The following is a 67,991-nucleotide window of genomic DNA, read 5'->3' as shown; positions in this document are numbered from 1 at the left end:
GTTGTGGCTGTTTAGCTTTTCTGTTAGTCTGTTTCTATACAAGTTTTGTGTCCCTTCGTCTTCTAATAGACGGAGAGCTAGAGCCGAAAAATAATCGTCATAAATAATATGGAGTGTTTCCTGTGAAATGTGTCCATTGTATATTGACAATTATGACCCCTTTCAGGCTGACACCTCAGTGGATACAGGAAGTAGCAATAAGGGATGAAAGGGGAAAGTTAGTGCAGTCATTAAAGGTTTTCACCTCTTATTTTGTTAAACCTCCATCGATTTGTATGAAAATTGGTGACTAGTTAGAGCATACCTCAAGAAACAAAACTGATTTGGTGCCACTTGCACTTTTACCCTGGTGGTGAATACCACCCCTTCCCGCGGGTGAAAACTATTTTATTAAAAATTACCGCACAAATCGATAGAGGGACAAATTCTAAGAAAAATTTGTTATATCATGTTATTAAAATAAATCAATACTTTTTGAGTTACTAAAGATCAAAGATTTGTCTATTTATTGTTGTTTATTTGGGTTTATATGACTGCGGACACTAAATCCATACGCCAATTTTTCTATTTTTTATTTTATTAGTCATTTTTTCGTATCTTATCCTAAAACTAATACTAATATTAATCTCTAATAAACAATTCTACTAATAAATAATTATTTTTGTATTTTTTTTAATAATTTTTTATATTATATTTTTTTTTATTTATTTTTTTCTAAATGATGTTCTCAGAGTTCCACAGTAAAAATTGCAACATTCTTCTTTTCTTCTTTAGCCCTCTACTTCATTCGAAAGCTTTTTACTATGGACTGTCCAAGTTCATCATTCATTTTTTTTTATATATTTTTTTTATTATATATTTTTTTTTATTATTTTTTTTATATTTTTTTATATATTTTTTGTATTTATTTTTCTTTTTTTTATTTTTTTTTCTTTTATTTTTATTTTTTTTTTCTTTTTTTATTTATATTTTTTTTCTTTTCTTTTTTCTTTTAATATATAACAATTTACAAGAAATACTTAAACTATATTTTACAATTACAAGTTAAGATCAAAGATTTGTCTATTTAAGAGCATATGCGTGAAGTTACGGATGATAAAAAGAACATGTTAATTAATTGTATGTTAGTAAAATATTATTTTTATATTATTTCGATAGTTAATTGAATTTTTTTTTTCATTATAAATTTAATATGTCCAGAAAGTGGGGGTGTCCAATAATGGGTACATTTGACATATTCGAATACACTTTTGCTAAATTTATAATATCGAAATAATATAAATATAATATTTTAGTAACATACAATTAATTAATATGTTCTTTTTATCATCCGTAACTTCAAACAGACAAATTTTTGATCTTTAATAACTCAAAATAAAAAGTATTGATTTATTTTAATAACATGATATAACAAATTTCACTTATAATTTGTCCCTCTATCGATTTGTGGGGTTATTTTTAATAAAATCGTTTTCACCCCCGAGAAGGGGTGGTATCCACCACCAGGGTAAAAGTGCAAGTTGGCACCAAATCATTTTTATTTCCTGAGGTATGTTCTAACTAGTTACTAATTTTCATGCAAATCGATGGAGGTTTAACAAAATAGGAGGTGAAATCCTTTAAAGACTACACTAACTTTCCCCTTTCATCCCTTATTGCTACTTCCTGTATCCACTGAGGTGTCTGAAAGGGGTCATAATTGTCAATATACAATGGACACATTTCACAGGAAAAACTCCATATTACTTATGACGATGATTTTTCGGCTCTAGCTCTTAGACTTTAAGCTTTCTATGTTTAACTTTTCTTCGACTTTTGTATTTCGCTTGCGTTGTGTGTTGATTTCTATATTTATTTTCCCTAGTACCAGGTCATGGTCGGATCCTACATTGGCGGACGATAGAGTGCGCACATTTATTAAATATCCCTGGGGTGTATTTGTCTGTTTGTTATAATGTAGTCAATCTTAAGCCGGCTTTCCATTTGTGCAACTGCGCATGCAACTACGCATCTGCCTTGCATACCTTATGCGCTTGCACAGATGCATGCTACCTGCTTGCAACTTGCGTGTTGCGTGTACCGAATTTCCATTTATGCGTCTAACTTTTAAGTGTACCTAGATATGGCGAGTGACGAACAAGCTGTTACAATTGCAGCGGCAGTACTAATTATTGTTAATAATGATAATAATCAGCGAAAAAAATGAAAGAAGCATTCATACTGGATAAACCCGTTTCTCCAAAGAAGGAAAGAAACTTTGAGTATCATGGATGAAGTAAGGCTGGCGCAAAGTTCTCTTTTTAAAAATTTCACTCGGATGTCACCTACTGATTTTGAATTACTTTTGACGCTGGTTGGCCCAATAATATGTAAAAGAAACACCTATTTTCGTGAAGCAAATTCCAGAGGCGACAAGGCTCGCAATATTTTTGAGGTATGCAGCGAGTGGAGATAGCTTCGCGAGTTTAATGTACACTTTTAAAGTTTCAACCCCAAGTATCTCTCGCATAATAAAAGATGTAGCTCTAGCTGTTGTGAAAGTTCTACAGGAATATGTACAGGTAAGGCAATTATGTAATTGTAATTATTGTAAAATATTTTTTTTCATATGTAATTTCCATTCTTAAAACATAAAACTACATTAAGCTTGCTATTCTGCTTAAAAGTTCAAAAAATCTTTTATATGACAACTTGCCGCACTAGCATCCACGAGGATTTTGCCCATCGAGGGAGCTATTTTCGAATTGTTCAGTACGCGGTGAGAAAACAGAACTAATGGTAGAGCTGCTGCTTGGTCCAGGAGTTACCACTGCAGGTAAAAGTGTTTGATACCGCTTGGCAGTGTCAGTAACGTGTACAACTTCTGTGGGGACATCATAACCACTCGTATGGGTAGGCATATATAAATTGGAATTGATACTAGGATAAGCCTTGGCTGTAAGAACCTGATTAGAAGAAATGTGAATAGATGGTTGTTCCTGAAGTTCTTCTATTTCTACTTTAAATAAAAGAGAGTTTATTCGCATTTGTGCAATTGCCTGTGTGCGAGGGTTTTTAAAGTTCCGGATTCTAGTTTCAACGTATGCGGCAAAAGAGGAAATTTGGTCTTTCTTTTGTATATTTTGGGTAACGTTTCTTAATAATGCGACAGCTTCCTCTGCAGGTTTATTCTGTGCGTCTTCGAATGGTTTGGTACTTTTGAGTCTTTTAGACGGACCTTGTTTACGAATAATATCATTATTTTCAGCTTTACGGATTACTGGTGTTCCTGGAGGCGAATCAAAGATCAGTCCTGATTAAAAATCACTTTCGCGATGACTATCTCTGTCCTGTTGACTCTGTAAATAGAATAATTTATTTTAGGAGATTTACGTTTTGCTAAAGTTAAACTTTTCTTATTGTATCAAATATTCAAGTGATCTTTTAATGGCACTTTTTATTTCAGCTTCCTACCTCAGAAGAAAAATGGTTGGAAATTGCTCAACAGTTTCAAGAAAGGTGGCATTTCTCACATTGTCTGGGTACCCTTGACGGGAAACACGTTGTTCAAATTCACAAATTCTGGAAGTTCTTATTACAACTACAAAGGAACATTTAGTATAGTTCTCTTTGCACTTGTTGATGCTAATTATTGTTTTCGATACGTAAATGTGGGACGACCAGGACGAATGTCTGATAGAGGGGTTTTTCTTGATAGCTCTTTGTATACAGCAATAAGAGATGGTGTACTCAATTTACCAGAGCAAAAAAATTTACCAGGAACTGATATTCTTCTACCATACGTCTTTGTCGCAGACGATGCGTTTCCATTAACAAAACATATTCAAAAACCTTATGCAACTGATTTGCTGAAAGGATCCCCTAAAAGAGTGTTTAATTATCGATTATCACGAGCTCGGCGCATAGTAGAAAATGCTTTTGGATCACTCAGATCAGTTTTTAGAATTTTTCGAACACCGATTGAACTGAAGACGGATACCATTGAAGAAGTGGTGCTTGCATGTGTTTGCATCCACAATTTTTTGCGACAAAGTCGTCAATCACGTCACCTTTATTGCCCTCCATGTACTCTCGACTCTGACGTAGATGGAAATTTGGTACACGGAAAATGGAGAAAAGACATTGCAGGCGACACTGAAATTACAAACCTTGCAAAGACGGGAGGAAATGCCACAAGAGAAGCAAAGGAAATAAGAGACGGTTTTATGAAATACTTTATGTCTCATGAAGGTTCTGTACCTTGGCAAGACGTATATTTGTAATAAACTATTTTCCTTGTATAATTTGCACTAAATATTACCTAAACTATTAAATACGATTCCATAACATTTACTGTTTTTTTATAAAGCATCTATACAGATTTCTTAACAGAGATTTTTATCAATAATTCATATTAAAAAACTTTCATTAAAAGGTTTGTTTGCTTAAATAATACAATGAAATGCTCTACTACAAACTTACCTCATCCTCCTCACAGTGTTCTTTTTCTGATGATGTCTCTCGTTGAGTCGTAAACGTTACTTTGCCGGACCGATTCTCCTCGCCATCCAAAATAAATAGTAAATATTTATAAAGAAACCAGTTCGGCTCTGGTAGTGCATCATCTTTTCCATCTCCACTTCGTTTTCTTTTGTATTCAGCGTGAAGCCGATGAAAGTATGACCGGAAGCTTTTTATTTTGTTATTCACTGCTTTTCTAGTTCCTAATTTATATTTATCAACCAAATATTGTTGAGCGTCACCCCTTTTAATTCTGTCTTTATAATCTTTGTCAGATGCTTTTCAAAGACATGTAAATTGGCGGTAGTCTTCGACAAACTCAATGCATTTTTCGTTTGACCACTCCATTGCTGTACATGTGCTTCAAACCGCGATTAAAAACTAACTAAGAGGCAGATAGATGCATATGTCTCCCGCTATCAGATCGGAAGACACGCGCACAATTGCAACCACCTCGTACGCACTGATTTTCTGCATGCCTCTCTTCTTGCGTCTTCATGCCTCTATTGTGCACGCTGCCTCGCAGTTGCACAAATGGAAAGCCCGCTATAGAGTTACGTCCTCTTGTATTTGACCAGGTGATCTTATGCTGTATTGGATGGTCAAAGTATGTGTTGTTAATGCGGAGGTTATTCAATAAACAAAGTTCTAGGAGTCTTTCTCCGTTGTTGTTGAGCGTTTCTTCGTTAAATCTTTATGTAACTCCAGCCACAGGTATGTTGCCGACTCTGGCGTTTAAGTCGCCGAGAATTATTGTTTTACTACCGGCTATTGTGGTGTCCAGTAGATCTTGGAGCTGTTCATAAAAAGCATCTTTTTCTTCCTTGTTTTTGTTGTTATCTGGGGCATATACAGGGATAATATTAAGTGTCGTCTGGTGAAGTTTAAGGCAAACCAGCATCATGTGTTCGTTGATGTATCTTATTTCTTGAATGCTGCTGCTATATTTATTGTGTATTAAGAGGCCTACTCCTGCCTGTGCTCGTTTGTTTTTATCTACTCCGCTGTACAGGAATATAAATTTGTTCTTATTGACATTTCCTTTCCCTTTCTTTTTTGTTTCATTCAGGGCACAAATATCAATGTTATGGAGCTCCAATTCCTGCACGACTTTCTGTTTCCTTTTGTTCCACGATGCGCGATGCGATGTTGCAAGTGCCAATTCGTAGTTTATTTAGTCTCTTTGTCCTTTTCTTTGCGTGGGTCGTCATCTGTGTATCCGTCAAATTCCGAGGCTTCTGTTCGGTTCTATGAGCGTTGATTGTTTTTACAGTAAGTAGACCGCTAACCTTGCTCACCAACCCCCTTTTTGGAGGACCATTCCTTCCTCGTCGGCCCTGACCTTGCCTTCCATTGCTAATATCAATAATACCATATTCCCTACCATAACTAATATCAATAATAAATATACAGGGTGTCCCGAAAAGAATGGTCATAAATTATACCACACATTCTGGGGTCAAAAATAGTTCGGTTGAACCTAACTTACCTTAGTACAAATGTGCTCATAAAAAAAGTTACAGCTCTTTGAAATTACAAAACGAAAATCGATTTTTTTCAATATATCGAAAACTCTCAGAGATTTTTTATTGAAAACGGACATGTATCATTCTTATGGCAGGACCACCTTAAAACAAAATTATAGTGAAATTTCTCCACCCCATAAAAAAATTATGGGGATTTTGTTCCCTTAAACCCACCCAAACTTTTGTGTACGTTCCAATTAATTAATTATTGTGGTACCATTAGTTGAATACAACGTTTTTAAAACTTTTTTGCCTCTTAGTATTTTTTCGATAAGCCAGTTTTTATCGAGATGCGGCTTCTTTTTTACTATATTTACATAAAAAATTTATGGGGGTTTTGTTCCTTTAAACCCCCCAAATGTTTGTGTACGTTCCAATTAAACTATTATTGTGGTACCATTAGTTACACACAGTGTTTTTAAAACTTTTTTGCCTCTTAGTCTTTTTTTGATAAGTCAACTTTTATCGAGATGTGGCTTCTTTTTCAAAATATACCAAAAAATTTAAGTTATAAATAAATTTTCAGATTATTAACAGGTGTCTATAATCATACTTAACCATATACAAATATGTGGTGGATTCGACAAATATTCAAAATATCTCGATAAACACTGGCTTATCAAAAAAGTACTAAGAGGCAAAAAAGTTTTAAAAATATTGTGTTTAACTAATGGTGCCACAATAATAATTTAATTGGAACGTACATAAAAGTTTGGGGAGTTTAAGGGAACAAAACCCCCATAAAATTTTTATGGGGTGCACAAATTTCACTATAATTTTTTTTAAGATGTTGCTGCGTTAAAAATTTTTCATGTCCATTATCAATAAAAAACCTCTAGGAGTTTTCGATATATGAAAAAAAATCGATTTTCATTTTGTAAATTCAAAGGGCTGTAACTCTTTTTGTGTGCACTATTGTATATATACCTCGTCCAATTTACTTACCGTTGCACGTCATCCGCGCCATAGCCTGTGACACGATACCAACACTAAATATCTAGGCGGTAGGTGTGTTCCACTTTAGAATCATTTTGATTCTAAAAAAGAACACACCCACCGCCTAAATATTTCGTGTTGGTATCGTGTCACAGGCTATGGCGCGGATGACGTGCAACGGTAAGTAAATTGGACGAGGTATAGGTAAGTGAGGTTCAATCAACCTATTTTTGACCCCAGAATCTGTGGTATAATTTATGACCAATCTTTTCGGGACACCCTGTATATAAATGTTAGTAAAGCACAAACAATGATTTTTTCATTTTTATTTTATAAAATAACATTAGTTCCATTAATTAATTTTTGTAGAGTAGGTAATGTTTAATGAACAGTCGGAGTTGCTATGGTCATGCTAGAACAAAAAAAAATTATATCTGAATATGTACTGTAATTTAATTTATAATCATATAATGTAAGATGTTAATCATTTTGTCCACTCTTCAGATATTTCTTTAACGTTTGATGGGTTTCTGAAACATTTGATGTAAGTTCCTAAAATGCGAAATAAGGACGTCCGATGTGGACGTCGAAACGTTAATAAAATAATAAATAATAAATACGTTCGAAATAATAAATAATAATACTCTCTGCTACTCGTCATCGTGCAGTAGAGGGGAAGCTTGGGAAGAAAGAAGAAATCTTGGCTGAGGAATATCAAAGATTGAACTAACTTCAATGTTGTACAGATATTTCACGTTGCAAAATAGAGGGAAGCGTTTCAAGAAGTGATCGCCAATCTTCGTAAAAGACTTCACAATAAAAGAAAAAAAATATACACTAAACCGCAGCTACAAGGAATAACTTACATTTTTACATGGTAAGAAAGCTTTACTTCTTGGTTCTCGTTATTATTGTCGACATTGTGATTGACTCTTTGTGGATATACACTCTGGGCCAAAATTAACCGGCCACCTTAAAAATGGGTAATTTTTGATGTCTTATATCTCCTAAACCTGTTGTCCGATTTAAGTGATTTTTTTAATATGTTATAGCCTTAGGCCTTGACCATATCGTTATAATAATATTGTTGGTAAACAGGTAAAGTTTCATTGTATACCGGGTTTACGAACCAAACTGTGTTTTTTTCTTAAAGTTTGCATCACCCTGTGCAACATTCTAGCATTTGTAGAATACTGAACTTAAAACCAAACTATAGCATCATGCTTTCTCAACATTTTGTTGTTTGATTGATTCGCTTGTATTGTACAATAAAAAAGTTAGGTGCCTTAACAACTAGACATGTTTTTTATCAATAGGGTGTTTTTAAAAAATTTTGGCAAACTTTAAGGGGTAATTCTGCATGAAAAAATTATTACAGTTTGCTTTATAAACGGTATTTCCGCAAATACTTCGTTTTCCGAGATAGGGGATGTTGAAATTTTTCTGACAAACTGACGATTTATTCATTGCTTTAAAACTGGTTGAGATATGCAAATACAATTTGGTGGGTTTTATGACGTAATCATTGCATATTTTTTAGATACAATTAAGAATTTAATATTCACCATTGGCGCGCATACGGGTAATATGAGCCATACGGGTAATCATATTACTCGTATGCGCGCTAATGGTGAATATTAAATGCTTAATTGTATGCCAAAAAATGTGCAATAACTACGTTTTAAAACCCACCAAATTTCATGCGAATCTCTTAAACGGTTTTAAAGTAACAAATAAATCGTCAGTTTGTCAGAAAAATTTCAACACCCCCTATCTCGGAAACGAAGCATTAGCGGACATAAGTTTCTAAAGCAAACTGTCATTATTTTTTCATGCAAAATTATCCCTTAAAGTTTGCCAAAATTTTTTAGTAACACTTGTATTGATAAAAAACATGTGTAGTTGTTAAAGCACCTAACTTTTTTACTATCCAACACAAGCGAACCGGTCTAACAACAAAATGTTGAGAAAGCATGAGGCTATAGTTAGGTTTTAATTTCAGTATTCTACAGTTGCCAGAATATTCCACAAGGTGATGAACACTTTAAGAAAAAAACACAGTTTGATTCGTACACCCGGTATACAATGAAAATTTACCTGTTTAGCAACAATTTTATTATATCGTATTGTCAAGGAATAAGGCTATAATATATAAAAAAAAAATCACCTCAATCGGACAACAGGTTTAGGAGATATAAGACATCAAAGAGTACCCATTTTTAAGGTGGCCGGATAATGTTGGCCCAGAGTGTATAAATCGCTCAACCTCTTTTAAAGCACACTTCTAAGCTAAGACTTTCTCTAGAGTCTAGCTGTTTAAATTCTTGCATTTTTAAGTGTCGCATTCCAGTTTTCTTTTTGTGTATGAGTTACTATTATTTTAATATACAGAGTGGGCCAAATAAAAGGAGCCACCCCGATATTTGGCAGTATTTATTAGATTTTAAGAAAATAAAAAAACAGGTCAATTTTTGATCTACGGGGGACACATTTTTACGATACAAACATCTGTCATTTGTCAACTCCCTCCCTTCTACTTCCCCCACCCCTTATTTTTAAATAGGGAATAGGGGTCGTGTGCTAGCTCATTTGAAAGGTTATTCAATTCTCTATTCAGTAATATCAACATCGACTTAAAAATGTATACAGGGTGTCCAAGAAAAATTATTTTTAATTAAATTAATTGACACAAAAAGAAGAATGTATGTAATTTATTTTACTCAGAACACATTCTACTGCTGACAGAAAACAGAAAAAAATGTTTTTTGATAAATAGACACTGCTTTTTGCTTAATTTTAATGTTCAAGCTTCCACCCATCTGCCTCTTGGTAGGTTGAATATTGAATTTAAGCAACAAACAGTGTTTATTTATTAAATAAACATTTTTTTCTGTTTTTTATCAGCAGTCGAATGCATTCTAAGTTAAATAAATTACATACATTCTTCTTTTTGTGTCAAATAATTTAATTTAAAATAATTTTTATTGGACACCCTGTATAAATTTATATGTCAATGTTGATATTACTGAAATAACCTTTCAAATGAGCCAGCACACGACCCCTATTCCCTATTTAAAAATAAGGGGTGGGGTTAGTGAAAGGGAGGGAGTTGACAAATGACAGATGTTTGTACCGTAAAAATGTGTCCCCCTTAGATCAAAAATTGACCTGTTTTTTTATTTTCTTAAAATCTAATAAATACTGCCAAATATCGGGGTGGCTCCTTTTATTTGGCCCACTCTGTATATAATTTACTACACATCTAGAAATTTTTATAAGTACAAAAAGAACTAGTAATATTAAATTACTTAGAAATTTTTATATAATCAACTAAACTACAAAATTAAACTACAAATGAACAAAATAGGAATAATATCGTAAATTACCTACCTTTCCTTACCTAAGATTGCTATCCTGAGCTTCGATTTGTTTTTGTAGTTTATCATGTAAAATTTGCAACAATTTCTGATCTCTTTTAGTCCAAATAATTTCGCATATAAAATAGTTAGCAACCCAGCATGACGAATCGTACCATTTTAATTGTTTATTTTCCAAACGCACTACTATACATTGTTCTTCTTTGACAATATTATTTGGCTCACCTTCGTGCCAGTTAAAATATTTAAGTGACTTGCCACTTGCCAGAGAAATCCAAATTTTGTTATCCGGTATTCTTGTGAAAGAAGTATAAAAGAACTCATTTTGGGGACCTAAAATTTAAAAAAGTGCTGCAAGTTTTGATATTTTTTAATAATACATTTTTTTTATTTATCCACAAGGAAGAATTTCCTGTAGTTGGCTGTATACCATTAATTATAAGTAAAAATGAAAAATTTTTCTTGGTAAAAGATATATTTATTTAAAAAGCCCATAAAAGGGCCACAAAACAAATATTAAAACAAAACGTTTTCGCTCTATAAAAAGAGCATCATCAGTGTTACAAGATCATGCTAAGCCACCCAAAAATACTAAGGTTAAAACCTTTTAAAACTCAAGTATTCATTTATGGAAGACATTTAGTCTATTTTTAAAAGGTTTTAACCTTAGTATTTTTGGGTGGGTTAGCATGTTCTTGTAACACTGATGATGCTATTTTTACAGAGCGAAAACGTTTTGTTTTAATATTTTTGGCCCTTTTATGGGATTTTTAAATAAATATACCTTTTACCAAGAAAAATTTTTCAATAAATTTACTTGTTTTTTATTTAATCTCATGCTATAATTTCTAATTCTCTCTTCCATTACCCCTTCAGTTGTAGCTGGTGTTTTATACATCTTAGGTTTTATACAGCTTGTACAACTCTGGAGATCATGGAGTCCACCTTCTCGTTCCTTTCAATCAATTTTCCAGAAAAATTATCATTTAAATGCTCATCACTAAAAAATTGTGATGTACTGGAACGCCGTCTGTAAAATGCCGTACCGAACAAGCATGACAAGCTTTTATTAAAAAATTTAAACCGCTACTTGGTAACCGCAATCTTTCCTTCAATCTACATTACAGAATGGTTAAGTGCTATATTGTCCGGTTTACTGTAAAGAGGCCGAAATCATTAGACCGAAAGCAGTAGACCGAACTCATTAGACCGAAAAGCACTTTACCGAAACCTCACTAGACCGAACAGTAGGAGACCGAAAAGCAGGAGACCGAAAAGCATTAGGTACATAATATAGGCTACTCAAACAGGATTGTAATCTGAACAAGGGTAACATCAACCTCCCTTAACCCTTTATCCAGGCTTAGGACTGGCAGCACAAAGTACTGGCGAGTTTAAAGGTTATTGTTTTGCTTTGTTTTTTGTTTTTATTTGTTTTTGGTTTATTTTTTATTTACTGTGTACAATACTAAAAACTAAATACTAAAAATTAAAGTTATGTGCAATCCCCCTTAAGTAATTAAGTATTCTTTCTCACAGGACAGGTTAGTGGAAAGTGGAGTGCCGCAGGGTTCTGTCCTTGGACCTCTGCTTTTTACGGTTTATACCAGCGATGTTCCTTCCTATGTTTCAAGTAAAATATCGTTATATGCTGATGACACAAAAATATATGCCAATCCTATCACAAACCAGTTAGCCCTCCAAAGAGACTTGGACTCTATTTTTACTTGGTGTTCCCAGTGGTTACTACCCTTAAACACGGAAAAATGTGTAGTGCTTAGAATTGGTAAAAACAATCCACTTGTGCCGTACTTCGTTAACGGACAACCATTAGATTCAGTGTTCTCGTATAACGACCTCGGTGTTATCGTAAACAGCAGCCTAACGTGGTCCGACCATATTCAGTCTATTTGTAAACGTGCGAACTCCAGAATATATCTTATTCGGAGGTGTTTTTCGAGAGCTTCAATGCAGTCATTCTGTAAACTTTACACTATTTACATAAGACCGATTCTTGAATATGCTGGCCCAACGTGGTATCCTGATTTGGTTCGAGACAAAATTTTGTTGGAAAACGTCCAAAGAAAAGCCACTCGAATTCCATTGGGACTGAGAAGATCTTCCTATGAAGAAAGGCTCAGTATGGCCCACCTAACTTCTTTTGGACTTCGCCGACAACGTGGCGACTTAATAACCACATTTAAAATATTAAAATTTAATTTCGGAAATCTCGACGAAATTTTTACAATCAATCAAGATGAACGCCTTAGAGGTCACCAATTTAAACTGAAAAAAGAGAACTTTTGTACGAGACCAAGACAGAATTTTTTAACAAATAGAGTTTTCGATATTTGGAATAACCTGGATGATAACATTGTCTCAGCCCCCTCTACCAACACATTTAAAAACAGACTTGACAGTTTTTTATTATAGTTGAAATATTTTTTTATGTAAACCCAAATTGTATCTTTTTTTTTGTTGTTGTTGTTTTTTTTTTATATTGTATTTACTAGTAGGTTATTTATGTAATTTCTTTGTTTTTGGGCATAATAGGGACTTGTCTCCTTGTTTATGTATAATAATAATAATAATAATGTTACAATGAACATCAAAGTTATCAACGAGGCGTTTTAATTGTCAGCAGAGTCTCTGTATTTCTTCTGTAAATCGGCATATCAGAGTATATAGAGTAACAATTTACACAGTTTATACGGGTGTCCCAAAAGTAATGGAACGGTCCAATATTTCGCGAACTAAACATCGGATCGAAAAACTGAAAAATACATTTTCAATCATTTTCAAAAATCTATCCAATGAGACTAAACACCAACCCCCACTACACCCCTTGGAGGTGGGGTGGGGGGTAACTTTAAAATCTCAAATGGAAACCCCCAGTTATTCTTACAGATTTTAATTTGTTACATAAAAGTAAGCAACTTTTATTCAAGACATTTTTTCGAAATGTGGATAGATGGCGCTATAATTGGGAAAAACGATTTATCCTGATACCATAGGTAAATTATAGAAACGGTCTAATATCTCACGAAATACACTTCCAAATGAGAAACTAAAAAACAGATTTTTAATCTTTTTCGAAAACTTATCGAATAACACCAAACATGACCCTCCAACCCACCCTCTGAATGTGGGGTGGGGGTAACTTTAAAATCTTAAATAGCAACCCCACTTTTTATTACAGATTCGGATCCGTCATGAAAAATTAAGTAACATTTATTCAAAACATTTTTTAGAATTGTTAAAATAGATGGCGCCTTAATTTGAAAAATTCGATTTATTAGCGCCATCTATCAGAAATTTTAAAAAATGTTTCGAATAAATCTTGCTTAATTTTTTATGACGAATCTGAATCTGCAATAAAAATTGGGGGTTGCTATTTAAGATTTTAAAGTTACCCCCACCCCACATCCCACATCCAGGGGGTGGGTTAGAGGGTCATGTTTGGTATTATTCGATAGGTTTTCAAAAAAGATTAAAAATCTGTTTTTTGGTTTCTCATTTGGAAGTGTATTTCGTGAGATATTAGACCGTTTCTATAATTTACCTATGGTATCAGGATAAATCGTTTTTCCCAATTATAGCGCCATCTATCCACAGTTCGAAAAAACATCTTGAATAAAAGTTACCTACTTTTACGTAACAAATCCAAATTTGTAAGAAAAACTAGGGGTTTCCATTTAAGATTTTAAAGTTACCCCCCACCCCACCTCCAGGGGGTGTAGTGCGGATTGTTCTTTGGTGTCATTGGATAGATTTTTGAAAATGATTGAAAACGTATTTTTCAGTTTTTCGATCCGATGTTTATTTCGCGAAATATTCGACCGTTCCAGAACTTTTGGGACACTCTATATATAAAATAATACAAAAAAAATACAATAAACAAAAAGACAGAAATACAACGTCTGAGCATAATTTACTACATTTTTTTTATTTTTGTACCATTTCGGTCTAATGCTGTTCGGTATAGTGAGGTTTCGGTAAAGTGTTTTTTGGTCTAATGAGTTCGGTCTACTGCTTTCGGTCTAATTGTCGTGTACCATATTATGGTCCATATTGTTATACAGCGTGGAGACAAGGACGTTGAAAATATCTTCCATTAATAAGTAGGAGGTCTACGAAATGTGGACCTTGCGAAGAATGTTCCGCATACTATGGACAGATAGGGTGAGAAACGAGGAAGTCTTAAGAAAAGCAAATACTTAGAGAGAATTGTTCAACTTGATCAAGGCACGAAAAATTGGATACCTGGGTCATATCCTGAGAGGGGAAGGAAAACTACGCAATCCCTCAACTAATCATCCAAGGAAAGATTTAGGGCAGCAGAGGAGTAGGTCGCAAACAAATGTCGTGGCTGCGAAATATAAAGAACTGGACAAGCATAAATAACACTGTCGGACTTTTGCATGCCGCAAAAGACAGACGTCTGATTCAAAATATTTATTTATAAATACATGTACACAATGTTAGGTTTCAATTAGTTTCCACATATGTATACAGGGTGATGCAATTAAAGGTCCTATTAGAAATATCTCGAGAACTAAAGGCAGCAGAATCATGCAAATTTGAATTAAGGGGTTTTGAAGAGTCATCTGTTTCATGCAAATATTTTCATGTATTTGCTACTTCCGGTTATACCGGAAGTTGCTTATAACTTCGTTTTTTAAATAGGACACCCTGTATATTTTTACATTTTTGGATTCTCTTCGATGTCTTCTTTCTTGAAATATGAGGTTTTGTAATGTTATACAGGGTATTTTAAAAGATAACTACGTTTTTTTATTAATTTCGTAGCAAAATTCACACCCTGTAAAATTGTAGTAGTTGGACATCAAAAACTCTACTTACGTTCAAATGATTTTTAATATAGTCTACTATTGTTAAGAATCATTAGTATAGCTAAATTTTTAATTTTAGTATATAGGGTTGGTCGAAACTCGGAATGAGTATTTTATGAGTTTTCTTAAATGGAACACCCTGTATTTTAGTATTGTAATGAAATGGTATTTTATGGTACTTCTTTATTTCTTAAGCATTCCCTATACCTAACTGCTTTAATTTGAGCTTAATTGTTAATCGCACCAACAATCTTAACTACGTAGGTATTTTGATTGCTACACCATTCTTGGTAATTTTAAGGATCAGTCTGGATTAATATATATTTATTTCTGAAAAAATATTTGTGATGAATATTTTCACGGCCAACCTAATAAAATTTTACGTATTTTTTGTTGCAATTAATGTTTAGTTTGAATCACCAATAACTCACAAATTAAAGCAGTTAGGTATAGGGAATGCTTATAGAATAAAAAAGTACCATGAAATGTCATTTCATTGCAATACTAAAATACAAGGTGTTCCATTTAAGAAAACTCAGAAAATATTCATTCCGAGTTTCGACCATCCCTCTATACTAAAATTTCAAAATTAGCTATACTAATGATTCTTAACAATAATAGACTATATTATTAAAAATCACTTGAATGTAAGCAGAGTTTTTAATGTCAAACTATTACAATTCTACAGGGTGTGAATGTTGCTACCAAAATATTAAAAAAAAAACGTAAATATCTCTTAAAATAACTTATACAGTGCTAGTCAAAAGTCTGTACTCCCCCTCGTATCTTTTAAACGGTTATATGCATAATAGTGAAATTTGGAGGAAGGAAATAAACGGACATAAGCTTCTTATCTAATCATGACAGGTGACGTAATAGTAACAGATGACGTTACAGAGCCACTGTGACCAATAATTTTAAATGGGACCTTATGGCAAGTGATACCTCGTATGAAAGGTATTCAAAATACCTATTCAGTCATACTAATTTTTTGAGTTTTAGTTTATTTTTATTTTGGCGAATAAATTAAATAAATATAATATTGTACACACACCGGCAAAATTAGCCGAACACCATAAAAATGGGACATGTTTGATGTCTCGAATTTCCTAAACCACTGGTCCGATTTGAGTGATTCTTTTAGTATGTTATAGCCCTATTATTTAAGAATATCGTTGTAATAACATTGTTGCTAGACAGGTAAATATAATTATATACCGGGTGTACCAATCATACTGTGTTTTTTTCTTAAAGTTTGGAACACCCTGTGGAATATTCTAGCATATATAAAATATTAAAATTAATACTCGATTGTAGACTTAGGCTTTCTTAACATTTTACTTTTTGATTCATTTACTTATGTGAGATAATGAAAAAGTTATGTGCGTTAACAACTATCCATGTTTTGCATCAATAAATCCTCATAGTAGGGGAGGAAAGTATACTTTTGCAGTTAGTCGAACGTTATGGGGACCTATTGGATTGTGAAGAGTATGTGCTAAAATCAGAAAAAGATTAAGTTAAGTTTTTCATAAAGTGGGGGACTTTTCCTTTTTTAATTTAATTTTCCACTTGAAACAATCATTTTTCTTTGATTATAGTGCTATCTATCCATAATTCTAAAAAATGTGTCGAATAAAAGTTGCTTAATTTTACCTAAAGAATCCAAATCGGCAATAAAAATTGGGGGCTCGTATTTAAGATTTTAAAATAAATCCCCCACCCCACTTCCGTGGGGGCTCGTGACACCCCACGGAGAGGGGTGGGGGGTTAATTAAAAATTTTAAATACGAACCCTGCGATATTTCGCGGAATGAACATCAGATCGTAAAACTGCAAAATACACCTATTCAATATTTTTCAAAAATCTACCGAATGGCACCAAATACGACCCCCACAGAGGTGGGGGGTTGCTTTAAAATTTTAAATAGGAGCCCCCAATTTTTATTGCAGATTTGGATCCTTGACGTAAAAATAAGCAATTTTTGTTCGCAACATTTTTTCCAATTATGGATAGGTGGCGCTATAATCGGAAAAAACGATTGGTGGAAATGGACAATTAAATTAAAAAATGGAGAGTCCCGCACTTTATGGAAAATATAACTTTTTTTGGTTTTAACACCCACTCTTCACAATCCAATAGGTCCCCATAACGCTCGAGTAACTGTAAATTTAGCAAACTTTCCTCCCCTACTATGAGGATTTATTGATAAAAAACATGGCTAGTTGTTAAAGCACATAACTTTTTAATTTTCCAACATAAGCAAATGAATCAAAAAAGAAAATGTTAAGAAAGGCTAAGTCTACAATCGGGATTTAATTTTAATATTTTATATATGCTAATATAGTCCACAGGGTGTTCCGAACTTTAAGAAAAAAACACAGTATGATTTTAACACCCGGTATAAAATGACATGTAACTGTCTAGCAACAATATTATTACACCGGTATTCTTAACTAATAAGGCTATAACATACTAAAAGAATCACTCAAATCGGCCAACAGCTTTAGGAATTTCGGGACATCAAACATGTCCCATTTTTATGGTATTCGGCTAATTTTGCCGGTGTGTGTAGTTTCGCATTTAATAAATAAAAATTCAAATGTCCGCCTATGGTTTTTTTGTCAAAAATGTTGACGTTTTTCAATTCTCTAGTAGTTTTTACGTCAACCTCAACCTTTTTGACAAGTAATCATTTGAGGAATTTTGAATTTTTATTAATTAAATGCGAAACTACAATTTTATATTTATTTCATTTATTCATCAAAATTAGCTTTAACTCAAACAAAATTAGTATTACTGAATAGGTATTTTCAATACCTTTCAAACGAGGTATCACTTGTCATACGATCCCATTTAAAATTATCTGTCACAGTGGCGCTGTAAAGTCATCTGTCATAATTACGTCACCTGTCATGACTAGTTAAGAAGCTTACGTCTGTTTATTTTTTTGCTCCAAACTTCACTATTATAGGTATAACCGTTCAAAAGATACGAGGGGGGGTACGGACTTTTGACTAGCACTGTAAAATATTACAAAATCTCATATTTTAAGAAAGAGGATATTGAGAAGAATCCAAAAATGTAAAAATATACAGGGTGTCCTATTTAAAAAAATGAAGTTATAAGCAACTTCCGGTATAACCGGAAGTTGCAAAGAGATGAAAATATTTTCATTTAATAGATCATCCTTCAAAACCCCTTAATTCCAATTTTTATGATTCTGTTACCTTTAGTTCTCGAGAGGCCAGTTATCTGCCTCACCCTATATATATTATAAATCTATCAGTAGAATTAAAAAAAATTAACAAAATTTGCTGTTGTTGTTCGTAAAAGTTATTGATCGATCGCTCAAATTACATAGATATTAAAACTAAGACAAGCACAAGTAACAGTACTTAGGCTGATATTGGCACTTAACCCATATGAGTCTCTATACCCCAACTGATTGTTAGGCTTAGAGTGCAATATCGGCCGCCGTAAAGCAGTCAATATTAAAAAATAATTTACATAGTACAAACAATTAATTTAAAAATTATCAAATATTACGTAAGTTAGGTGAATCGCAATTGTTCCACCCGATGCAGTCAATGATAGCCGTGTTAGGAACTCCAATAATTAATTTATACAATTTTATAGATCTATAAGTGTAATGAAAAATTAAGTAAAAGATGTGCCTCTTGTATGTATGATTGTGATCGACAAAGTAAGTCGATGTAAGTAAGCATTGAAAAAGTAATGGAAATAAAATACCTAGGGAGTACAATGTCCAGGTAAGAGGTCAAGTAAAAAGAGAAAATATATTGACAGGATGCCTTAATATTGTTCGTCCGCTATAAGTTTTCCCATGCGTCACGATTCATTTTCAAACAAATTAAGTCAAAACATAAAGTGAAACTAACGTCAATGTGTATATACATTTTGTATACTGTATACTACACTGGGGTGCAAAATTAACCGGACATTATAAAACTTGGTCATTTTTGATGTCTCGAATTTCCTAAACCTGCTGTCAGATTTAAGTGATTTTTTAATATGTTATAGCCTTATTCTTTAGCAATATCGCTGTAATAATATTGTTGCTAAACAGGTAAATTTTCATTGTATACCGGGTGTACCAATGAAACTCTCTTTTTTTTCTCAAACTTCGCATCACCCTGTGGAATATTCTAGCATTTCTAAAATACTCAAATTAAAACCCAACTATAGCCTCATGTTTTCTCAACATTCTGTTTTTTGCTTCATTCTCTTATGTTGGACCATAAAAAAGTTAGGTACTTTAACAATTAGCCAAGTTTTTCATCAATACAGGGTCTTTTTAAATAAGTATGACAAACTTTAAGGGGCAATTTTACATGAAAAAATAATGACAGTTTGCTTTATAAACCTATGTCCGCAAATGCTTCGTTTCTGAGATAGAGGGTGTTGAAGTTTTTCTTACAAACTTAAGATTTATTTATTACTTTAAAAATGGTTGAGATATACAAATAAAATTTGGTGGATTTTAAGACGTAGTTATTGTACATTTTTTTACATACAAGTAAGACTTTAATATACACCATTGGCAGGATACGGGTAATATGAGCCGTCATATTACCCAATGGCGCGCCAATGGTGAATATTAAATTCTTAATCGTATGTCAAAAAATGTGCAATAACTACTTCTTAACACCCACCAAATTTCATTTGCATATCTCAACCGGTTCTAAAGCAATAAATAAATCGCCAGTTTGTAAGAAAAATTCAAAACCCCCTATCTCGAAAACGAAGCATTTGCGGACACACCGTTTATAAAGCAAACTGTCATTAATTTTTCATGCAGAATTACCACTTAGAGTTTGCCATACTTTTTTAAAAACACCCTGTATTGATGAAAAACATGGCTGGTTGTTAAAGTACCTAACTTTTTTATGGTCTAACGTAAGCGAATGAATCAAAAAACAAAATGTTGAGAAAACATGAGGCTATAGTTGGATTTTAATTTCAGTATTTTAAGGGCCGGTTGTTCGAACGCTAATCAAAAATTATCATTATCAAATATTTAATTACTGTCACGAAACTGTCAATGTCAACTTTGTTTGGGTTGCTGAAAACGTAATTGATTACAATTATGAGATTTATTAATCAATTATGTTAATAATTGTTATGTTAAGTTATTAACTAGTCTCATAATTGTAATCAATTATGTTTTCAGCAACCCAAACAAAGTTGACATTGACAGTTGGTGATAGTAATTAAATATTTGATAATGATCATTGCTGATTAGTGTTCGAACAACCGGCCCTAAATGTATTAGAATATTCCACAGGGTGATGCGAACTTTGAGAAAAAAACACAGTTTGATTGGTACACCCGGTATACAATGAAAATTTAACTGTTTAGAAACAATACTATTACAGCGACATTGTTAAACGATGAGGATATAACATATTAAAAAAATCACTTAAATCGGACAACTGGTTTAGGAAATTCGAGTCATCAAAAAAGACCCATTTTTAAGGTGTCCGGTTAATTTTGCACCCCAGTGTATATACTACACACATCGGCGTACGTTTCACTTTATGTTTTGACTTAATTTGTTTGAAAATGAATCGTGGCGCACGGGAAAAGTTATAGCGGACGAACTTAAAACAATATATTATTGCGTAAATGACACATTAACTACTGTGAGACTAAATAATCTATAATAGGGCTTTTCATTCACAGTCATTTGTTTCGAGCTTCTGTCATGTGTCACATAATATTAATATATCTACGTCATACGTTATTGGTATATGCCAATGATACAAAACAAAGACGTATGACGTAGATATATTAATATTATGTGACACATGACAGAAGCTCGAAACAAATGACAATCGATGAAAAGCCCTATAGCAGTGTAACACCAATAATCACATACGCATCAGTAACAAGATCCGACACAGCCAAAACACAGAGAGTGTCGGAAACAGCAGGTGTGAGTATACTCAGAAGAATTACGGAAAACAGACTGAGAGACCGAATAGTGTTCAAATAAAAAGAATATAACAATCATATTAATACAATGGCGGACGTAATAGTCGTTAAAATAACAAGAGACAAATCACTAAGAGGTAAAAAAAGTATCGGCCAACCTCGGTACCCAAGTAGCACAATAAAAACATTTTAATTTTATTTAAGGTTTATAAAGGTTTTATTGTGGTAAATAAGAAGATAATGGTTTTAAAGTTACCTTGTAGATATTCTGCCAGAACTTTAAAACTGTTAAGCATTTGTCACTAGTTTTAAAGTATCTAATAAGAGTATCAAATAAGGCTAATTAATCTTAATAAATAATTTGTCTTATTGTAGTTTGAAAATGGTTTATTCTCAGTTCACTTTAAAACTAATCAGTTTTATAAAGAACTTCCGGACTGTTTGGTTTTAGTAGATTCTTGTTTGTTACCTTTTAGTTTTAAAGCAGTTTTAAAGATTCTCCTAATACGACTAATAAAACCTATTATTAAAACTACTTGATCTCAAGACTATTATGTCAGTAAAACATATGCCTTAAAACTATTTTTTTAGTGGTCTTTAAAGTTGCTTTCTTAAAAGCAATTAGTAGGCTATATTAAAACCAAACGATCTTAACTGAATTTATTTGGCTATCGTATAGACTAAACTATGCTTCTTATTAGAAACAGTAAAACTAAACCCATCCCCTCTTCTTTCATGTCTAAAATGGTCGGCCATTTGTTTTTTAGCGAAACAGTGGTGTAGTGTGTTGTAAAAAGTGGAATTACAGTTAGTATGGAAGAAATATGTCGCAAGTACTTAAAATATAAACGAACTGGTCATTTTAAATAAACAATACAACACACACAGTACTACGACGTCTCGATTTTAGGTTAGATTCACATTAAAACCGAGTGGCATTATTGATATTAGCATTAAAACTAAACGGTTTTAATTCCAAGGCAACCTTGCTTTTATATAGGATATATGCTCTTGGCAAGGTATAAAATAAAACCATTTGATCTTAACAATTCTCTGTCGATAGACCAAACAGTTTTATTTGGATTTCGGCCATATTGCTTTCTGGAGATGCTGAAAGCCATGATAGATTACAATAGAAGGCTTACATAAAGATTATAAATAAGCGACTTAAAGACGTAAATTCGATTTATTTTAACATTTTTAAACATTAAAATTGTAGATAAAATTAATTTTATTTCAAACTAATATTTTTCGGATTTAAATTTTTTAATTATTTTTATTCTTTAATCGCCAAAAGTCAGAAATTTTAGGGCGCGTGAGTTATTTAGTTTTTTGTTAACATTATCAATAAAGTTGGGCCCGCAAGTGTTTTTCTACCTTGACAGTCCGAAATAACCAAGTACTTTTTATTATTTTATGATTACAAATGCGTATTTACCTATCATAACACATGTAAAAATTTGTTGGCCTATATGGAGTATATGGGTTTAAAGAATCATTTAATATGGTAAATGGTGTTTAAAAGTCTCCATTTAAGAAACCTTTTTAAGTTTGCTATAAAATTGTCTGCACTTAAAGTGTCTTTTAACATGGTTTTAAAAGCACCTTCACAGCAGCTTTAAAACCAGTTGCTTTAAGCCAAGCCGCACACCAAAGAAACATGAAACGAAAAACATGAAACATGAAACGAAAAACATGTTTCATGAAAAGAAAACACTGCTAAACAAATCTCAAAGTCCGCCTATCAATGAAACGAGTGTGATTCATGCTCATGACACATTTTTATTTTCGGAGAGTCTCATAAATAACCGGACGTATATTTGTTTAGCAGTGGTTTATTTCCATGAAACGTAATTTACGTTTCATGTTTCTTTGATGTGCGGCCTGCCTAAGAAAACAAAGTTTTAAGAACGCTTTTATTTTTGGTTTTATTGACCTCTTTCAGAGTGGACCCTTTTATGCTGAAATCGGTTTTATTGCAACCTTAAGGTTTACTTAAAAACCAAATGGTTTTAATTTTAGTTTTATTCTACAGTTTTAAAGCATCTTTAAAAAACTTAATAAACCCGTTCGGTGCAACTTGGGAAGAGATGATGTGCCAATCTTCTATGAGGGCAACAACCCGCCAATTAACAAACAAAAATTTCATATCTAAAGGAAGAGAAAGACGGCATTAATTACTCAATACAATATAATGAAAAATAAACTTTGTGTTTTTCTATATGGACCATGGGAGTTTGTGTAAACTCAAGTAGACAATGCATGACCTTCTTTAAATATTTGTAGAACGAACGACTGTACCTGCTCCTTTACAAAATATATTATTACCAACAACTGTTCTAACTACTACAATGTACACACAGACACATTTAAGACAAGTACTGGACTTGGCACAGCTGTCGCTACTTCATACTAGGGATTACAGTCTGTAAGCAGTACTTTAACTGGCGAGTTATATGCCTTCTACCAAACTCTTACTTATATGAACTCCAGTAATATATCTAAGGTTCTTATAATTACCGATTCCAACACATTCAATTGCTCACCTAATAAAAAAGAACTAACTACCATACAATAATGTGTTCTTTCACATATTAGCCTTCAACGAAATGAAGCAGGGGATTGCATAGCCTAACAAGCAAGAACCAGTGAAACTGCGAGTTAAGAGATAAATGTATCAACATAAATTATTTTGCATTTTTGAATTTATCAAATTTTCAACAGTATGCCAATGGCCATTAGTTGTCGAGGCATTAGCTAAATAAAAAAAATTTCAACAGAGTTCATTAAATCATTGTTACTCGATTTAAATACGGTCATATAACAGGGCCGTAACTACGATGTTAGGGGCCCCTGGGCAAATGTGACCGGGGGCCCCTACCGGGAGGTGTAGGGAGTTTACCCCCAGCGCAAGGGGGGATCCGGAAAAATGTTTGATATTTGAAACCCCTTGAAAGCGCATTTTCCCTCCTATGTGAACACCACACTCTCTTCGTTCTTTTTTTTTTCACCATGTCCTGCAATAACTATAAAATTAGCAGGTCTAATGATTACAGCTTCATCTGTATCTGACATTGCGGACGGATTATCAACGAATGCGTTCGTTCGCTACAATGTAAATGGTCTTACTTTGTACCAAACGAATAACCAAGCGAACACCTACGAATTCGTTTCTTCGTTCGTGTTCACTTTGATTTAAAGGCACTTTAAGGTGCCTTAAGCTAATGCAGTGTGAGCCAAGCACACTCAGTGAAGCTGGTCAGTGTACTGGTGGGATTGATCCAAATGTGCTCATTTTACCTTATGTATTCCTTTCTTTTCCATATGTGGTTCCTTTCACGTACCAAGATGTGGTCTGGGGTAAATTGATTAAGACAAAGTAGCTGGGACCTGGGTCCCTATTCCGGTTGCATTTTAGTTTTTATTTCGCCAAAATAACTAATTTCCTCATTCACAATTTACATGTTTACGAAAGGTCTCGGGGGCCCCAGGTTAGCCCGGGTCCCCCTCTTCCAATGGCATTTCAGGTTTTATTACGCCGAAATAACTAATTTTTTAAATAATAATTTAAATTTGTATGTTAAGGTCTCGGGGGCCCCAGCTTAGCTCAGGCCTCAGGGGCCCTGTTCTGTTCCAATTGCATTTTAGTCTAAAAGACTAATTTCTCCAGTGAAAAATTAAAACTATGTTGCGGTCTTTTTAAAATTGTGTCATTTTAAAATATTTCGTTGGGATCGGCTTTTAAAATATATATTTTTATTTTCCTCGTTAAAATCTATACACGGGGCCCCCCTTGGTCGGGGCCCCGGGGCACTGCCCCGGTGGCTCCAATGGTAGTTACGGCCCTGTCATATAATTAGTCACAATAACCCTCTTTATGTGATAAACCAAGCCCAAACTTTGCACATAAATATATAAAAAATTTAAAAACATGTAAGATTTTGTTATATAAGCATTAATCCAAATAGCACCAAAAACAAATAATTGAAAACTTTTAAACTCATCTCAAAACAACTACATTTTGACACTTAATCCGCTATTGTATAACGCAGTCAAAATTTTCGCTCGGTGTTAGGCTTGTCAGTGCTCAGTGTATAGTATTCAAGATATCAGTTAGGAAGATGGACCAAACAAGAGAAATCTTGTGGATGGAGAATATTGTAAAAGAGAATACATATTTGAAGAAGATTTGATAAAATTCCTTAAAGACTAAAAAAATTTATTATTTATAAGTATTTTCTCATGTGTATATGTCTATATGTCGCTAATAACTTCAGATGTTGGTGCGACTTTATCTGTAAAATATGTTTGTAAAGTAAAAGTATTAAAAACTGATTATATAAATAATCTTATATTTTGTAGTAACCCTAAAAATAATACTATTAACTGAATAAAATGAACATTATCTGAAAAAATATAAACAGAAATACCTGCTTCAAGTAGCTTTTGTTCCAAAAAGTTATTCTCTTCCTGTGATTCTATGTTCACTAAATTCATGTCGTGGTATCTGCAGAACTGTTCTACATGAATTATGTTACCCTGAATTAAGAGATACTTTAAGTCATACCAAGAAAATTTTATTAAAAATTTGGGCATTACGGCATATTTAAACCTAGTACTCAAAAAGTCGATCAATTATAAAAAATAACCTCTGAATTGACATACATATAAATGAACCACTAATAATAAATCCAGTCCACTATTTCTGGGCCAAACTAATAGGCACTCCAGGGAAAAAATTTGAATCAAATGAGATCATTCGTGTAAAAGGTTGGTCGAATTTTAAAAGAGTTTTATAAAAATGTAACAAATTAATATTTTAATAGCTACTACGTTATAAGTGTCTAGTGAGCACCCCTTTTCTTCCAGATCTCCTTCCAACTTCCTCTCCTACTCTTACCGCTAGACCAGCTAAGAGAATAGATAAGAACAAGAACGTAAATTCAGTAAGACGGACTATTTATCAGCAGTCTTCATGGCTGAAGCTTATAGCGGGTTGAACTAACCATTTGCCGGCAACTATCAGATACTGAGACCACCAGCAGAGTCCGGAAACGAAACCGTTCAGTGAGTTCAGCTCACACTGTTATAAAGTTTTTGAACCTGACGATTAAAATATTTAACTAGACTTTCCGTCCTTTTGTCATGTACGATTCACCTTCAGGGTGGACTGAGACAATTCTAGTAAGCTGAATTAATAGTTATAGAATAGAACAGAAATATGCTTTATTGTCATGAAAAATTGTACAATTTTATTGAAAAAGCTTACAAAAAGTCAAGAAAACAAAACAATAACAATTCAATTTACTAAAATTACATGAATCGTCAATACAATTGAAAAAATAATAATAATAATGAAGTTAAACAGAAAGAATCAATTGCAAAATTTAAAAATTTAAATAAATTGCAAGTCGCATAGTCTACGTAGTAATTAATAAGTTTAAAAGTTAAGCTGCTGCATATGGCACCTATATATAGATAAAATAATAATAAAAATACTACTTGTGCAAAGGGTACTGTAATTTCTTAGTTATTGATTAAGAAAGTTTTCTATTGAATAATGTATGGTCTTTCAGATAGGTAGGCTTTTGTCAGTTTACTGAATTTGGGGAAAGATGCTGCAGATTTAAGTTGTAGAGGGAGATGATTGTAAAGTTTTTTTGCGGAATATAATATAGATCTCTTTACTAACTCAGAGGACGGGGTCGGTAAATAAACGTCAAAGGTAGAATTTCTCGTGAAGTAGTTAAGATGGTTGGTGGAAAGACATGTAAACAGTTTCTAAAATACACAAAGATGGAAGGGTTAAAATTCCGTGATTTTTGAAGTAGCTTCTGCAATGTGTTGTTCTTCTCAAGCCAAACAGATATCTTATTGCTTTTTTTGTAATTTGAAAATAACATCGAATTGGGCAGCTGTACCAGAACCCCAAAAAGGAAGACCCTAACGAAGATGTGACTCCAATAAAGAAAAATATATTATTTTGGAAGATGTTAAATTAAGTTCAAGATAGTTTCTTCTTCAAATCGATTTGGAGGAACCATTTAGAGTTGCTGTCTAAAATATTACCAAGAAATTTTACAGAATCAACGGCAGTGATCTGGCTGTTATTAAGAGGTAAGGGTTGAAGAGCTCCTCTATAAGATAATGCTACTGTTTTATCTACGTTAAACGAGAGTAAATTAGAGTCAGACCAGGTTTTATTGTAAGTAGATCAGAAGTTATAGTAGCATGAAGAGTTGCAATATTTGAGTTACTCCAAGTGATACTGGTATCATCAGCAAAAAGAAAGATTTTTCCATCGAATTTTAAACTAGTGATGTCATTAATATCATTGTCCGTGTCTATAATCAATGTTAATATAGATAAGGAAAAGTAAAGGACCCAATACTGAACGTTGAGGTACCCCACATACAACGTTTTTGAGACTTGAGTCTGTATCATTTGCTCTAACCAGTTATTTCCTATCATCCAAGTAAGATTGGAACCAATTTAAAGAAATACCTCGAATTCCGTAGAAATTTAGTTTTTTTATCACAATGTGTTGTGATTTACACAATCAAAAGCTTTGGCGTAGTCACAAAAAATGGTGGCAGTGTGAAAATTATTGTTCAGTACTTGATAAACCTCATGTAGTACAGAAAACATGGCATCAGTGGTGCATTTATTATTTAAAAAGCCGAACTGATTTTGTGATAAAATGTTTTCAACGAGAAAGGACCTAAGTCGGGCTTTTATGAGTCTCTCAATAATTTTGGAGAGTACCGGTAGTAGTGCTATACTGCCGTGCTAGGCCCAAAGGCGGTAACTAACATTTGATAAAATGGTGGCAAAATCGATTTCAAAATTGAATGCTAAAGTTTTTAATGCATGCATATATGCCCCAGTTTATTAAGGGAACCATTAATTATATTTTAAACCAAAGTTTTATATAAAAAGAGGTAGATACCGCTAAAACGTTTTATCAAAACTTACTATAAAACTAAGCCTATTAGCGGTATGTGGTTTACAGTTGTGATTGATATGAAATAAAAAGCTTTTCTGTGTATTACAGTTTATTAAATTGAAATAACTAAAGAACTATTAAATGTTATTATTTTGTTGAGCCACAATATGACAACAACAAATTGACAATACATATTTAGTTGTCGTTACATCTGTTTTCTTTCAAGAGTCAATAAATACATAATATGTTATAATATATAATATATTATATTGGTTCATTAACATTAATGTTCTATTTGTGATTCAATATAGACAATTTTATAGACAACCGAACAACATACCTTGTGTCCGGTACATACACAACACCTATTTAGTATTACAATGGTATTACCTCATAATTAACATTTTTTTATAAAATCTTTTATAGTGCGTCTAATAATTTGGGCAGAAGTGTACTTATAGTAGGAAAAAACAGAATCCGTTCAGATTGTTATAGATGTTTAAACACCTGCTGATGTTAAGCGTTTTAAAGAATTCTTCAAAACTGTGAAAGTGATTATAAACCATACTTTTGACTTTCTCAGCTATTTTTATTTTGTTTCTTAGCGACAAAGGTTTGCTATTTTACGACAGGTTGTTATAGAGCTTTTATGATCGCCGAGACCTACCCTAATATTATTATGCATTGTTATATTATTGGGTATTTCACAATATTATATTCGGGTAAATACCATTACTTACAGTAATTAGGGCAAATTTTAACATTTTATTAGTGTATTGTACAAACTAGTTATATGTTTTGATTAAAATATGATGACATTGTCTTTTAGACCGAAAAATACCTAATTATGGGATATATAAGATTTTTAAAATATACAAACAAATTTTTGGATCATTATCCAGGTACCTGACGCATTCTTAGAAAATTTATAAGGGAATAAAACCAGCATTTTTGTATAAAACTTAGGTAAAGGATTCTCAAAAGATTAAGTAAAGATATCCCAAATCTACAATCCCGTATCTATAATAGGGGAGTGCAATTAGAACGAAAAGAAACAATGTTTCGGAAAAAATCAAACAAGGTTATATTTTTCTAAAACTTTTTTTGTTAGTTTATAAATATGTTAAAGTAAAAAGTTCTACTCACAAACTTCGCCGCTAATTGTTTATTAATTGTTTAAAGAATAACAATTGTTTTGTATAAATAATGTTAAGAATATGGGTGAATTCAACATTTTATTTTGATAAAAAATGTTTTTATTTTAGTTTTGATTATGCTGAACCTGAATCTGACATTACAATTTGCAAATTCAAAATGGCGGATTCAAAATGGTGAATTTTTTCCTAAAAATCCTTAAAAAGCAGTTGTAAAATCCGAATTTTTTTATAAAACGTGTTTGTTTACATATATGTGGATATTTTTGAGAGGTTGCTGAACCTGAATAAAATTTTGATAATTTAAATTATAAAATGGCAGATCCAAAATGGCGGATAACTTAAAAAATAGTTATAAATTCATAATTTCTTTACAAAATGTATTTATTTCTACATAATATATTTATTTTTGAGAGCTTTGATAAACCTAACTTAAATGTTAACATTATAAACTATAAAATGGCGGATCTAAAATACGGATTTTCTAAAAAGAACATAAAAAAGAACATTTTTCTAAAACATTTATTGTCTTTATTTTTAACAGGTTGTTGAACCTTAATTAAAGATTAAAAATTTAAATTTCAAAATGGCGGATATTTAAATGAAAAACAAGTAGAATCCAATCAAACAAATATGGAATTTCATTCTTAAAAAAAGATGAACAAATAATTTTCACCATAATATTAAAAATTAAAATGTATTAGAAAGAAAGAACAAATTATTCAAAATCTATCTCTTCAATATTCAAAAAATTGTTGCAATGGGATCATAAATAAAAAAGTTATTCTTAGTAAAAAGCTCTGCATATTCTAAGACTTTAAATGCAATCATAAAATATCAATGTTTATCAATTTTGTACAAGATATGTTAATAAATAAAAATTTCAGTTAGGAGTAAAATACCTATATTTTTAATAATACTGAAAATTGTTATTATGGAAAGTTGTTCAGAATTAAAAACGATGTGTCAATATGCAATTACACTCTTCTAATCGAAATATTGTGAACTATAAAGGTACATATTTATTGAGCGAAATATAATTTTTTGACATAAATACCTCGTATAATATTGATAAAATGTAATATTTTATATTTGCATATTAAGTGTTAGACCATGCACAGCTATTTATGATGAATAACTTTCTTCATAAAATTAATAATAAATCAGTTATCATAAATAATAAGTGAAAATTTAATGATGTTGGGTATAATTAATTTGAAACAATATTTAAAAAGAAACAAATTTTCGATTAGAAGGATATAATTACATATTGGAACATAGTTTTTAATTCCAAACAACTTTTCTTTATAAAAATTTACGATATTGTGAAATATAAAGGTACTTTACTCTTGAGTGAAATTCATATTTTTTTACATACCTCGTATAAAATTAACAAAATTTGATATTTGATGGTTGCATCCTATGTTATATACGATGCAGAGTATTTTATAAAGAATAACTTTTTTTCGTTAAACTGATATTAAAAAAGTTATCAATAGGTTCCAAGTTACGCAGACATACTGTATAAGAGCTAAAAAAAATTTTTTTTGTTAAACATTTATTATTGTTGAAGCTTATTATTAAATATATATTAGGTAAGTTTTACAGAAAAAAGTTGTGATCACTCTGTATATACATTTTTTCAGCAGGTAATTTTCGGTTTTTGTATTACATTTTTGTTATCTTTCTTAGTTTTCTCAAACAGAAATTGTTTATTTCATTTTTTAACTAAAATTATTCTGTGTTTTTTAAAGATTACATCCTAAGCTTTAAAAAAATATCAAAAAAATTGTATTAGATGTTTCAAACTTGAGTAATACCGTCTTAAAGTGGTGGAAATTCTGTAAAACTACGAAGTTTTCAAAAATTACATTATTTGAGACGGCGTATTATTTGAATTAAATTTTTGAGATTTTTTTTTAATGAAAAATCGTTTAGTAAGATAATTGAGAGGTAAGTTGTGCAACTTTGAGAGTTCTATAAGTAAAATTGTATTAGTTACACATTTTTAAATCATTTTTAAACACAATTCATGTAAGGCTCATTTTCCGCCCACACCGTACTTATGTATATTTTATTTCTTTTTATTACAACCATAAGATAGCTTATTTCATCTTCTTTCATGTCCAATTTGTAAAATTTCTTTTGATCCATTAGTTAAAGAATTACATTAAAAAAACTCAACCGTGCACTTCTTCCAACGCTAGTTTACATTGCGCATGTTTGTGAGAAGGGTGACTTTAGCGTTATAAATAAAAAATTACAGAAGCTAGAGATTTAATTTTAGAAAAATCTTTATATAAGGTTTTTTTTGAAAAGTTTTCTAAATTTTTCAATGGTTGAGTCAGTTTTTTTCTAAAAATTATATTTTCGGAGTTATTTAAAAAAACATCTTACTTCGCTGTTCATTTGTTTAATAAAAAATGAAGCACCCACTTCTCGAGTAGAACTTTTTGATATGTTGTTTATTAAACATTTCTTAATGAAATTACAAAAAGTTTTATCTTGTTTGATTTTTTCCGAAGTGAAAATCTAAATGCACTCCCCTATAATAGCATTGCATAACTGGACTACTAGACATTGTCTAGTTAAACAATGATAATAGCTTGTATTTAAACAAAAAAAAAATGCAATCAGTGGGACTGCTAACCCCATGTACGACCAACAAAGGGTTTAAACATACAGAAAACTTTAAGTATAAAACAAACCTTGCGCCTGTACAGGCTGAACATAATTTTTTTCCACCTCTTGTAATTGCTTTACAATAAATTTTTCTCTTTCTACAATATTGTCTTCAGTGGTTTCACCTCGAGTTTCACAACTCTTACTCGACTTTACTTGATTTTCTAAAAAAACAAAATATTTTAAGTCTCTTTTTCTAAAAATGTTTGTGGACAGCGTGTGGATATATTATTAAGTTTTTAAAACCTAATTAAAAAAAGACATATTTTTTAAATATGAAAATATCTTACCGCCTAATTCAAGATATGAATTATCCACTTGGCGCAGATTCATATTGTTTAGGACAACATAATTGGTTAATTCTTGAAATACTATAAACAAAAATGAAAATACATTTCAATAGATATAATAATCTCGAAAAGTTCTTACCATCCTCGCTAATTATTTCTTTTACTAACACAACTCTTTTAACTAACACAATAATTTAACCTTGTAAAGTTAGGTCGAATTTACTTTGTAATACTAAGGTGATTTGGCGGTTTCTAAATGTAGGCGTAGCATTCTTGAAAGTAGATTAGCAGTAAGTGCCATATGCTAAGGTATATGGACGGCAACTGTAGCAGATACCGTCAAAACGCCATAGTATTTAACATTTACCGCCAAATGGCTTAGTATTTTAACTGAAAAGTGTAGATACCGCTAAAAAAATTGCAATTTTATTTAAAATATAATGCTTCTACAACTCCAAAGACTTTATAAATATATACTAAGTACCCTATTCTACCTAAAAATACAAAAATCTCATTTTCGATAACCAATCAGTTCCCGCCTTTGGGCTTAGCACGGCAGTATAGGTCTATAATAATTGCAGGCATTAGATATTTCACCACCCTTATGAAGAGGAATAATGATGGCTGTCTTTAGCCACTCTAGAAATTTACCTTTCTCAAAAGAATCAAATTAGTGAGATGAGGACTTCCAACACATTTTCTGGAGATTAGAAAAAATGTTTATCGATAGACCATCAGTACTACAGGAAGATTTACTTTTGATATTATTGATCATTTGGATCAGTTCAGATTTATCGACTGGTTTTATAAAGAATGAATTCGAGACCTTTCTTGAATTAGGGAGATAGGAAATGGGATCTTGTTGTGGCAAAATAGTTGATGTAATATTTTTACTCACATTAACAAAATATTCATTTAGATTTTCAGGGCCTGGAAGGAAAAAATGTTTGAGCAGTGTTGGTTTTATGTCGAAAATCGTTTATTATGGAAAAAAATTCTTTTGAAACACTTTTAGAGCTTCCCAGACGGTTTTGGTAGTAGACTTTTTAAACTGATTTTATAAGTTTAAGATAGGTTGCCCTGTACTTGGTGATATATTCAGTGATAGAGACGTTGGTAGTAAATTTCTTGATGTAGAGTAGAGAAGTCATATCCTTGGAAGATATTCGGATACCTTTAGTAGTCCAGGATTTGAGATGTTTTGGCTTAATTGTAATTAAAGGAAATGCTTTATTGAATATACAGACAAGCTTATCTAAAAAATCACTGAAATTATTATCCACGTCCATAGCAGGAAAGAGCAGAGCAGAGCTTAAGCATAAATTTTGGAAATTACGAAAGTTCCGGGTGGAAAAAATCCTGCGTAAACGTCGGGTTTTCGAGGAGGGTTTGCTGAAGATATTAAACTTTGTATAAACTGCTGTATAATCAGATAGTCCAGCATTAATAATTATCGAGTGGACATTAAGGAGTGAGAAATCTGAGACAGTATAATCAATTATTATAGATGAAGTTTTTGTAATCCTTGTAGGATAATCAACGTGCATTGTTAGACCATACGATTCAAATATGTTGACCAAGGATATTTGTGTAGCACAAGCAGCAGCATAATCAATGTTGAAGTCCCAGCATAAAATTTTTCTACTTTTATGGGGCAGGTCATCTAACAAATTTAGCAGGATCTGAAAAAATTGTTCCACGGAAGAGTCAGGTGATCTATAAATGCAAATAATATAAAGATTAAGATTCTTATTGTAAACTAAGGAAAACTCAAACAAGGTTTCACTTAACATAAAGTCATATTTTCTTACCAAAGAAAAATCATTACTTGTAGAAAGAATTAGGGTGCCCCCATGAGCTGAGTTTGGTCGATCATACCTAGCGATTGTGGTGTATTTTTCTACAAAAAAAGGCACGTTGACTTCAAGCATGTGCTCTGTAACCGCAACTACCGGGAGAAATCCTAATTCCTCTAGGAACAAACAAAATTTATCAGTTTTGTATCTTATAGAACAAAAATAATAATCCTTATAATATCCGTCCACCTGACCAACCTAGTATATCCCGATTATTTGTATACAGTGTGGCTCATTAAGAATGTCCAATCTCTAAGTTTTAGATCCCAGACATCAAAATAATTAGATTTAACTAAAATCACTTAAATGAAAAATGTCGCTCCTTACAGGGTGTTTTATTTAAAAACTAGCTGACCAGGCGAACTTCGCACCTCCTTAGAAATAAATAATATGTCAAAGTTCAATAAATATAAATTAACAGAACAACAACAAAAATACTTCAAAAAATATTATATATATAGACCGGTCACTCTAGTAGAGTATAGGTCGCTCCGGTACATGAGCTCTTTTAATTCATTTTCTGCGGTGGATTGGTCCGCATAAGTCCTCTTCATTATCCTTTATAGATTTTCGTGTTTTTTTACTTTCTCTGTGATCTGTTTCCATTCTTTCGTATTCTGTATTTTTTCTCTCAAGACTGTAATTTTCATATTGGATATATCGTCTCGCAGTTGATCTTCCCATCTTATTTTCGGTCTTCCTCTAGGTCTGTTTATTACTGGCGTCCAATTTGTTATCTGCCTAATTAGTTCATCCGCTCCTCTTCTTTGGATGTGGCCAAACCATTTTAGACTTTGTGCTTTAATGAATCTCACTACATCTTCTCCTTCCATTAGATTTATTATTTCGTGATTCATCAGAATTCGTATTTCTCCTTGATCTGTTTTGATTGGACCATGTATTCTCCTCATAATTTTTCTTTCTATTATTCTCAGTTTTTCTTCATCTTTTTTTGTAAGGCCAAAAAAAAATATTATGTATTATAAAAGAATCAATTTAATTATTTCTGATAAGCAATATTTTTTGCGGTGCGTAAATATAAAATGATAGCGGATTTCCAACACGCGAATAATTTTCCAACACGCGGGATACAAACACCCTCTCCTATACTTTGTTAAGGAACATTGCGCTTATGGAGATGTGTTGCCAAACCTCTCGGGCACTGGTGGCTAAATACTCGACTGCCGATATACGATTCATTCTAATCAGTACGGCGTGGCATCGGCGCGCTTCTATCGTCCATAAGAAATATATTGGCCTATCTAAGCAACGTTCCGTTCTTAATGTTAATCGCTGTATAGACATTGTTTCTTGATGATATATTTAACAGAATATAAATAATTTTCTTAGTTATTGATAAAATAGGGAATAAATAATTATGGCCCATCAAATTAGTAATAAGTTTATTTGATTATTTTTTAATAATTTTAATTTTCAATCATTTAATAAGATTTTTCATCACGTGTTTAATTCTGCCCAATCTTATACTGGGAATGATCTACTTATACATTATTATACTGAGAATAATTTTTAAGTATTTTGTTTCTGTTTAGTTACAACGACCTTTATACAGGGTGTCCAGAAACTCTACCGACAAACGGAGACAGAATATTCCTCAGATAATTTTAAGACAATTTAACCCAATTCACCTAGTCCGAAAATGCTTCTTAAGGGAGCTAGAGCTCTTTAAAGATGGCGTCATGAAATTAGTTTTTCTTAAATACCTCCAGAACGCTTCTATTTAGAAAAACGAAAATTGGTATACGTATTTACTTTTCAGAAATGGATCGATTCCATACATTGCAAATTTCTAGTACCGGTCATAGGCGTCCGTTTTGGGTAGAGCAACGGGTATTTTATCGCATAACTTTTTTGTTCTTAACTGTAATGCATTTTTGACACCGGATTATTAAATTGTGAGGTATTTTAGTACTAAAAGGTACTCTTACTTTAGGTCGGTAGGACACACCGTTTTCTAGAAAAATCGATTTGAAAGTTTTTCGTTTTTGGAATTTGAAAAAAAATTGAAAGAGCTTTTCAATAAAAAACGAAGTATTTTACCAACATAAAGTGAGAGTAACTTTTAGTACTCGAATACCTCATAATTTAATAATCTAGTGTCAAAAATGCTCAAAAATTCAAGACAAAAAGTTATGCTATAAAATAATTGTTGACCTACCCAAAACGGACGCCTATGACCAGTACTAGAAATTCGCAATTAATGAAATCGATTAATCTCTGGAATATAAATAAATGTACCAGTTTTCGTCTTTCCAAACAGTTTTTTTTGTGAATTTTTTTTTAATTCAGAAAGCGAAAAATTTTCAAATCGATTTTTCTAGAAAACTGTGTGTCCTACAGATTTAAAATAAGAGTACCTTTTAGTACTAGAATACTTCAGAATTTAATAATCCAGTGTCAGAAATGCATAAAAGTTAAAGATAAAAAAGTTATGCGATAAAATAACCGTTGCCCTACCCAAAACGGACGCCTATGACCGGTACTAGAAATTTGCAATGTATGGAATCGATTCATCTCTGAAAAGTAAATATGTGTACCAATTTTTGTTTTTCTAAATAGAAGCGTTCTGGAGGTATTTAAGAAAAACTAATTTCATGACGCCATCTTCAAAGAGCTCTAGCTCCCTTAGGAAGCATTTTCGGACTAAGTGAATTGGGTTAAATTATCTTAAAATTATCTGAAGAATCTCCTGTCTTCGTTTGTCGGTAGAGTTTCTGGACACCCTGTAGTTTTGACAACTGACACATGTAAGAAAATTAACCAAAATAAACTTTTAGTTCTGCATATAATGTCAAATTGTCACGAGGGTAATAAAAATCGGCAATTTTAAGCGGTCGAGTGTATTTCGGTAAGATTATATCATAAATAAAACTGACGTTTTAAATCATTTTAACTAATACTTTATTGACAACTTCGTCTGAATATTTGATAAACCAGTTCATGCTGTTCGCTTTGACAAGTTGTAAAACATTAAGAGGATCGGTAAGTATTTTCGGCTGCAATGCTATTCAAATAGGGATTCATTTTTTTCGAATCCTGAGAAAACTAATAAGTATTTTTGAAAAATTTGAAGGCAGAATGAAAGATTACGTTATTAGCGAGGGCCGAAAGTCCCTTAGAACTTCTATAATGTTTATTTTAATAAGTTACAGGGGTGAAAAACTAAGAGAAAATTTAGTGTGATTTTTAATTTCAAATATCTCATTCAAAATAAACTTTTTATTTATTCTATGGGACTTTCGGCCCTCGGTAATAATTTAGTCTTTCATTCTGAATTTACATTTTTCAAAAATATTTATTGGTTTTTTCAGGATTCGAAAAAAATGAACACAATGCCGTGGTAATATTTTCCAAATCTATCTTTGTCTTACAACGCACTCAGCCGAATATAATATTGTCAGCATATATTGTCAGTCAGACACTGACAATCAGTGACAATTTTAAATATTTGACATTGCATCGGGAATATTTTGAGTTATTGATTAAATATTATTGATATATTATTGATTTAAGACGTGAACTTAATAAAAAGTTATTTATTGTGTATTATTTGTGGAAGAGCCAAGCAGAGAATACATCAGGATAATATATTCTGTGATCCAAGTATTTTGTTGTTAAAGATGTTCAAAGTTGTAAGCGTTCCATAACAATATATGTATTATTAAAAAATCACTTTAACACTTTTCCTCTTTTCTCGATTGAGTATTAGTTTTTGTTGTACAAATAAATTATTACAATCACTGAATACATAGTTAGTGAAAAAATTATCACATTTATTAACTGAATTAATAATTTACAATTATAAAAATAACAGTTATCCAAGAACATTCAAAACCCATCTCTTTAAATTAATGATGACATTTTCAAGTAGAATGACATTCTAGTAATGTTTACATATCCATACCAGTGTGAATTTTACTACACGTAATTTGCCGTGTAAAGACAGAAAAAGTAGGGATACACGTAAAATATTTGCGAATTATGTGCCCATAGCCTTAACCCGGCACCTGCCACGTGGCTTTGCAAGGCGCAAACTACCACGTGGGATGCTCACAGCACCCCTTAAAAATTTTCTGTGATCTACTTGTTTAAAAAACAAAATAATTTGTTGAGTAACACAAGAATATAAAAAAAACATGTTTTATTAACTTATTAGCCACTAATATGTTATAAAAGTTAAAAAATAAAATGAAAAAGGTGTTATAGGCAAATTAGCAAGTACCAAGCCATAATAAATGAAGTCAAGTAAAATATCTAAAAAAATTAAGATTTAGTGAGTAAAGAGTCTATATTAATAATTTAAATCAGTTATTGCAATAAAAAAATGTAAATTTGACCTGTTTATCAAAAATACAAAAAAAAATTAAAACTTAAAGTACCAGATGATGACACCCCAATTCGACTTTAGAGCTACAAGTTCAGAATGACACTAAATAACCACTTCAAACACTAACACATCTATGCTATATAATATTATAGAAAGCTACTATGACGCACAGCTTGGTTACCAAACTTGAAATACCAAATATTTGATAAAAATGGGTTATGGGGTGCTGGTAGCACCCCACGTGGCAGGTGCCGGTTTAATTGTGATTAATGTCACTGAATGTTTATTTACAAAGACTTGTATTTTGTATGTATGTAAGTACCTATTAAAAAATAATCTGTCGAATACCACACGATAGTAAGAATAAGTAATAATATAATGCTCGGGGGGTTTTCGGAGGTGGGTTCTGATGGCGTATTCGCGTTCAGCAACCCCAAAAACCTTCAAAGTCATAGTATCTGTTTTTATTAATTTAGTGACGAAAACCCTCGAAAATCCAGAGGATGCGTGTCTTAGTAGTGACCCTGGGTACCAGGTGCTTCGGGATGTCGGTTTTGTTGATGTAGTCGTATTCAGAGATCCAGTGTCAGCGTCAATTCAGTGAAAATAACGTGCATATCAGTCACCTTGGGCACTAGGTGCCCCGATTGTCGGTTCTGATGTCATATTCGTGTTCAGCACCCCTAAAAAATCTCCGAGTAATCTGATTGTATCAATTTAGCCCTCGAAAATCCAGAGGATGACGTATCTCAGAAGTAACCCGGGGCAAAAGGTACATCGGGTTCGTCGGTTCTGATTGCTTATTCGTGTTCAGTGACCCCAACAACCCCCCGAATATCAAAATCTGGCCCTTATTATACTGATTATGCATTTAAATGGACACTAAATATAAAGAAAGAACGTTATAACCACATAACCAGAATGGGGGAGATACTGTGACGTTCCGCCCCTTATAGAATCGATTATTGATGGGAAGATATTATTAATTATCGAAAATATTATTTGATTATTCTCAGAATTATTTTCTTTCAATGTTTATTAAAATACAACTAAAACCCATCACAGAATTTTAAAATGCTTGCTGACGTCACATTTAAACGTGGCAACATTGGTTTCCCCACTTTGACAGCTAGGGATTTTGAGAATTGCCACGAGGTTCTTGGGCCGTTGAACTGAACACGCCATTGTGCTTTGAGGAGTGAGTCTACGTAGATGCGGGGTTATTGAACTAAGATTTACCTATAATTCTAAGTTCCAAAGTTATTAAATAGTTATATTGTAGTCATCCAGGATCAGTGAACAGTGAATTTGAAGAATTGTACCGCATAATGGAGTTCCACCCCGGTAAATAAAAAAACAATTATTACTTTTATTCAGCCATGTTGAATGTCCTTGACTAATTTGCTAATTAAATTTTATGTAGGCTATTTTCATGGTTCGATCAAACTCATCTTGAGAAAATGATGTATTCTTTGTGGATTTTGCTTTTACTTGGAAAATAGAGCTCATTTAAATTAATTTTTTTATACTCCTTTCAAGTTCAGATCTCCTATCTTTTGAAAGATGATTAAATAAGTATCCATTGCATAGTCATACTATTTCAGCCTAATATAATATGTCTGTATACCTGTATATTAATGAAATATTATTTCACAGTAATTATATCTTGTATTCAAATCGAAAATTACATGTGTTATTTGACCAAGGTCATCCGATAACAACTTGATAAAGAGTCGAACTGTCTAGTCATTCAAGTTTTTGGACTTAATGACCTATTTCTTCTTATTCCCATAGGAATAAAAACACCTCCTCGTATTTCTTGCTTCTTTTTTTTGACATTGGTAGATTGGTAGTAACACCATACTGTGTTTTTTAGCATCTACTATGAAATCTTAAAAAACAAAAACCACCTAACACCACCAGGGACAGACCACTCCTCGAGCAACAATCACTGGACAACCAGCCTGGATCATTTCCAGTTGTTCTTCCTTTAAGTACCTCCAGCTGTTCCCACCAGCCTTCCTGTACCTCCAGCAGGACCGCTGCAAGCGAAAGTTAGCACCACTGGGTGCTCATTACATCAGCCAGACGATTGTGTAAAAGGGGTTTGTTTGGGGACATTTGGTGCGTTTTTAGTAAAGACAGACTGTTTTTTGTGATATTCAGGACATATTTTTTTTATAGTTTAATTGCACACAAATTTTTCCTGCTTCATATTTTTATAGTATTTTTTTTTAACATAATATTTAATTGATAGCGTTCCCCATACTGCATAATCCCTAAGGTAAAGATCTCTGAGCTCAGATATTTTCCCCTGCAAAAGTTGTTGGTACTCTTATTTTGATTATTTTTATGCTGGTTTTCCTTTCTATATAACAATTTAACATTATTTTAGTCTACTTTAAAGTAAATTCTTCAAGTTAACTTCAACTATTAGTAAAAATTTCAATCATTCACATTATTTAACTTTAAATTAAATTCATATAAACTTCTGGGCTCTATTCCCTCAGAATAGAGTTTGGTTTCACTTGTTGTGTCATTATTATAATCTACGAGTTAGAAAAAGGATCTGTTGTATCCAACCGTAGGATTATTTAGTAGATAAAGGCTTGTGCCTGTCCAACTCACATTGAGTTGTTTATATATTATTTATAATATCAGGTAGTATTTATAGTAGTGTATATTTTCCCCTACAAAAATTGTTGGTACTTTTAGTTTGATTATATTTATGCTGGTTTCTATTTCTATATAACTATTTAAACTTATTTCATTATTTTAGTCTACTTTAAATTAAATTCTTCAAATTAACTTCAAATATTATTCAAAATTTCAATTATTAACTTTATTTAACTTTAACTTATTAAATTCATATACACTTCTGGGCTCTATTCCCTCAGAATAGAGTTTGGTTTCACTTGTTGAGTCATTATTGTAAACTACGAGTTATAAAAAGGATCTGTTATATCCAACCGTAGATTTATTTATTAGGTAAAGGCTTGTGCCTTTCTAACTCACCTTGAGTTACTTATATATTATTTATCGTATCAGGTAATATTTAATTAAGGTGTACGTATTATAAACGTACAATTATTATTTGGTGAAGGTTCTACTAACCTAGGTGTAAGTTGTACTTTCTGTATTAGAGGTACCCTTATTCAGATTTTCTAACCTTATTAAGATTATTCTTAGATCACATTTGTGTGATAATTTTGTAATTGACTTTCACTAGTATCATTTTTTTTGTCATGTTAGAGTCACAGACTAGTTACTTGTCTTAACTCGGAGATTGTGAACATCTAGTAGTTAAATTTAATAAAAATATATTTATTGTGCATATTTTTTTTTCTCATATTACTCCTTTATATTTGTAGATTTAATATACTTTATTTACAAATTTAATATACTCTATAGCAGCGTAGAATACCTGGAAGAGGGTTAACCCAGTTATCCTTCTTCTGGCGCCCAAAAATTTATTCTATTTTCATTATATTATTATATTTACCCTATCTACTTTGTGAACATTGTCTTAATATCTTCTTTTCTAGCCATCATTGTCATTTCCTTTAATTTATTGTCCAGCCAGAAATAGCCGTGCAAATTGGCCGAATCCTTCCTTGAGTGTCAAGTGGCCATTCTCTAGCATATTGAGCTAGCTATTCAAGTTACATCTATCTATTCATAATTTTCATCTTCAGTCCTATATCAATTCTATACTCTTCGTCTTAGCATCTTTTCATACAAGTACTACTGCAAAGTAGTATTTGAGACTTCAGCTTCTTCAACGAAGAAGCCACATTGTTGTTCCTTTGGCTCCATTAAGTAGATCTCCTTTTTCCTACTTCTGTTGGAGTTTACCACTCTCTTTTCATTCACTCCAACAGAAAAACATTTCTTCTTTCTGTTACAATACGTGTGGTCAAAATAGCAAGAGGTAAATCACCAATCGGTAGAAGAAGTATTGGCCGACCGCACAAAAAATGGAGTGACAACCTTTCATAGAGATATCAATCCGCCAAAGAACAAGCAGAATTGTTTATAAAGAGAAAGAAGAAGAAGAATATTTTATCTAACTATACATAAATATGATTCTGGTGGTAGTTTAAACAACTGCCTATTTGGAGATTAGTAAATAAACATATTAAACTTACTTTAAAAACATTACCAATGTAATAACTTTTGTTTCCTCGATGATATAAATTTAATGATGGTATTGTATTTCTTAATCCAAATAATTCTGAAACAAAAGTTAGATTATCATGTATGGTAATCAAATAAAACTAAGAACATAAAATATAAACGTTTTTCAGAATCTATGGAAATTAATAAACTGAAAAATACAGATATAATTCTGAATGACCAACTCGAGACAAACAGCTCCCCACTCCTCAACCTCTTCAGTTGAAGACTTAAAAAGGCAAACACATTGTAAACTATATCATTTGAGAAAGGCACTCTGCCGAAACCGCTGTAGTCACTTAGTTATAATAAATTCTGTGGAAGTATAGAAAACAAACGTTTTCAGTGTTTTATTATTAGATAAAATGAACTTCCATCAAGTAACGGTCGAATCCGTCAAATATAAACGTACTTATACGGTACTGTTAGAATACGAAAACTATAAAAAAAAGAGATTACTAAGTGAAGAGATTACTAAGTAAATACATTACTTAAACATTTAACACATTTTAGTTAAGAGCTAATAATGTGGTTTCGGAAAACTTCAAACTGAAATTTGGAGTTCGGCAGGGATGCATAATATCCCCCATTCTATTCAATATATAGTGAAGACATAATGCGTCAAGTTTGTGAGTAATGACAAGGTGGGGTAACTACAGGAGGAAGATAAATCAAAAACCTACGTTATGCTGATGATACGGTTATACTGGCGTCTTCACCAGAAGGACTCGAATAAATTATAAATAGGCTGGGTACTGTGAGTACGGAATATGGATTGAAAATAAATATACAGAAAACCAAAGTAATGATCATCGACAGAATCAGAAACAACAAAACGGAGATAAGAAACGTGGCAGGTTACGAAGTGGTCCGATTATTTAGGCTCCGTCATCACTAACAGTGAAGAATGCGAAGACGAGATCCGTCAACGCATCACAATGGCCAGTTCGGCAACAGTCAAACTCACAAAAATATGGAAAAATAATAACATTACAAAAAAACACAAAATTACGACTTGTTCTAGCCATTTCCTATCGCCACATACGCTTTAGAAACATGTACCATTAAAATAGCCGATTCAAAGAGTATCATGGCATTTGAAATGTGGGTGTATCGTAGAATGTGGCGCATACCATGGACCGCACATCGGACAAATAATTCAATACTAAAAGAACTAAACGTAAAAACTAGATTTACCACAACTATCAATAAAAAAATTTCTGAGATATTTTGGTGATATAACAAGAAAAAGAGAAGGAGTGGAAGGAATGGTATTTAAATTAACAAAGGGAAGCCCATTGTTGACAATAATGATCATGCAATTAATGTTCCTGGTTACTATTCTCGTTACCACGAAGCGTCTTTACGTTGTTGGGACAGAGATTTTAGATACCTATATCAATGCCATTCATTTCTAAACAACATTCATCCATATCCTTACACCTCAGATAAAAGTTTAAAGAAAACATACTATAATAAAATAATTGAATTTGCAGAATTTGTAACGATAATATGTTAAGAACTTAATAAATTTTTGAAGAATATTATAAATTGTGTGACGAATCAAAATTTACAGAAAACAGAATGTTTAGCAGGCACGATTTTCATTATTGGAGCGAAGTAAATCAGCATTTAACAAAAGTACGTGGTTTTCAAAAGCGATGGGATTTGAATGCCTTTTGTGCGTTCAGAGACAATCAGGCTTTAGCTCTCCACTTTTATGATGGTAACTTAAACGGTTAGAATTTTTTTAATAACTTCCAGTATATTTACAATCTGTCACATATCATATAATGTGATACTTTAAGTTCCGGGCCAATATCTGCTATTTGCCTCATGTGCCACTTGCCAAATTGCTGAAATGTAAACACTGTAGCCGTTAGGCATGGCGGTTGTTGACAAAACACCGGTTTTCGGTTATACCGGTTTTTTTTACATACGGTTAAACCTGGCGGTTATAACCGGTCAAAAAAACCGGTTATTCCAAAAACCGGTGTTCTGTTTATGGAATACCGGATCCGGTCATAGCCAATACCCAATTGGTTACATTTACATCGCGCTTTAGTTTACTACACTTCATTCGAATCCATACTATTATAGAAATCAGTTATCAGTGTTGTGAAATTGGTTTCAGTCAGCTTAAAATTTTTCATTGAGACGCGGTGGCGAAAAATTTTCCCATTTTTTCTCTGAATTTAGTATTTTTTCCGCTTATCCGGTTTTTCACCGGTTATTATTTTATAAAGAAAAAACCGGTTATAACCGGGATAAAAAAACAACCGGAAAAACTGATTATTGCAGAGGGAAAAAACCGGTTTTAGGTTAAAACCGGTAGGTTTTTAGGTAGGCTAGTAGCCGTGTCGGTGGCATCTGATTGATAACAGAATGAACACGGGAGCCGTGTCGGCGGACTTGAAACTGTTAAAGGACAATAGTAGTACAGTCAGTGAGGGTATTTGACTCCGAATTCCATTCTACTGCATCAATTTACTTGATATTTTCACAGTAAGTAGGTAATAGCTCAAGCAACAAAGTTTTCTCTATATCTTATGCCGCTTTTATTTTGGGGGTGGTTCCCACCCCTTCTCGGGGGTGAAAAATTGTTTGGTCAAAATAACTACGGAAGTGGCTAGAGAACTTCATTCTAAGCAAAAACTGTTCTATATTTTTTTTTGAGAACTCAATTCTTTTTGAATTATTCGTGGTTGAAAATTTGCCATTTTCATTGAAAAATGTCACCTTTTCGGACGGTTTTTTGCGAATACCTTAAAAATTATGCATCTAACGAAAAAAATTATATAAAACATTTTTGTAGCTTATTAAAATCAAAGAGATTAATTTCTTCATACATCCACTAGTTAGGCCGATGCCACATTATGCGTTTTGACCGCATGCGTTTCCGCCGCATCCGGTGAAAACGCATAGTGTGACAGATCGGTCCGGTTGCGTTGGAAACGGATGCGTTTTGAGTCATCGGTACGCGCTTACAAACTGCACCAGACTAAACGCATAGTGTGACAGGTCGGTCCGGTTGCGTTGGAAACGGATGCGTTTTCACAGCATCCGGTTAAAACGCATAATGTGGCATCGGCCTTATAATACAAAAAGAGATAAGGCAGGCGAAAAGAAATATTTTTTGGTGCATGCTCAAATCGGTATATTCAACTTAAAATAACAGAAAAATGGTCGATTTTATGGGTATAATTCTACTGATACCCTTTGTAGTGCTTGAAAAAACCTTTAAAACCAGCACTGTTAAATGTGGAACGCATTCAATCTAAGCGAGATATGGTGCAAAAAAATTTATGACTAATGTATTTTAAGGAAAAATGAGAAGTGTATGTAACCCCTCATCCACCAGAATTTCAATTCATCGTTTTTCTCCTATAATACCTTTTATTATATAGTATTATTTCTATGTTCAAATAGTTGGACGGGTTTAAAATGAATGGTTTTTTAAAAATATAAGATCAAATTATAGAGCGCATTTTGAAATTTTCTTAAAAATCTTCCTTTCTCTCCATGTAACACGAAAAACAGATACAGTACAAAAATGGAGGGTTTTTGAAGATAACAATTTTGTTTTTTCTTTCATTACTCTATCTCTTTATCATCTTCGAGTTACAATACATACAATACAAATATACAATATTTTGTATATAGAACTAACTTCCTTATTGATCATAGTAATGATCAGATAGCAATAATCATAAGATTTCTGTTGGAGTTTTATTAAATAAAAAAAAAATCTTCGAGTTACATGAAGAAAAAGGAAGATTTTTAAGCAAATTTAAAAATGCGCTCTATAATTTGATCTTATTTTTCCAAAAACCTGCGTCCAACTTTTTGAGCATAGAAATAACACTACAATAAAAGCTATTGTAGCAGTAAAATAATGAATTTCAATCTGATAGATGAAATATTAAATAATAGACTTCGCATTTTATCTTAAAATAAATAAGTTTTAAATTTTTTGCACCGTACCTCGCTCAGTTTGAATGTCATCGACATTTAACAGTGCTTATTTTCAAGTCTTTTCAACCACTTCAAAAGATATTGGTAGCATTATACCCTTAAAATCGACCATTTCTCTGTTATTTTAAGTTGAACACAACAATTTAAACATGCACCAAAAAAAATCTCTTTTCACCTACCATATCTCTTTTTGTATTTTATTCTAAAAGATTTATGAAGAAACGAATCTCTTTGATTTTTTATAAGCTACAAAAGTGTTGGCAAATGACAATGAGCGAGAAAAAAAATCTGGTAGTAGTAGAAATGGACTATCTAAGAAGAGCGTGTCGGATATCTAGACTTGATCGCGTCCCAAATGAAGAAATAGGAAGAAGTACAGGAAGGATCTACAATGCCGTAGATACAATAGAATCCAAACAGCTTTTATGGTACGGGCATGTAATGCGAATGAATGTTGAACGACGGCCAAAACAGGCCTTAAACTATGTTTCATGGAATATACGTACGAGGAGAAGACCAGCACTGAAATGGAGAGAGGAATAATGAGAGATAGAGCCATAAATGAGGAAGAATGGACAGACCGAAAAATGTGGAGATCAAAATGCGGGATGCGTCAGGGGCTGTAGGAACCCTGTAGAAATATATAATTTAACAAACTTTCCTTATGAAAGCCATTCGCATTCTATGCATATGCACTAATTTTACACTATCTTATGTTCTAATTATTGGATTTAAGTTTAATAAACGCCATTTAGTGTTTACGGCGGGTCACAAATGAGGAGGTCCTTAGAAGAATGGGGAAGCACCGAGAGGAACTAACCACCATCAAATCTCGAAAGTTGGAATACTTTGGACATATCATGCGAAATAAATCCAGATGTGCCCTCCTACAAGCCATACTGCAAGGAAAAATACTTGGAAAGCGAGGTCCAGGAAGAAGAAGAACATCCTGGTTAAAAAACCTCAGAACCTGCTTCAACACAACATCTGTGCAGCTTTTACGCGTTGCTGCAGATAAAGTGAAGATTTCCATGATGATCGCCAGCATTCGTCACGGATAGGCACATCAAGAAGAACAATAAACGCCATTTCCTTTGTTTTTTATTAAGAAACAAATTTTATTTAAAAATTTTTTTATCTCTCTTAGTTTATGAGCCAGAGTCTTATAAACAATACAGTGGAACCAGTCGGCCCCCGATAACCCGGAATTCCGGCTAACCCGGACCGATTTTCATCAGACAAACATTTCAACAATAAAAATGTATGAATTATGTTAAAACATTTTATCTGTAGCCTCTTCTGGAATGTCTTAAAAATATCGAGTTTCATTAATAAACCTTCGCTTCGACCATAATATAATATTTGAGAGATAATGGGTATTTGTGTAATTTGAACTATACGATAGTAAAAATGACTCATGGCACACGGCGGCGGCGGCAGAGCGATGTTAATTATCTGGGGCTATCGCAAACAACAGGCACCTGTTACTCCTTTATTTATTTCCAACTGTCTTTTAAAAAATTATTTTTTAAACAATGGTCTTTTAAACAATGAAAGAGCCACTGTTCTTAAAGAACATAACATTGTTCCGATGGCAGACGAAATTGACACAACCCGACACAACCGAAACTGAGGTTTTTTTACCTAGAAATGAACAATACTCTATACTGTCTATACTATACTCTATACAACTATAATAGGTAAGTTAGATGTGTACTGTGCATATATATTTCATGATATTTTAATTATAACGGACTTTATCTATAAATATACCGTATTTTATTAATTTTTACCATGCTCTCCGGCTAACCCGGATTTTCGATAACCTGGATTGGCCGCGGTACCGATTAATCTGAGTTATCGAGGTTCCACTGTAATTTATAAACAACTAAATTGTTTACAACAATTTTTTGAGCACTCGGATCGAAATCCTACCTCGAAATTCATAATCAGCAGCCAAAAATCCATAAGAAGTCGTTGAGTTCGCCCATCAGAATTAAAAAGACCACGGTTACCTAGTTGGCGCCTATATGATAATGATAATAAATATGTGGTACAAGAGTATCAATATGGTATAACTAGACCCAAACCTAGACATCCAAAGTGAAAGCTATCCTCCAACACCAAATTGTTCTATATGGTCCACATAATGTTCAGAAAAAAGTCACACCACTTGGGGGGGGGGGGGACTCAGTAAATTCGTAGTTTTTTACGTTTTTCGTCAATATTTCTAAAACTATGCGGTTTAGCATGACCAACCTTCTATAAAAAAAATGTTCTACATTAAATTTGAAATAAAAATATGCACAAACCTTCTAAAGTGAACGGTTCCAAAGTTACGGAGGTAGTATAGTATAATTGGTTCAAAGAAAGGCCTAACCCAAACATCCAAAGTAAAAGATTTCCTCCAACACCAAGACATGGTCCACATATTGTTCAGTAAAAAGATACACCATTTTGAGCGTCCGGTTTGGGATGGAGATGGGGGAGAAGTTGGTAAATTAGTAGTTTTTTTGCGTTTTTCGTCAATATTTCTAAAACTATGCTTTTAGACCAGGGCGCATCTGTAAAAATATTAGTACATTTGGACGTTGAGAGGTGACTCAAATTTTTTTGCAAAAATTGCTTGAAAATAACTCAAATAATAATATTTGAGTTGTCCCCCTCTCAAAAAGGTCCGGAACATTGCTTAAATAATCAAAATGTCAAAAAATTAAGGAAAAATTCGATTTTTTTCTTCGTTTTTTGATTATAACTTTATAAGTATTTATTTCTGAGAGAAGTTGTACTGACATAAAAGTTGCGTAATTAAATTTCCAACGATATAGAATTGGTTAAAAATTTAAAAAATAGTCACCCTTGTTGCAAAATAGCAATAATTGCGAAAAAACGATACAAAAACAAGTATTGGCATTTTACGTTTTTTAACCATTTATGCTACATTTAGGACCTTCATATTCACGCAGAAAAACTTTATGACACAGTAAAACAATACTGTAAATTTCATTAAGATCGGTTCAATAGATTTTGCAAAATAAATTTTGAAATCCAGCTTTCGCAAAAAAATTTCATTTTTTCAAAATGTTACAGGACTGAAAATAAAGCAGATATCAAGTTGATTTTTTTTGCTTATATAAGTGTACTGTTCCTTTCATTTGCAATTTGCAAAACTAAAATCGATTAACTACGACGGCGTCAGGAATTTTTTTAAATTAACATTAATTATTGGTGCTACGCGCAGGACAGCGGATAGTTTGCTCTGATTGGGCATTCCAATGACCTTTGATAATGATTGATACATTTTAATTTTTATTACATTTCGATATAAATAAATAAATTTGTTTATTTCAAAATAAAAACACATACTCAATCCTTTGAAATAACACTTTTTTGGCAAAAACTTTCTTTGATCATATATTTTAACTTAGAAAATAAAAGTTAATTATTTTTAAACATATTCAATTGTTTAAACAATATATCACAAACAATAATGAAATTAGTTTGATTTTTGTGGAATTAAAATATTAAAATACAACAAAATATAGAGTAAGAAAATAATATATTAGATAAAGATTGGAAGACATTTTGGTGGAAATCAACTTGTGTGAATCGAACACCGCTGTCCTGCGCGTAGCACCAAAAATTAATGTTTATTTAAAAAATTTTCTGATGCCGTGGTAATTAATCGATTTTAATTTTGCAAATTGCAAATGAAAGGTACTGTACACTTCTATAAGCAAAAAAATTCAATGCTTTATTTTCAGTCCTGCAACATTTTAAAAAAATGAATTTTTTTTGCGAAAGCTGGATTGCAAAATTTATTTTGCAAATTCTATTAAACCGATCTTAATGAAATTTACAGTGTAGTTTTACTATATCATAAAGTTTTTCTGGGTAATATATGAGGGTCCTAAGTGTAGCATAAATGGTTGAAAAACGTAATATGCGAATACTTTTTTTTGTATGGTTTTTTCACAATTATTGCTATTTTGCAACATGGGTGACTATTTTTTAAATTTTTAGCCAATTCTATATTGTAGGAAATTTAATTACACAACTTTTATGTTAGTACAACTTTTCTCAGAAATGAATAGTTTTAAAGTTATAATTAAAAAACCAATAAAAAAATCGAATTTTTCCTTCATATCTTGACATTTTGATTATTTAAACAATGTTCCGGACCATTTTGAGTGGGAGGACAACTCAAATATTATTATTTCAGTTATTTTCAAGCAATTTTGGCAAAAAAATTTGAGTCACCTCTTAAAGTACATCTCAAAACAGATGCGCCCTGGACTATTTAGCGTAAACAATGTTCTATATCTATACAAAAGTGTCCTACATAGAATTTAAAACAAAAAAGGTTTTATGCATAATTGTTATAAAATCAACGGTTCCAGAGTTACAGAGGGTAAAATTGGAGGTTTTCGATACTTTTTATATTTCTTGGGCAATTTAAAAAATATTATTTACTGATGAAAGAAATTTTCTTTAACAGGATTGTGTTTTGTAAATAAAATTTACTATTTCAGCGGCCGATGGTATGTTAGTGATAAGCTCTTGAAGAAACGTCAACCTCACCACCCAAAATCATCCTGCACTTTTCACCCTCCGTAACTCTGGAACCGTTGATTTTAGAACAATTATGTATAGGACCTTTTTTGTTTTAAATTTTATGTAGAACATTTTTGCATAGAACTTTGTTTACGCTAAAGCATATTTGTAGAAATTATTTAGTTTAACGAAAAACGTAAAAAAAAGCTAGTAATTTACCGACTCCTTCCCCATCTCTCCCCCAAACAGGACGCTCAAAATGGTATAACTTTTTACTGAACAATATGTGGACCATATAGAACAATTTAGTGTTGGAAAAACTTTTACTTTGAATGTCTGGGTTAGGTCTTTTTTTGGACCAATTATACTATAACTACTACCTCCGTAACTTTGGAACCGTTCATTTTAGAAGAGTTATCCATAGGGCCTTTTTTATTTCAAATTTAATGTAGAACATTTTTGTATAAAATGTTGTTCATGCTAAACTGTAGCGTTTTAGTGTCGAAAAACGTAAAAAACTACGAATTTACCGAGTTCTCTCCCCTCTCCCCCCCAAACCCGACGCTCAAAATGATGTGACTTTTTCTGAACATTATGTGGACAGTTTTGTGTTGGAGGATAACTTACACTTTGGATGTCTGGGTTATGCCATCTTTTGGATCAACAACTATATCATACTATATCTGACTTAATACACAATAAAGGCTATGCGAGATAAGATGGTCAAAAATGCCCCCGCACCGATCCACTCTGTTACTTATGTTTTTGATAAAGGGTATAAAATTATGCCCTAATGCAAATTTTTAGCTTCCCAGAGGTCCTAGAACCTCTTAAATCGAAAAAAGAATAATTTTTTAGGTTTTATTTTTTTGTGAGCGAAATTTTATTTTAAAAAATCTGAAAAAATTCAAGAGGATGTATCTTTTGAATACAAAACAGCCTGATTTTTTTAGATGTTTGTAATAAAAAATGAGCCTAGGAAAAATTTTTGAAATTTTCAAAAAATTTTAAGTTATGGTAATAAACTACTCGTCAAAAGTTAGGGATATAGAAAATTCTACTGAATTTTCATAGTAGATTTTTTCGTGAACAGATTAACGGATTCCGCTAAATGTTTTTATTATTTTAGATTTTTCTTTAGTATTTACACAGTTATGAAAAGGTTTACTCAAACTTTTTTTTGTACTTATACCGGGTGGAGGAAAAGAAATGTTTTCTTATGTTAAGTTTGAGACGCCCTGTAGGGTGGACGAGGTACAAATGTGAGTATACATCGAAATCGCATTGTAGTCTTATGTTTTGTGAACATTTTGTTTTTTTAATGTCCCTTATATCTTTAAAAACAAAATAAATAGACGGTTTTGTAATTTAACATGTGTTTTAACCGAAACAAAAGTTTGAGACACCTTGTAGGGAGAAAAAAGCAAAAAGGTGAGTTTACCTCAATATTATGTTGTAGTCTCGTATTTTGTGAATGTTTTATTTTTTTAATTTTTCTAATATCTTTAATGACAAAGAAACTAGACGGTATTACCCGTTAATATGTATTTTAACTGACGACATGCATCACATCACACATGTGAAACATAGAGACACATATTAAATAGTAATACCGTCTAGTTTCTTTTTTATTAAAGATATCAGAGAAATTAAAAAAATAAAATATTCACAAAATACGAGACTACAACATAGTATCGAGGTAAACTCACGTTTGTGCCTTTTTCTCCCTACAAGGTGTCTCAAACTTTTGTTTCGGTTGAAACACATGTTAAATTACAAAACCGTCTATTTTTTTTTGTTTCTAAAGAGGGACATTCAAACAACAACATATTCACAAAACATAAGACTGTAATACGATTCTGATGTATACTCACATTTGTACCTCGTTCTCCCTACAGGGTGTCTCAAACTTAACATAAGAAAAACATTTCTTTTCTTCCACCCGGTATAAGTACAAAAAATAAGTTTGAGTAAACCTTTTCACAATTGTGTAAATACTAAAGAAAAACTAAAATAAAAAAAAATAGCGGAATCCGTCTGTTCGCGAAAAATCAACCATAAAAATCAACATAATTTTCTATATCCCTAACTTTTGACGAGCAGTTTATGATTTGGCCAACTTTTAAGTAGTATTTAAATATTTTTGTCGTTCTTTTGAATGGCAGAGACAGAATTGTTAATATCTGAGTGGAAAGAAAGAAAAAATCGAAAAAAACCGTTTTTTGGCTGTCTCGAGATGCATCTTGGGACAGCCTATTTTGGGATTTGGGATCCTGACAACAACAACTGGAAAAAAGTGTGAATTTTGTCATAAAATTTGGTATGTGGGGTTATTATAATATTTGGAACAACTTTTCCAAATAACTTTTTTCGATATCTCTAACGCGAAGCACATCGAATCGCATATCGAAAATTCACCCAGTTTGTGGATTCGCAGTAGGCCGCTTTTAACATTTAAATTTCAATTGACTATTTTAAAAAATGTGAACCATCAACCTGTATGACTGTGCAAAATTTCAAATCTGTATATATGTATTTTGATAGCCGAAATATAGAGGTGTCTTAATTTTATATCCTTTATCGAAAACATAAGTAGCGGGCTGATCGGTGCGGGGGAATTTTTGACCATCTTATCCAGCTATAGCCTTTAATTTGATATAAATAAGAAAAAAATAACAAGATACAAAATATGCATCTTAACTTTTATTGGTATAGTCGGTTCGCTAAACTCAGACGCAACTGGCTAGATATTTTAGTCGATAATTTTTTTGTTTTTTGATTGTAAACTCAGATACAAGGGCAGTGCCATTAGAATTATATTTTTTGCAAACATTTTAAATTAAATATAATACTTCTAAATTTTAAATAAAAGATCTGCAAATTCACTATATGTTTTTGCTTTTATATCATATAAAAAGGAAGTAGGAGCGACTGTGATAAACACAATTGGGATTCTGGTATTTCTATATTAGATTTCTTTATCTATTTAGGGTTGTTCATGATAATTATGATAAATATATTTCAAATTGTATTTTCTTTGTTGTATCTGTTATCTGGCATAAATTGTATAAAAATCACCGAAGGTTAAAGTACTTACTTCTGAAGCTGTTTTCTTGTGGAATATTTAAGTTAAATTAAAGTTGTATTTTATATGGGACTAGCTGACCCGGCGAACTTCGTAGCGCCTTATATGTATTGTCATAATTCAGAAGAAAAAATAAACATAACCAAAGAAATACTCAAACATATTATTTATGAAAAAAGTTGAATCAATATGTTATTTTGATAAACGATGACGTTTTTCCGACGTGAAAATAATCATCCCTGTGCAAAACCTGTAGACTAAGAGTAGGGCTAGGTAAAATTTGCTAATCATTTTAGGCATCGTAAGAGTCTATAACTTGAATAGTAGAACCTAAAATAAAACATAATGAGCACTGTGGAGTCAATTTTCAGTGGCACATGGCTCGACGCACTGTGGTTCCAAATGCCGAAAACGTGGTCTTGAACTTTTAAAAGCGTATATTGTTTATACACTGCGGAATTACTTTCGTACTTAAGGATTTTTGGCATCGCTGATTACGATTTTTGAAAAACAAAATGGCGGATCCAAAATAAGAAAATTGTAAAATATCAATGAAAACGCAATATTTATTCCAAATTTGGTAATTTAAGGTCGCTTTAATTAAGGTAATTTATTGTTATCCAATCTTAAGTCAACTTATATCTTACATTAAGACATACTTAATGTTGTTCTGAAGCTATTTTCTTGTGGCATTTTTACAATTTTAACTATTTAGAATGGGAAATAAGCCACAATATTATTAAAAAATGATTTTTTATTAACGTTTCGACGCCCAAATCGGGTGCCGTTGTCAAAATACAAAATACTATTAATATAAACAAAAATGTTGTTGCTTAGTAAAAAAATTCTTCTAATAATTTATTTAATTTGACTCATTTATATCGGCAATTCAGATACATATGATACATTTTAAAGTAGAAGACTTTAAAATGATATTGCCAATATTTATGAGTTGCGTTCCTGGGACGACTTTACTGAAAGATAGTTCATTCGATTACATGAAATCAACCCCAACTCAAGAATATCCGTCACAAAAAAATCATAGCATGTGATCTGTCTTTAAAAAGACAACCACATGCAACGGTGACATTAAAATTCTCGCGCTAGAGATCTCATAGTAAATCACGAGGGAAAACCAGGAAAAACCTCGTGATACTATCCCGACATCGTAAGTATTTGGTCTTACATTTAATTTACTCTCAAAATTAATACCAAATTCTGACTTTACTATAATTTTGTTTAAATTATAAATAATATCAATAATACATGGGTATATAAGTAATACTAAAATATAAAATATGTACTAACTCGACTATTGACTTACTAATTGTGGTATTTTCTTTCTATTGACTTCCTCTTTCAGTATGGGTATCCACATCCTACTGCATTCCACCGAGGAATTTGCGACACAATTGGTTTCGTTTAGCATAATTAGAGCCGCTTCTTTGATTTTTCTCTTTTTACTATCTGTTTCTTTCAGGACTATACTTGAATCTCTCCACTGAACTCTATGTTCATTATCCCATGCGTGTTGACATATTTGAGATCTATCAAATTCTCTATTTTTAATATAAGATTGATGTTCACTTATTCTAACGTTTAATGGTCTTGATGTTTCACCTATATAAAACTGTTCGCATTCACAAGGTATTTTATAAATACAATTCTTTGTCCTTTCTTGTTCATTGTTAGGTTTAGTTTTAGATAGAATAGATCTCAATGTGTTGGTTGTTTTGAATGTTGTTGAAATGTTGAATTTATTTCCTAAAAATTAAAATTACTTGTTTAAAATTAAAAAAATTAAAAACTTTAATTAAAAGAGCCAAAATTACTTGTTCTAACGAAAATTCCTTTTTAGAAGAAAAACAATTCTTAACATCTGTTTTATTAAAAAATGATTATCCTTTATCGTTTATAAATAAGGAATTGTCAAGATTGGATCGAATGGAACAGAACAACATAGAACGGGATCCTACAACATTCACAAGAAATAATACGAGGAAAATATCAATACCATACATAAAAGGACTATCCGAGAAACTTAAAACAATAGGAAATAAATTCAACATTTCAACAACATTCAAAACAACCAACACATTGAGATCTATTCTATCTAAAACTAAACCTAACAATGAACAAGAAAGGACAAAGAATTGTATTTATAAAATACCTTGTGAATGCGAACAGTTTTATATAGGTGAAACATCAAGACCATTAAACGTTAGAATAAGTGAACATCAATCTTATATTAAAAATAGAGAATTTGATAGATCTCAAATATGTCAACACGCATGGGATAATGAACATAGAGTTCAGTGGAGAGATTCAAGTATAGTCCTGAAAGAAACAGATAGTAAAAAGAGAAAAATCAAAGAAGCGGCTCTAATTATGCTAAACGAAACCAATTGTGTCGCAAATTCCTCGGTGGAATGCAGTAGGATGTGGATACCCATACTGAAAGAGGAAGTCAATAGAAAGAAAATACCACAATTAGTAAGTCAATAGTCGAGTTAGTACATATTTTATATTTTAGTATTACTTATATACCCATGTATTATTGATATTATTTATAATTTAAACAAAATTATAGTAAAGTCAGAATTTGGTATTAATTTTGAGAGTAAATTAAATGTAAGACCAAATACTTACGATGTCGGGATAGTATCACGAGGTTTTTCCTGGTTTTCCCTCGTGATTTACTATGAGATCTCTAGCGCGAGAATTTTAATGTCACCGTTGCATGTGGTTGTCTTTTTAAAGACAGATCACATGCTATGATTTTTTTGTGACGGATATTCTTGAGTTGGGGTTGATTTCATGTAATCGAATGAACTATCTTTCAGTAAAGTCGTCCCAGGAACGCAACTCATAAATATTGGCAATATCATTTTAAAGTCTTCTACTTTAAAATGTATCATATGTATCTGAATTGCCGATATAAATGAGTCAAATTAAATAAATTATTAGAAGATTTTTTTTACTAAGCAACAACATTTTTGTTTATATTAATAGTATTTTGTATTTTGACAACGGCACCCGATTTGGGCGTCGAAACGTTAATAAAAAATCATTTTTTAATAATATTGTGGCTTATTTCCCATTCTAAATAGTTAAAATTAAGACATACTTGCGTCGTACATGGTTCATTTGTCCCTTATCTTTGAATAAGAATACATCCGGTATGATTTTTATACCTGCGTATTACGATTCTACGATAGTATTACAAAACAACTGTAAATATAAAAATCTCTAGATAGGTTCTTTTTTTACCTCATGATCATGTTTCAGCAGTTAGCACCACTGTGACATAGTGGAAAATAAAACTTTCCAAATGTCCTCAATCCTACAATTCATTAAAAATAAGACTCAGCGCACTTTTAACCCGCCACCATCAAACATTTGTGTTCTTAATGTATATCTTAAAATTTTATATATTAATTAATTATGACAATAACAACAAATAATATCGATCATATTTAATACTATAGTGTGCACGATATTTTTCGTTAGTCCATTTAGTAAACAGAAATAAACTGGATGCACAGCTGATCACGTAGAAATTATGGTATGCGCAAATCTAAGGCATAAACCGACATCGTTTGGCCTCGGGACTTATTGATAGTCACTGTTGATGCCAATCTAATAGGAAATCGAACACCTTAAAATTGAATTGGCATATCTGTTATATGTTGAGTACTGTTGTCCATTCACATTACGTATATCTTAAAAGGACAATGGATCCGTCAACAACAATCGAAGATAAAAGTAATCAGTCTTCCTTGGATCGACTGTAAATATTCGCACCAAGGTGTTTGAATTGAATAGATTGGAGCATGCATCAATGGGCGTGCCTTGCTTGCGGGGCATCTACTTTGATTGAATCCATGTGAAATAGTGAGGTAGGTACTTTTGAATAGAGTAATGTTCTTGCAAAGGCACTAAAAGCATCCACATATTAACCACTTTGAAACATTTGGTGAGTGCAATTTTTGGTGGATTTATAGCACGACCAATGGATTAAAAGTTCCGCTGAGGGATTATTTTTGAAAATTTCGCAAAATTAAAAAATTCATATTTTGTCCATATTTTTTTTTCCATAAAATTTGCCGCTCGTTTTACACGTGTGCTCATAATTTTTGTAAGGCTTATGATTCATAAGAAAATATTTCGTTTGTAGATACCGATTTTTTGAAAATTTCATAAAATTTAAAAATTCATATTTTATCAAATTTGAGCCCTGTTAAACTGTTTAAAACAAAGTTAAACTCTTACACTTTTCTGCTATGAAATTTGCCGCTCGTTCTTCTTGCGTATTCAAAATTTTTCTACGGCTTACGGGTCGTGATTTCATAAACCGATTGCGCTAGAGAAAAAATTACGGTTCTGTAGCTGGGAGTCTACCTGCGTAATTTTGTATTTTTCACGTCATTATTGTGAGATTTACGGCGTCATGGGCAACCCCCTTATGACGTACGGGTATGAAAAATAGATAACAACCTACTCCCAGTCCGGTCGAATATACCTGCCAAATTTCATAAAAATCGGTCCAGTCGTTTCGGAGGAGTATGGTAACAAACACTGCGACCGGAGAATTTTATATATTACAGTAGAACCCCGATTACCCTTGTGCGGATTATCTGGGGTGCGGATTATCCGTGCTATGATTTTCTATTACTTAAATTGCATTTTTGAGGTTTTGGCAAAATAGCGTCACCGTAAATTACTCGACTGAAACTCTATACGCCGAGACAGATACTCATATTGGTAGAACGATTTATTATTAACAACTTTTGGTTTACCTTTTGCCAACTTCTTAGGTTCGATATATTACGTTATTTATGCTGTTTTTAATTTCATAACGACCTTACCATTGTCTTTGTAGTTTAGAAGACAAGCCTCGACAACGCTGTGGCTAAAAAAACAGACAAGATCACCTATTTCAAAGCTTTCATTTTTGTATCTAGAGTCACATTGTTCTTTCACTGAATGTTTTTCATTTTTCAAAGGGTTACCTAAGTTAGGATATAGAAAATTAAGAAGATTATTCTCATTTTCATAGTTGATTCTTTCGTGAGCAGATTAACGGATTCAGCTAATTTTTCTTTATTATCTTAGATTTTTACACATGTAATATTACACATTTCATGTAGGGAGGACAAGGTATAAATGTGAGTATACGGAATCATATTGTAGTCCTATGTTTTATGAATATTTTGTTATTAGGATGTCTGTGATATCTTTAGAAACAAAGAAAATAGGTGATTTAATTCTTTAACATTATAACTGAAAAAAAACTAAAAAATAACAGTTAACAAAACTTTAAAAACAGAATGGCACATAACGTTAACAGTTCTTACCGACACTTATAAGAGTTATTTGTCGACCAGGTAAACGGTATACACAGCGCAACATAAGAGAGACAAGATTGTTTAATATAGGCTCTGTGATGTTTTTTGGTGGAATTTCCTTGAGAGTAAGTACGGATTTGGTGTCTACGTGGAGGCTTTTTAAATATCGAGAGGTACAGCTGGTTCCTAAAAAAACTGATACGACTCTTAGTAAGATTTGATCATTTTGAGCAGTGTATTTGATTTTTCTGACATTATATTTATTATGACAGACAAGTAATAAAATAAACAAACAAACAACAACCAACTGATTACATAATATGTTAATTCATAAATTGTAATAATTATTAAGTAAAAAAAAAAGGAAAAAATTGTAATAATTATTCATAAACAAGTAATTTTCGCTGCACCTAAGATGCTATGCTTTAATTCTGCCCCAAGTTGTTGTCTTTCTTCCCGGAAACTGTGACATGATTCTTGCAGTTTTCGCATCTTCTAAAGGAATCTCTTCTAATCTCTACAAAAGCGTACGATCTTTATGAGCGGTAGATATTTTTGTTCTTCCAGATCCTTGCTTTCTTTAGAGAGTTTCTTGGTCTTTCCATATTTTATTAATATTAAAAACTATTGTTTTGCTTACGTTAAAATGGTTCGCTACGGCAGATAGTGACCAACCATCTTCTAATTTCGTTACAATTCTTGCTTTTAGTTCTTTGCTAGCATATGGAGCCATTTTTTGAGGTTGAACAGAATAAGTTATCTGACAAATTTTAAGATTTAGCAGTGGCAGTGACAGTATGTAAATAATAAGTATTTATCCTTCAAAATACACTGCTTTGAGAGTCGTATCAGTTTTTTTAGGAACCAGCTGTACATTACACATATTTTTTTGAACACTCTAAAATGTTCACAAAATATGAGACTATAACACAATATCGATGTATACCCTCCTTTTCCTCCCTACAGAGTGTCTAAATTTTTTTCGGTTAAAACACGTGTTACACTACAAAACCGTATATTTTCTTTATTTCTAATGATCTCAGAGATATTGATCAAGCAAAATGTTCAGAAAACATTAGACTACAATAGTATTCCGATTTAGATTCACATTTGTACCTCGTCCTCCCTACAGGGTATCTCAAACTTAACATAGGAAAAACATTTGTTTTCTTCCACCCCATATAAGTACAAAAAAGAAGTTTGAGTAAACATTTGCACAACTGTGTAGATACTACAGAAAAATGTAAAATAATAAAAAAAAAATTAGCGGAATCCGTTAAACCATTGACGAAAAAATTAACTAAGAAAATGAGCATAATTTTCTATATCCCTAACTTATGCCTAATTTTACTAATCGCTTTCGATATATTTAAACATTGAATGACGTTTAATAAACGTCATTTTATTTTTTATATCCCGGATAATAATTTAATTATTAGACATTTTAAACTAATAATATATGTACATACATTATATTAAAATATTATTTTTAAAATTGAATAAAGGAATGTTATTACAGTAGGAAAAATGAAAGAATACCCATGAACGAACATATAAAACACGCTGTATTTTCCTGTCACCGTGTCACACCAAAAATTGGCCAGCGCAAGTACATCTAATATTGTTACATGTACTTGCACTGGACAATTTTCTTTATGACACGGTGACAGGAAAATACAGCGTGTTTTATATGTTCGTTCATGGGTATTCCTTCATTTTTCCGACTGTACATATTATTTATTTATTAGTTAGATTTTACAAAAATTATATTATTTTATGATGGTTCTGTCAACTGTCTGCTTTATTCATACATTAGTATATGGCGTTAGGAGTTTATTGAATTATTTTAAATTATTAATGAAACATAAAAAATATGATTTGATATTAAGTTTAATTATTATATAAAATAAATAAGATGTTCCAAAATAAAATTTGTACTTAATTAAATCTTTCGCAAAATTGACAAAAATATGGGTTACCTTATTAAGAAAAATAATTTAAAACATTATGTTACTTTATATTTACTTGGTTTACATGCAAGACTTTTATTATTTTAAAAATGTAATTATTAATTCTTATGAATGTTTGTTGATTCTAAAATTTTGAAAAAATTGGGTGAAGTGACTGTAGGTGGCAAAAATTACTAGTTTTCAATAAAATATAATACCCCAGGCTGTGGGTGAAAAATAGGTCGACTTCAGGATATAATTCAGGAATTTTTGAAACCTATCAGGTGTTGTAAAGGACGATACCAGGAATAACTTCTACTAAAATGTAACTAAAAATATTGTGCGCTTTTTTTTAATTGCGATTTTCATTTGTTAAATTTGCAATTTTTAAAGATTTTTAATTTTGCAGCTTAGGATATTGAGTTTAGAGAAAAACTTTTTAATAGAAAGTTGTAGAAAATTAAAAAACCTACAATTTGGGCTATGGTACGTTGAATTTCGTTGACTGGTTATTGCAAAACAGCCCGCGAAAGGTCCAAAATGGCCGTTTTTTACAATTGCAATATTTATTGTACAAATATTTTTTTTATTTTTTAAAGCTTTAAAATAAAGATCTTTCAATTCCAAACATAAAAAAAATTGTAAAGCCAGATTAACGAATTTGTTGCTTACATATTATAAAATGTTTATCCCAAAAGTTCAAATGTCGAAGGCTATAAATTTTAAAACAAAAATCGTAGAGAGTTGGTGAAACATCCAATATCCTTCAAAAGAGTTATATTTTCATATTATGATGTAAATAAATGCGTAAAATATTTTTAAACCTCTAATTTTTGGGTTTGAAAATAAGGAGGTAAATTTCGTTAATAACATTTAGAGCTGAAGCGGCCCTGTACACCCTATGAGTTTTTAACTTACAGATTATTGTTGCTCAAGACGAGATAAAGATTTATAAAAAAAATAAAAAATTTCTACGACCAACTGAAGCCGAGATAATTTTTGGGTTTAAAAATAAGGGGGCAAATTGCGTTATAAACATTTAGAGCTGAAGCTGCCCTGTACATCCTATGAGTTTCTAACTTACAGATTATTGTTGCTGAAGACGAAACAAAGATTTATAAAAAAATAAAAATTTTCTACAACCAACTGAAGCCGAGATAATTGTTTTTTTTTTCTTAAATCGTAGTTCCTTTAGAAGATTCGTAAGAAATTATTTTACAGTCATTGACTAAAGAAAACTTATGTTATCTTATTTATACAAGGTGTCCCAAAAGTAGTGGAACGGTCGAATATTTCGCGAACTAAACATCGGCTCGAAAAACTGAAAAATACGTATTCAATCATTTTCAAAAATCTATCCAATGACACTAAACACCAACCCCCACTACACCCCCTGGAGGTGGGGTGGGGGGTAACTTTTAAATCTTAAATTAAAACCCACAGTTTTTCTTGCAGATTTTAATTCGTTACGTGAAAGTAAGCAACTTTTATTTAAGACGTTTTTTCGAACTGTGGATAGATGGCGCTACATCTGGAAAAAACGATTTATCCTGATACCATAGGTAAATTATAGAAACGGTCTAATATCTCGAGAAATACACTTCCAAATAAGAAACTAAAAAACACATTTTTAATCTTTTTCGAAAACCTTTCGAATAACACCAAACGTGACCCTCCAACCCACCTCTGGGGGTGGGGTGGGAGGTAACTTTAAAATCTTACATAGCAACCCCCACTTTTTATTACAGATTCGGATCCGTCACGAAAAATTAAGCCACATTTATTCGAAATATTTTTTATAATTGTTAATAGATGGCGCTTTAATTGGAAAAATACAATTTATTAGCGCCATCTATCAGAAATTTTAAAAAATGTTTCGAATAAATGTTGCTTAATTTTTTATGGCGAATCCGAATCTGCAATAAAAAGTGGGGGGTTGCTATTTAAGATTTTATAGTTACCCCCCACCCCACCTCCAGGGGGTGGGTTGGAGAGTCATATTTGGTGTTATTCGATAGGTTTTCAAAAAATATTAAAAATCTGTTTTTTGGTTTTTAATTTGGAAGTGTATTTCGTGAGATATTAAACCGTTTCTATAATTTACCTATGGTATCAGGATAAATCGTTTTTCCCAATTATAGCGCCATCTATCCACAGTTCGAAAAAATGTCTTGGATAAAAGTTGCCTACTTTTACGTAACGAATCCAAATTTGTAAGAAAAACTGGGGGTTTCCATTTGAGATTTTAAAGTTACCCCCCACCCCGCCTCCAGGGGGTGTAGTGGGGATTGGTGTTTAGTGTCATTGGATAGATTTTTGAAAATGATTGGAACCATATTTTTCAGTTTTTTGATCCGATGTTTAGTTCGCGAAATATTCGACCGTTCCGCTACTTTTGGGACACACTATATATTAAAAATTATTTTTAAAATCTGTGCTTTTGCGAGCGGCGAATTTTGCAAATCGCCCGGCTCGCTTCAAATCCGCGCACTCGGAAAATTTTTCCGTAACTTGTATTAAATTTTGACAGAAAACAATTTAATATTATTACCATTATAATATACAGTCTATTTACCACTGTATTTGTTTTTCTTGATAAACTTTTATATGTGAAATCTCATTTCTGAAGAATTGTTATATAAATATAATAATAATAATGTTACTTCTTATTATACAATATAAAACTTTTTCTTCGTGTAGTGACTATCCGTTTTGGATGTTGGCGACCATCATCGCAATTTGGCAAACCCCAGGTTTGATTTTGATGACGTCGGATTTTCCTGCCTCTGCTTGGATATACGCTGTTTGATTGCAATACAGATTACTGATAATTCTTAAAATACAGGGGCCCGTCAGGGATATACCTATACTATCACCACTGATGTTTGACATACACGCTAAGTAAATCTTTCAAAAAGCAGTGGATGACGTTGAAGCCGGCGGAATTCAATTAACGGAGAATGTATCAAGAACATATAAAATACGCAGACGACACGGTGGTATTCGCTGACAGTTCTGAAACCCTCTACGAGTAAATGAACAGAATCACAAAAGTCAGTCAGGGATACGGACTGTCACTAAACACTAAGAAAACAAAATGTATGATGATCTCTAAGAAGAAACAGCAATTTGACGAACCAGTGTGAACGGTCACTAAATAGAAAGAACAAAAACATACACCACCTTGGTACTAACTTCAATGAAAATTGGGACTATTCCATAGAAAAATGAAAGGTAGGATAGAGAAAGCAACATTTGCATTTAAAAAAAATGGCTAAGTTATTCATTATGTTATGATTTATCAATACCCACAAAAATCAGGTTAATACGATGTTATAATATATTTCATATACTGTTGTATGGAGTTGAGTTGTTGACTCTCACAGATGCCTCCTACAAGAAAATTGAGGCTTTTGAAATGTGACTTTATCGTCGAATCCTGAAGATCTCTTATAGCGACCACGTTACTAATCAGGGTGTTTTGTTGAGAATTTAAAAAGAATACGAGCTGTTAACCCTAATAAAAACAGCCAGAATCGAATACCTCGGTCACATCATGAGGAACAGCGAAATATATGAACTGCTGCAACTAATCTTGCAGGGAAAAGTAGAAGGAAACTGAGAACCAGGAAGGCGAAGGATTACCTTGCTAGAAAATTTACGTACGTCGTTTAACACAACAACTACAAATCTTTTTAGAGCAGCAGTACCGATTTAATGTGCAAGTACAGATTGTCATGATGGTCGCCAACATCCAAAACGGATAGTCACTACAAGAAGAAAAAGTTTTATATTGTATAATAAGAAGTAACATTATTATTATTATATTTATATAAAAATGAAAAAATTAAAAATATAGCTACATATTTCATATATTTAATGTATCATTTTTGTAATATTATTTCTTCAGAAATGAGATTTCACATATAAAATTTTATCAAGAAAAACAAATACAGTGGTAAAAAGACTGTACATTATTATGGTAATATTATTAAATTGATTTCTGTCAAAATTTAATACAAGTTACGTAAAAATTTTCCGAGCGCGCGGATTTGAAGCGAGCCGGGCGATTTGTAGATCAGAAGTTCTCAAACCAATTCAAGACCGAGAGAGGTGTTAGACAAGGATGCGTGTTGTCACCTGACTTATTTAACATTTATGGTGAATATGTCATGAGGATGGTTTTAGAAGGATGGGCCGGTGGAGTAACAGTAGCTGGTAGAAAAATCTCCAATTTAAGATTTGCTGATGACACTACACTTATAGCAGCAAATGAGCAAGAAATGTTTGATCTTCTGCGAAAAGTTGAGTACGAAAGCAATAAAGTTGGTCTGAAAATCAATAAAGCTAAGACAAAAATAATGGTGGTCGACAGATTTGACACTATTCAACTGACTAACATATTACAGGAATACCAGATAGTAAACACCTTTGTCTATCTCGGGTCTAGTATAACTAACGATGGTAACTGTGAAGCAGAAGTTCGGAGACGTATTGGTATGGCAAAAAATGCGATGAGTCGCCTAACTAAACTTTGGAAAGACAGATCTCTCTCTCAAAATATCAAGATGAGACTGGTGAATGCCCTTGTATTCTCAATATTTCTATACGGAGTAGAGACTTGGACTCTTCGCGCATGCGAGCGCCAAAAAATTGATGCCTTTGAGATGTGGTGCTAGAGAAGAATGCTGCGCATACCTTGGACAGCTCATAGGACAAACGTTTCTATTCTAAACCAACTCAATATTAAAAAAAGGCTGTCCACAATATGTCTGCAACGAATTCTGCACATCTTTGGTCACGTGGTTCGCAGAGGTGACGACAGTTTGGAGAGATTAATTGTTTCTGGAAACGTTCCGGGGAGAAGATCGAGAGGACGATCACCAACTAGATGGTCTGACCAAATAAAGCATTCAGCTGGAAACTCATTCTGCGAAGCTCTTAGAGCAGCTGAAGATAGAGACCAATGGAGAAACATTGTTAGGAATATTGGAAGAAATCACGATCCTCAGTAATGGGGAAACGACAGGAGAGAGGGGCGATTTGCAAAATTCGGCCGCTCGCAAAAGCACCGATTTTAAAAATAATTTTTAATAATTAAATGTAATTATATTTTATAATAATTTTTAATTAAGGTTAATATAAGTCTTTCTTTAGTCAATGACTGTAAAATAATTTCTTAATTTTTATAAATAAAGGCACTACAATTTAAGAAAAAAAAACAATTATCTCGGCTTCAGTTGGTTTTAGAAAATTTTTATTTTTTTATAAATCTTCGTTTCGTCTTCAGCAACAATAATATGTAAGTTACAAACTCATAGGATGTACAGGGCCGCTTCAGCTCTAAATGTTTTTAACGAAATTTGCCCCCTTATATTCAAACCCAAAAATTATCTCGGCTTCAGTTGGTCTTAGAAATTTTTTTTTATATAAATCTTCGTTTTGTCTTCAGCAACAATAATCTGTAAGTTAAAAACTCATAGGATGTACAGGGCCGCTTCAGCTCTAAATGTTTATAATGAAATTTGCCCCCTTATTTTCAAACCCAAAAATTAGAGGTTTAAAAATGTTTTACGCATCTTTTACATCAGAATATGAAAGTATAACTCTTTAGAAGGAGATTGGATGTTTCACCGATTCTCTACGATTTTTTTTCAAAAAGTTATAGCCTTCGACATTTGACCTCTTGGGATAAACAATTTATAATATCTAAGCAACAAATTCGTTAATCTGGCTTTACAATTTTTTTTATATTTGGAATTGAAAGATCTTCATTTTAAAGCTTTAAAAAATAAAAAAAAATTATTTGTACAATAAATAAAGCAATTGTAAAAAACGGCCATTTTGGATTTTCGCAGGCTGTTTTGCAATCACCAATCGACAAAATTCAACGTACCATAGCTCAAATTGTAGGTTTTTTAATTTTCTACAACTTTCTATTAAAAAGTTTTTCTCTAAAATCAATATCCTAAGCTGCAAAATTAAAAATCTTTAAAAATTGCAAATTTAACAAATGAAAATCGCAATTAAGTTTTTTTTTTTTTTTTTTTCGAAACTGGTTTCTTAACTAGTAAACAGTGTTTCCGATTAGCTCTTAGTTTTTATCAAAATTAAGGTGGTTTTACTTGTTAGAAAATTATCAAAGTTGGTATAATAGTGTATTATATAGTGCTTAATCCGATTTTGGGATCAAACTGTAAGTTAGATCATCTTTATTACTATTTTTTAATCAACAAACAGTAAACAACGGTTATAAATACCAGTAACGAGGTAATTAAGTAGCTTAATTACTAATGAACCTGTCCAAGCACAAGGGCCGTAATCAGGCAACATAGGCCCAATATGCAGGAAATTTCAGAGGAGAGATCTTCTGAACTTCAAAATTCTCAAGATGTCATTAATCCATCCAATCAATCAAAATTATATTCAACCGCTCTGACTCAACCTAACAAAAAATTCGCAAGCAAAAACCAAGCC

General features: G+C 32.1%; 2 protein-coding genes across 2 annotated transcripts; one reads left to right on the top strand and one right to left on the bottom strand.

Moving 5' to 3' along the window:
- Positions 1-3,668: 3,668 nt before the first annotated feature.
- On the top strand, positions 3,669-4,262 carry LOC126888579 (uncharacterized). The gene has a single exon (XM_050656929.1). It carries the CDS (start codon positions 3,669-3,671, stop codon positions 4,260-4,262), a length of 594 nt encoding a protein of 197 aa, XP_050512886.1.
- Positions 4,263-7,273: 3,011 nt separating this feature from the next.
- LOC114331392 (C-type lectin 37Db-like) lies at positions 7,274-42,677 on the bottom strand. Its single transcript, XM_050655965.1, has 4 exons — positions 42,576-42,677; positions 25,582-25,690; positions 10,363-10,672; positions 7,274-7,374 (listed from the first exon to the last, which is right to left on the bottom strand). Exons 2-4 carry the CDS (start codon positions 25,646-25,648, stop codon positions 7,344-7,346), a joined length of 408 nt encoding a protein of 135 aa, XP_050511922.1. The 5' UTR covers positions 25,649-25,690; positions 42,576-42,677; the 3' UTR covers positions 7,274-7,343.
- Between the last annotated feature and the right edge of the window lie 25,314 nt (positions 42,678-67,991).

Source organism: Diabrotica virgifera, chromosome 7, assembly GCF_917563875.1.
Source record: "Diabrotica virgifera virgifera chromosome 7, PGI_DIABVI_V3a".
Lineage (NCBI taxonomy): Eukaryota > Metazoa > Arthropoda > Insecta > Coleoptera > Chrysomelidae > Diabrotica > Diabrotica virgifera.
Note: the sequence above shows the minus strand (reverse complement) of the source record. Positions and strands in the feature narration are given on the sequence as shown.

Coding starts and splice junctions, on each gene's coding strand:
- LOC126888579 (XM_050656929.1), top strand. CDS start 3,669: ATGTCTGATAGAGGGGTTTTTCTTGATAGCTCTTTGTATACAGCAATA.
- LOC114331392 (XM_050655965.1), bottom strand. CDS start 25,648: ATGAATTTAGTGAACATAGAATCACAGGAAGAGAATAACTTTTTGGAA. Junction 10,673..25,581: donor ACAAAAGCTACTTGAAGCAG/GTATTTCTGTTT, acceptor TTTAAATTTTAG/GTCCCCAAAATGAGTTCTTT. Junction 7,375..10,362: donor GCTCAGGATAGCAATCTTAG/GTAAGGAAAGGT, acceptor TTTTTGTTCTAG/CATGACCATAGCAACTCCGA.